Source organism: Dasypus novemcinctus, chromosome 20 (assembly GCF_030445035.2).
Source record: "Dasypus novemcinctus isolate mDasNov1 chromosome 20, mDasNov1.1.hap2, whole genome shotgun sequence".
In the NCBI taxonomy this organism is placed as follows: domain Eukaryota; kingdom Metazoa; phylum Chordata; class Mammalia; order Cingulata; family Dasypodidae; genus Dasypus; species Dasypus novemcinctus.
In genome coordinates, this window is record NC_080692.1 from 30339958 (window position 1) to 30412046 (window position 72089).

A 72089-nucleotide genomic window follows, 5' to 3' on the forward strand; every position below is an offset into this window, starting at 1 on the left:
CAATATCCTCTTTTAAAAATGGCTATTCCAAAATTTTAATTAAGTTTATTTCTTTCAAAATAAACATCTTATTAACTGCCGGCGGGGGAGGGGGGGCTGCCGCCAGCACGGATGTTGGTTTCACTTTCTTCGACTCCGAGGTGGCTGCTGGAAGCCTTCCTCCCACCGCCTTCGCGGGACTGCTGGCCGGGGCTGCTAGTCAGCGAAGGGGGACCGCGCTACAAACTCATGCAAGCCACTGGCCAGGAGAAGTAGACAGCTTTATTGGCAGAAGCAGGGGAGCCAGGGTGCGTGGACTTATGCGCGATCTGCGAGCGAGTTTGGGGGGGGGGTAGTGGATGGGAGTTATAGAGGGTGAATGCAGAAACATTATCTGATTGGTTGGGACAGCAATATGTCTATATATGGTAACTATAGATTTACTAGACAAAATGGCGGAAGGAGATGAAGTGGCAGCTCGGTACATGCGCACTGTCCTTGCCCTGTGACTCAGCGCTTTAAAGACCATCCCTGAGTTTACTCAAGGGCATGTGGGGGCTAGAGTTTACTCATAGTCCTGTGTCTTGTAGCGCAAGTCTCATGGCTTGGATGGCTGCACTGTCGGGCCTTCCCTCATCTCCCTCCTTTTTATTAAATAAAGCAAGTTGAATTAGTTGTATTTTGGTGAGGGAGGTGTGGAGAGTTTTTTGTTTTTTGTGGGAGTATCTCCATATGATAATTACTAAGATAATCAAGGCAACCAATGATGAGATAACTGAATAGGGTTTCAGGGTGGAACATACTAGCAAATTTCGCTAAGGCTCGTTGGACAAAAGGGGGGTGGTTGTCTTTGACAAGGGCATCTGCGTTGTCGGACAGGGCCTCCTCCTGGTGTGGTGGTGTGGTTGGTGTCATTGAGCATCAGTGCTGCCAGCTGCTGAGTTGGAGGAGTCGCCGTGGTGTAGGTTGGTGTGGTGTTGGTGGTCATCAGCTTGAACTGGAGCAGGTCGGATGAGCTGTGCAGCAACCCAGATTGATTGATCTGCAGATTCTGGAAAGACACATGCATAGCCTCTTCCCTGTGTTAATAAGGGGTGAGGCCCTTTCCACTCGCCTGAGAGTGGGTCTTTCCAGTGGACTAGTGGGAGAGGAGTAATGGGGGGGCTGGAGACCTGCCCAATGTAATTGTGCAGGTGATTGTCCATGGACTGAGAAGGTTAAGTGATTCATGGTGATAAGAGCATGAGCAATGGCAGTGTGGGGGGTAGGCGTAGGTATACCCAATGTGTTATTCTTTTGCTTTTGAAGCAAGGCTTTAAAGGTGAGGTGCGCACACTCAATGATGGCCTGTCCCTGAGGACTGTAAGGGAGGCCAGTGACATGGGAAATGTTCCAGGACGAACAGAATGTACGCAATGGTTTGGAAGTGTAACATGGACCGTTGTCTGTTTTTAGTTTCCAAGGAACGCCCATGACAAGTATTGCCTGTAATAGAGCCGATGTGGCATGACAGGCTGTTTCGCCTGCAGCAGCGACAGCATAAGTGTAGTGGGAATAAGTGTCAACTAGAAGATGAACATACTTTAGTTTGCCGAAGTGGGTGACGTGGGTGACCTCCATTTGCCAAAGAGAATTAGGCTTGAGACCTCGAGGGTTGACGCCAGAGGGCTGGAGCAGACCTAGTGGAAGAAAAGGAGAACAGGAGGCACACACTCAGGAACAACCCGTTTGCACTGAGAATGAGAGAGTTGGGGAAACAAGGTGCGAATGGCTGAAGCTGACATGGGAAACTGAGAGTGTAAGGAGACAGCTTGGCTTATAGGTGACATGGAAGCGATGAGGAGATGGTCTGCAGCACTGTTTCTGGCGGATAGGGGTCCTGGGAGTCCTGTGTGGGAACAAATATGCTGAATGTACCATGGGCGTCTCCTATTTTCAAGTAGAAGCTGAGTAGCCTGGAGGAGAGAATCAAGTGCATTTGGTTTGGCGGCAAAGACAGCAAGCGGCAAGAGTTTTACAGTGTGGACGACATAGGCACTGTCGGAAAAAATGTTAAGAGGGATATTCTGATGATGTAGGAGGAGGTTGTAGACTGCATAGAGCTCTCGGAGTTGGACAGACCCAACATGAGGGTACAGCCAGGAAACATCTTCGTGACCGAATCGTTTGAGGATGTATGCGCTACGGGAGGAATTTGCGTCTGTGAATGCAACGGGCTGGTTGGGAAAGGGTTTTGAAGCAGGGAAGGCAAACGGCAAAGAGGCAAGAGGAAGGGTGAGCAAGCTGGCAATAAGCCGATGTTGAGGGAAATGACAGCCAGTTTGTCCAGGGAACTCACAGAGTAGTAATTGTATGTAAAGCAGCCATAGCACAATTACAGACCTTGCTGAAGCAATTATCATCCTGGTTTATTTGGGCCTCAGGGTTGAGGTTTGCCCCGAGGGCATTAAGAGGAACCTTAGACTTGCTGCCTTTGGTACAGAGGAAAAGGCTCTCCATTTCATCAAAGAAAAGCGCCTTCCAAGTGAGAAAGTCACTAGAGCGGAGAACGGCACGAGCTATATTTTTCCAGTCAATAGGGCAATTAGTTTGAAAAGCGATATTGTCTAAAAGCATTTGAACATAAGGACTGTGTAGACCGTCCTCTTGAACTGCCTTACGCAGGGTGGAAATAGTTTTCGAGTGGTGAGGGGTCCATTTTATAGGATGCTCAGCATCTACAGCAGTAACTACCGGATAGACATGGCGGTGTGGGGCGGTGAGGCAGCGCCCAGAGGAAGAGGAAGAAGAGGAAGTTACAGGTGCCGGGGCGGGGGCACTCGCGGAGGGGCGGATGGACGAGCACAGTCGGACGGCGGGGGCCAAATGTGTCAGCAGAAGCATACTTAGGAGGCCCTGGGCGCAGGGGTTTGAGGGGGACGGTGTTGTCCCTCTCTGAATCAGCATCATCATCTAGAGGTGAAGGGTGGCACTCTGAGAAAGCGGAGGCTCCTGCAGGTGGCGCAGAGGGAGAGAGAGTAGAGGAAGAAAGATTGCCCATGATGCGGGCAGGGCAACTCACGGGAAACACACGGTATTGATGAGGCAATGGGGTCTTCCAGGTCCTGACGATGGGAGGCAAAGGTTCAGAAGGTGGGGGGGGGCCCACTTTGGGCGCCATATGCTGGCGGGCGGGGGGTGGAGTGCTGCTGGCACGGATGTTAGTTTCCCTTTCTCCGCTGCTGCGGCTGCAGTGGCTGCTAGAAGCCTTCCTCGCACTGTCTTCGTGAGCAGCGGGCTGTCGACACACCTCACCAGCTGTGTGCCGGGGACTGCTGGCCGGGGTTGCTAGTCAGTGAAGGGGAACTGCGCTACAAACTCAGGCAAGCCACTGGCCAGGAGAAGTAGACAGCTTTATTAGCAGAAGCGGGGGAGCCAGGGCGCCCAGGCTTATGTGCTGTCTGCGAGTGAGTCCGGGGAGGGGGTAGTGGACAGGAGTTATAGAGGGTGAATGCGGAAACATTATCTGCTTGGTTGGGACAGCAATATGTCTATATACGGTAACTATAGATTTACTAGACAAAATGGTGGCTTGGCGCATGCGCTTTGTCCTTGCCCCATGACTCAGCACTTTAACTACCATCCATGAGTTTACTCATAGTCCTGTGTCTTGTACTGCAAGTCTCATGGCTTGGATGGCTGCACTGTCGGGCCTTCCCTCAATTAACCATATAAAAACATCATCTAGCTTCGTACAAAATACCAAATCCATCTTTCTCCAGCAAAATAAAATAAAGGTTTTATACCTTGTTAGGTAATAACTACAACCCATGGCCAGCAAAAAATACTTACGAACAAAACCGTCTCCGTTCATCACCCCTTTAAAATTAAAGGTATAAACACTTTTAAAATAAAATAAAATTAATAAATCTAAAACCTAACTGAAAATCCACATGAGTGCTACTGGCCCCAGAATAACTGCAGGCGGGTCCACCTCCACAGTTATTCTACTGTCCAGGACGAAAACTTCTAAAAACAAAATAAACCCTGAATGCTACCTAGAAACTTTGTCTTTAGGTCCTCACTAAATATTAATAAGTGAAGTAATCTATGAAAATAGTCATCCACCTCATACCTCCAACAATAATTATGCCAAAGCTTAACTTGTTAACTTGTTAAGCTTTGGCATAAGAGGGGCAATAATTTGGGCTATGGGGGAGGGCGCTCTTCATATTTTCGTAAATAACTGAGCTGTGTGTTTTCTGAGCAGTGTGTTTGCAACAGTGAGAAATGCCCTTGGTAACTATGACAACAACTTCAGTCCTAGAGAAACAGTTTAGCAACGCAAACACTATAAACTTTAAATATTCAGGGAAAATACAAACCAAATGTGCCAAAAGCTTATCTAAAATGTATAAAGTCCATGCTAAAAGTTTGCCGAGGATGTGAAAGATATATGCTAATTCAAGCCTATTGAGCACTGAAACAAAATAACATTTGACCCTTCCTTTGTTTAAAAGGAACTCAAAAATCTTGTTCAGGGCTCGGATTTTGGAAAGAAGCTCCAGCCTGACTCATAAATAAAATCATAAATAAATTATTTTTCCTTCCCCAAAATTATTCCTGAGTCCTGGCCTTTCTATACACAAATAATTAAACCTCTCAACTTCTACAACAGCCAGACAAAATGAGTTCACTGCCTGGCATGCAGAAGAAATCAATTCTGGGAAGTGGATGTGGCTCAAGCAGTTGGGTGCCCACTTGCTACATGGAAGTTCTAGATTTGGAACCCAGTGCCTCCTAAAGAAGATGAGCAAGACAGTGGACTGGTGCAATGGGCTGGTGTGGTAAGCTGACACAACAAGATAGCACAATGAAAAGACACAACAAGAGACACAACTGGGGAGCAGTTGGACCCCTCCTTCCCACATGGGAGGTCCCGGCTTTGGTTCCCAGTGCTGCCTAAAAAATAAAAAAGGTGAGCACATAATGAATGAACACAGAGAGCAGACAGTGAGTGCAAACAACAAGGGGGAGGGAGGGCAGAGAAATAAAAAAATAAATCTTTAAAAAAAATCAATTCTGTGACACCAAGGTTTTGAATAGAAAAAGAGATTTATTCCATTCCTGCTAATTAGACAGGAGCTAAATGAACAAGTTCAAATCTGTCTCTACCATTCTAATGAATTCAGAGTTTTTTATGGGATTTAAGCAAAAGGAGGTGGAGATAGTTACTTTAATGGATATTGATTGATTTTGTTTAATTGGAAGTGTGTAAGTGCAGACCCCAGGAGCTCTAAAAGATTGACAAAAGCCAGCTGGGATAAGCATTGCATTGCAGGTTACAACAAGGTTGTAAATACTTCAATTAACATATGAGAACAAGTAAGGAAACAAAGCTAAACAAATGGGCTATGAGATCTCAAAAAAACGAAGCCATCTTGAAGCAGGCTAGTAAGATAGGGAATCAATAGATGGATCTGGAAATCCACGTATTATTTGGTACCCCTCCCCCAAGATGGCTGCTGGAAGATACTTGTGAGAAATCCAGTGTGGATTGAGATTTCCTCTGGAAGCAGGAGAAGCCCTGGGTATTCTCCAGGGGCCTTATTATTGGGCCCTCCTGGGGGATTGATGGCGACATAATCAATCAAAACAGCAAATAGCTGAAACTCCTCCCATGCCATTAGCAAAAGCACAGGATAATTAATGGTTCAAAAAGCAAGGGCAAAGGACAAACCTAGCTCTTGTGCTCTCTTGCCTTGACGCCCCCGTTCTGGCCTTCTTCATCCCCACCTGGATCAATACAGTAAAATCTGGGCACTTATAATCTATAATGGGACATTCTAGTCTGTCAGTCAGCCTACTTGATCACTTTTCAGCTCCTTCCTCTCTACCTGGTACCCAAGATCTGTTATTTTTTCCCATTTCTCTTCCCTCCCTACCTTAATAAATTACCGGCCTAACTAACCTGATGTGTTCTTGAAATTCATTTCTGTAGCATAGTCAAGAACCTAGACAAAATCTGGTGACAATCTGGGCAAACATGTAGTTACAGGACAGCAGAGTGGTAAAATAGTTCAATTAACAGAAGATAAATCAGGAAACTAAGTTAATCAAAAGGTCTACAAGATCTGACAAAAGCAAGGTGAGGTTATCGGGACTTGGAGTTGTCCTGGGTGGTGCTGCAGGGACAGTTACCGGACATTGTATGTCCTCCCCTGGCCCACTGGAGGGAATGTGGGAGAGTGTGGGCTATGGTGTGGACATTGACCATGAGGTGCATCGATGCTCAGAGATGTATTCACCAAATGCAATGAATGTCTCATGATGATGGAGGAGATTGTTGTTATGGGGGGAGGAGTGGGGTGAGGGTATGGGGAGTATATAGGGACCTCATATTTTTTGAATGTAATATTAAAAAAATAAAGACACATAAAAAGCAAGGTGGGGTAAATATATAGTTACCAGTTACAGTAATGTTGCAAGATGTAAGATAACAAGGAATGTAATAGAAGCAAACTAAACATTTACAGTTAAAAACCTTGTAGTCAGCAGTTATTATCTACAGGGAAACAGAGATATTTTCCAAAGGAAATGGCTTAACTGGAGGCAATTGGTTAATGGCTGTGCTCCTACCCTCTTCTTTTTTAAAAAAATTAAATAAAAAAATTATTTCTATAGCATTTATTATGTTCTAATTTTCTATGTTTTACTTATCTACCATGTCGGTCGCATTATATGTATTGTTTGTTTACTCCCATTAGAATCTTCTTCCATAGGGCTGATATATGCCAAACACCTAGAGCAGTGCTTGCCATATGGAGGCACTCAAGATGGCAGGTCTGAACAACAGCAGTATAACAGTGCCAAATAAAAGCATGTGGTTCCAAGAATTTTTCAGGAGGTAGATCACCATGACTTAGTGGTTAATAGAATAGAGAGAGGCAAGGCATGATTATATAACTATATACTGAGATAGAGAACTCAGCAGGAGGAGCTGGTTTGGGGTAGATGATGGATCTGACTGAGATGCCTGTGGAACATTTGATCATAAAAATAGAGTAGGCAGTGGGGTGTATGGGACTGAAATGCACATAGAGAGGCAATATAAAGGAATTATAAACATAGAGTAATGAGTAATTTAAGTCACAAGGTTTTTAGTGTAGAGTGAGAGGAGGAAACAGCTTGCAACAGAATCTTCAAGAAAAAAATTTAATGTTTAGGAAAAGAAAAAGGAGCCAGAAAAAAAGAAGGGAAAATGGAGAAGGAAAGAGTGTATATTATGGGAGAGAATTCTACATCTTTAAGCTAGGATGCAAGGGAGAAAACCAAAATAAAACAATAAGAGGAAAGAGGTTGGGGTTAAAGAGAAGAGAAAAAGACAAAACTAAATAGAATGTGGGGGATCGGATGTGGTTCAAGCAGTTAAGCACCCACTCCAATATGGGAGGTCCTGGGTTCGTTTCCCATTGGCTCCTAAAGAAGACAAAAACAAAAACCAAAAATCAATGAGCATACAACAGACAAAAAACCCCACACAAAACACCAAAAAAGAGCAGGCAGTGAATGTGACTCAAGCAGTTGAGCTCTGACCTCTTACATGGGAGATCCCAGGTTTGGTTCCTGGTGTCTCCTAAAGTAAAAAACAGACAATGAGAAGACAATTAGTGAAAAACAATGAGCAGATGATGAGAAAAAAAATGAGCACAAACAACAAGCAAAAACAATGAGCAAACAGACGAGGGAGCCATCTTGGGGGAATTAATGGAAGGAGGTCACTGAGGAGGCCAACTGGGATGAGATTTCTAGAAGATGATGGATGTCAGTTAGTGTTAAGTGTTCCAGTACTTGTGAAAAGGATATATAATTCATGTCAAATGCAAAAGAAAATTGTGACTATTTGTAGGGGTCCCTCAAGTAATGTGCAGGGCTCAAGCTATGTTTCTAGGGAGAATCAATGTGTGCAGAGTGGTGAGGGTGTGGTCAAACATGACTGTACCTGTAAGTAAACAGAAAGGAGCTTCTATCCTGATAAGAAGAAACTCTACGAAAACTCTCCTCAAAGAACTTCATACCTGATAGCCCCTGCTCTGAGAAGAATGACCTAGTTAACTGATTTAAATAAAGTTTGTAGTGCCAGCTCAGGGCCCTGGCTTTGCCATCAGCTAGCCCTGGACCACCTGGCCCCCTCTAATCTTGTCTTTGTCTCTATGTGTCTTTCTTCAGCTCTCATCGCCTCCCCTCAGGTTGTCAATTCACCTGTGCAGATCACGGCACTATTATTTAAAAATGTACCAAAGAAGGAACTCTTCCTTTTGTCCAAAATACTTTTGCATGGATACCCTTGCTGGAAGAGGGAAAAAAGAAGTGTAACCTGGGGACATTTTCAGGACTTGGAATAGTCCTAGATGACATTGCAACGACAGATACAGACCATTATAAATTCTGCCATAACATATGGAACTGAGTGGGAGAGAGTGTAAACTACAGTGTAAAGTATCGTCCATGCTTAATGGCAGTGCTCCAAAGTGTTCATCAATTGCAATGAATATACCACGCTATTGAAAAAAATTGTTAATGTGGGGAAGGGTGGGAGATGGGAGGAGTGGGGTATGTGGGAGTCCCTTATATTTTTTTATGTAACTAAGAATCTTAGAAAGAATAAAAAATACATTCAAAAAAATACTTTTGCATGAAAAGGGTAGGGTCAACAAAAAATTTCTCTATGATGCTTTGATAATACAAGCTTCATCCAAATCAATTATACAACCGCTATGAAATTTTCCCTGACTGTCTAGTTTACTAAAGCCCTCTTTATAAACACACACCTACATATGCACAGACATACACCTCACACAATTACATAAAATTAGCATTTCCCATTCAAATCTCCTAAATAGAATATTTATTATGTCTCATTTCCTATTTAAATTGGGAAGTGGTAAATAACTTTGATTCTTTGTCCAAAAAGTTACAATGAAAAGAGCAAGTAACAGAGGTGTATGGTTCCACACCTAGTTCCTTTAATTCTTAGATGGCATTTTGATCTCAGTTACCTGTTGTCTCCCATGCTCATGGCAACACCATGAAACTTTGCAAATGTAAACATCAAATCCCAGACAATCCTTGTGACCTGAGGAGCAAGAAGCTGACCTCAACAGGCCCTCTTGGCATGCTTACAATTTGAAGAACAATTTTATTACATGTCCAGACAAACTATTGAGAAAATGCCAAGTATAAAGAGAACTGAGAATTGATCATTTACTTAGGCAGGAAAAAATGTTACCCACAAATAGCTATCACATACCAAAAAGTAAATGCTTTTCAATCTTCTTGAACCTTTAGCACAAGCGTTCTAGAAGAGTCATGCTTTCCTTGAAAGTAGTTCCTTGAACATCGATGGTGCCTGAGAGGTCTTTAAAAAAATAGGAATGCTGCCATCCCACCTAGACCTATGATACATCATGTTTTGGTAAAAAACAAAACAAATGAACAAACAAAAACAAAAAACAAAAAAACTGAGAAGGTATAAAGTGATTCTTAGAATAGTGAAGTAAACTTTTGTTGCAGCAGACATGGACTGACACCAGTTCATCTACGATAAATCAATGAATAAACATATCTATTAATGACCCATTTGTAATCTTAGCAGCATACATTAGATTTGGAGACTGAAAGAATAAAAATGTCTAACTATCTGTGATTTTAAAATTTATATATTTAATTTATTGCACGGTAGTAGGGTTTGAGACACTATTTTGAAATTATTTAACTCCAAAATTATAGTATTTATCTATGGCTTTTTTCCTGTCTGTAGCATTACTTTAGCAGAGGCCTAAGTGACAAACCTGAATTGCAGTCAACGGAGAGATTTTTTTCCATTCCCATCCTCATTTTTCCCACTTTTTTCCTCCCTCTCCCCAGTATTAATTCCATGCTATAATAGTTTTGTTAAATTAGGCAAAGGACACACCTTAAGTATTATCAGTAATAAGTGATAAGCTCAAATCCATAAAATAATCTTTAAAAAGATAAAGTAAGTTTTATTTATCTTCTGGACCATGAAAATAAATCCATCCATTTATTAATGATTCTCTAACTACTATTTACCCTAGCCTTTTATGATCCTTCACTGAAAAGAATCTGTGTGTTTTGTTGTTTGTTTGCCTTTTCTTGAGCAAGCATGAAGTCCTTTCAACTTATTTTCTCTCTGCTTATAGCATGCAATAAATTAAACATATACATTTTAAAATCACAGCTAATTTGTATTTATTCTTTCAGTCTCCATATCCAATGTATGCTTCTTATAGCACTTAAATTACAAGTGGGTCATTAAAAAATATGTTTATTCATTGATTTATCATAGATGAATTGGTGTCAGTCCATGTCTGCTGCAACAAAAGTTTATTTCACTATGTTAAATAAGAATTTGGAGGATTCCCAATTCTATTTATCACAATGTCTAAAATTTCAATTCAGAGTTTAAACAATAAAGCAAAATATCTTAGTTCCTATCAAACAAGGCCCTACATTTTCTAGAATGGAAAATCTATGAATGACACACTGGAAAGAAAGATGGTCGTAGACTCAGATGTGAAGCCACAGCATTTAATGGGATAATAAAGAAATAAAATAAGAGAAGAAGTCATAGCAGAATGAAGACTGTTCCAAAAGTGAGGTGGTTCGTGATTCTCTCCAAGGACTGATAAAGAAGCATGAGTGTGTTCACAATAAGTCGTTTCCACCTGGGATTTAAAAAAATAGTGTAAGCAATAAAGAAATGTGGCATGTATCTATAGATATACTAACATGTACACATATACAAATACACATAACGTATAAGTATATATGTATAAATATATGTACAAATATATTTGATGCTGTTATCTTACAAAACAAAAAAGAGATATATAAAAGGTGGTTCTATATTATATAGCTGTAAATTCTTTAAAGCTATTTCTTTTTTTAAGATTTATTTTTTATTTATTTCTCTCCTCTTTCCCTGCACCTCCCCCCCTCCCCAGTTCTCTCCTCTCTGTGTCCATTCACTGTGTCTGCTTGTATGCTTGTCAGTGACACTGTCACTTTTTTGTGTGTGTGGGTGTCATCTTGCTGCGTCAGCATTCTGAGTGTGCAGTGCCACTCCTGGGCAGGCTGCATTTTGCAGCTCTCCTTACAGAGTGCACTCCTTGCACATAGGGCTCCCCTATGCAGGGGAAACTCCCGCATGGCATGGCACTCCTTGCGTGCATCAGCACTGCGTGTGGGGCAGCTCATTACATGGGTCAGGAGGCCCTGGGTTTGAACTCTGGACCTCCCATGTGGTAGGCAGATGCTCTATCTGTTGAGCCAAATTCGCTTCCCTAAAGCTATTTTAAAGACATTAATAAAATCTTAATGACAATCAGAACACTCATCTAGTATGTATAGCTGCACAAACCTTGTGAAATACCAGGGACTTCTCTTTGCTTCCTCCATTATTCTATCTTCTTTAGGTTTTTTTACCAGGTATGTTTTCAATGGTCTATAATGTATGTAATTTCCTTACCTTCTCCTGTGCTTTGTTTCTTCTCACTGGGGAACTGAAATACTGTTGATATTGTAAGAAACCAGTGCATATTCATCTGGAAAATAAAGTGAAAATAAATACTCCCTTACTAAAGTGTGGACTTGCTACACCTAGGTTATGCCAGTCAATATACATATACCAGGTCTAATCTTCCCAATAATTTTGCAGGAGAGTTAACCCTTCCCTCATTTTACAAATCCAGAAATATCCCCTCAAAGTTTAAGTCACTTGATGAAGGATGCCCACTTTGTAAATCCCAAAGCCATAATGCAAATATTCCTTGACAAATTTTGCATGGCAGTCAACAGGAAGTTAATAGCATTAACGTTCCAGAGAAAACTTTAATGTCTTTACAACATCTTAGGAATTGCGTCAGAACACAGAAAATTCTCACAATTTTTCTATAACCTTTCAGAATCCCACCCCTCCTCTTCTTAAATCAAAGTTCACAGAGGTGGCATGACATGATAAATCCTGGCATTGACAATAATGGAAAAAGACTTGGCAGATTAGCCTGGTTTATAGTTCAAGTTAAAGGGGAGTCCTTTTGTATTATATCAAAAGGACTCTAGGTGTTGAAAACCTCTGGTATATGAAAATGGCCCAGATAGAAGATATAAAACATACATAATAGAGTTAAAAGAATTCTATATACAATGTAAAACCATCTATTGTCTAGTCTTTGAAGACTAAGGATATTTTGAGAAAATTTAGTAGCTCAAGGCATGAGGACATGATTGTTGTTTGCCTACCTTTTTCATAGTAGTCATAGACCATGACTGGGGCTGCCTGAATGTTCGATACGAGGTTGATTTGCTCAACAGAGAAAGTGAAACTGTTTGCTGAATCAAAAACCTGTAAAGATACCAATGATAATTTTATCAGAGCAGGTCTGCAAAGAGAAAATCACTGAGCAAGTTATCTCCCATAATTCACGATGCAGTCAATTAAAAGGGTCTAAGATACAATTATGTTACATAATGACAAAATAATTTAATATTGAATTATATGTTGTGTTAGGTTCCATTGCTTAAATGGAGGTGCAAGGAATTTAGTTGTAAGCTGTAAAGTGGACATTTGTGTGAATGGTAGTGATTTTCACATTAAAGGATGGCTCTACAACTCATGCCAGCCTTCGCTGAAGAGCAAGTCAAACTGTAAGGGAATTATATATCTCCTCTCTTTGACCATAGTATGTTAGATACCATGAGAAATGAAAATCAGATTGATGATGTTTCTACATTGGGAACCATCTGGTCAGGGAGCCTAGGCATATGTGAAATAAACTGAGGGTTAACAGGGAAAGATGATCAGTGGGATTGAACATGGACAATTTTTAGCATTCCCTGTTTTTGATAAAATTCATCAGCCATATTTATAAACAAAAGAGCCACCGAATTACCTCAGAAAAGATGAACCAACAAAAAAGTCATGAAAGAAAAAAATTATTACTGAACTTACATTTTCCAGGTAGAAAAGAACATGGCCATTATTGACATCAGTCTTCATCACTTGGTCATGTTTTCCAAGCTTTAAAGAAGTAAATGGGAAGAGAGGGAGAAATATTAGAAGATGAAAGTGTCATTTGAGAATTGAATGTTTCATGCTTTTCATTTAACCAATTATCAGGAATCTATTTTATGGAATGTTCCCACAGTACCATGATATTTTCCTAAGCACAGGTGGGAAATAAATAAAGAAATATATTATGCACTGTGGAAAATAATGATGGTTAATTTCCATGAATTAAGAATACCATCCCTCCAGGTGTACATCAGAAATATAAATATGGACTCTGTGTAAATTTGTTTAAATAATGAATTCCATGGCTCAGTTTTGCTATGTAGTTATTTCATCTATATATTTTATTGCTTTCTCTATGCTGAAGATTGGGCTTCTATTATTTACCTCCTCATTGGATGACAGAACTGGAGTAAATCCAGATAGCATTTTTACATCAACAATAGCCATATTGGAGTTATTGTGAATTCCAGTATATCTGAAAACAAAAGAAGATGAAAAAATACTAGTTGGGGTGCCAACTTGGAACAGTGACTTAACTCATGGTGAGAGTGATGGGTAGGTAGATACTAACTGGCCATCAGTCTGAAAGAAAAGCAAAAGCTGAAGAGGAAGTGCCTCAAGAAAGTGGTTCGAAGTACCATTCAGATGAGCTGGATGAGCTGACACAGCAATGTAAGGTGGTGCAAATAATGAATTATCTGGACCTCAAATCTACCCAAATTCCACTCTTAAACTTGCCCAAGGCTACAAATGCAGAACTTAGAAACAATCTTGTAAATGTATATTACATATATTTATGTTACCCTTAGATTTGCAAAACAATTAAAAGAGATCTTTCATTAAGAAGCAAGATGTTGGCAGAATCAGAGTAGACATGTCCCCAAGAGATTGTCTACATTATGCTCCTGCCTCTGGAGAGGGTTGTTAAGACATGGAGTTAGTTTAGGTCTTAGCCCTGGTATTCAAGGGACTTTCATGAAGAAATCCTAAGAAAATTCACCCAAACTACTTTTATTTTCTTTTTTATATTTTATTTCTATTTTCCAAACTACTTTTACTCAGTGTTTCCCAACATATTAACTAATGCTAAAACCCTCTGATTTTTATACATCTAATCTGAATTCAAGAGGATTCTTTTATCTACACTGAAAAAAAAATCCAAAATTCTTGCTTTGTTCAGGTATAAAATAAACATTTGTGAGCTTTCTAGTATATGTCCACCTGCAATTTTCTTTGGGAGAAAGAAATATTTCCCTTGTCTGAAACCGACAGTGCTTCCATAAGAGAAAATCTAAGTGTTGCTGAATATGTATGTGGCAAAAATTTCCAAATTAAATTTGGATACAGTTGAAATTTTACTTGTGGAAAACAAAGGCATGCTGTTTCCATGGTAGCAAGTTACTTTCTGACCACTGGGTCATGCTGTCCCTAGAGATATATGTGCAGGTGGCTAATCTCTTTGGGAAATATAACATTCCAGCAGAACTCAGACTTGATATCTCAAGTAACCTGGGCAACAAGATTTATGAGTATATTTGTTTCAATAACATAATAGAACATCTTGGGATTTAGTTTCTATCTTATCCACTGTGCACTGTGTTTTCATTAATGAATTTATGGGAATAGTTAGCTAGGATAGTTGCTGGTTCTCACAATTACTTGGTGTATATAAAGAAGCCCCTGATATTAATACATTTGTCTGATAAGCTTGAGGCTTCAATGCTCACAGATCCCCTGATCCCAATCTCTCTTTGTCTTTCATTCCCGATACTCTTCGGGTCCATGACTCCAATATCTGGTGCCCAACATGGGGCCTGAAGTAGTGACTGCAGCAGAGATTCTTCTACAACAGTATTGGGAATGCTGAGCTGAAAACCTTCCTGAAAGGTTGGGGCATCCATCAAAGGGTGACTTGAGTCTGACCATACAATGGTAAGAATTTTAATTAATCCTGTTTACCGCTAGCATTAGGGTATGGGTAATTAATGAGGACGGCTGGAAGAATATTCACAGGTACTAAAAACTCTCTTAAATACTGTTGGAGTCTCAGTAAAACTGCTGATTTACTTGAACTTTTAGATCTAGTTCAAAAACACTGTTACTGGTTTCAGCTGCAAGGGAAAAATCTTTTGAATGCGAAACAGTGGAAACAGGTAATGAGGGCACTACGTGGAACATCTCAAAGAGGGGAATCCATTCCTTTATCTGTGTGGGCTTTGTGCCAGCAAATTGCTGCCCCCTTAGATCCTTTACAATCAGACACTTTACCCTATATTAATAAGATAATTGTTCCCATTTCCATTCCTCAAAGACCTTTAATGCCCTGTTTATTACACAGATCTCAATGAGGGGATCTGGAGGCCATGCAATTGTTATCAGCTTTTCTGGTTATATTACGACAACTCCATTAGATGCTAATAATCCTCAGGGAGGTGTTGAGTTCCATCTTGCACCAATACCTCTTAAACTACTTGAAAGATCTAAAACAGGTAAAAATACTAAATAAAGTCCTTGTTAGTGAAATCAGGCTTGTAAAAAAAAAACTCTCTGTTAAAGTGTTCGCTAAAATAAGGAAACTATTCTGGCAGCAACTCTGCAAAACCCCTGCTGTCTCCATGACAATGTAGCTGTGGGCTAGTGGGGGTTAATAGAGTTAAGCCATGTTTCCATGCTAATTCTGATTGGGCTTATTTAACCAAAATAATAAAATTAGTACATAATTTTTATCTAGGTTTAAAAAGGAATTTTCAGTTTTAAATCAATAGTTTTACTTCTGAACTTCAAGTCTCAGTATGGTCTTACAGAGTAATAATCCAAAAATATGTGTTAACAGTCTGTCTAAACTGCTAAAGAAGAGCTTAACTACATTTATGCTGCTCAAGTTATCTTAACTGATTGCTGGTAACTAATAAAAATGTTTCCGAGTACAAGCTTGCATGTTACAGGCAACATGGATTCCAGAAGAAATCTTAAAAAGTGATATCTAAGATGTGATATAACAGAGAACTTAAAAACAGCTATACCAAAAAAGTAAGAATTATGAGTTAATTGTAAACTGTATGTTTCTGTTAATGTGTTGTAATTGTTTTGTATCTGTCTGTTCGTTCAATGTCAGTGTATATTTTGATACCTCCAGATGGTAATATAAATTAGTAAAAATTTTTAGAAAGAGCTCTATTCAAATGGCCAAAAATTAAATAAGTGCTTATATTAATACATAAGTCTATATGTTAATAAGATCTCTACAATGATAAAAATTGTAAGTCTTGATTAACAAAATTACTATGTCTTTTAATTAAAAATTATTCTTGCCTAGATTGAAATGAATAGTTTATTTTTCTTCACAGGATAAAATGAAGGATGTAAAACTTAAATGAATATTATATAAAGTTAAAAGTTTGTGGAAATGCTGACTGAAATTCAATAAGTTTCTTCTAAAAAGTGTGTTTTGTCCTAAAGTAGAATGACTAATTTTCACAAACTCTTGGAACTTAAATGCATGTGGCAAATTATAGAAAGTACTGTGGTATTTTTAAGTAAAGAAATGTATTCTGTGAAGGTAAAATTTGTCTTAAAATAGTATAATTATATTCTATATGGTTATAAATAATTATAAGAAATTTAACAAAGCATTGTTTAAATTAAAGTGTTTAAATGGCTATTCCAAAAGGTCATTATTAAACAAACCTGAATTAATAATAATAATAATAAAAGATGATTTTATAACAGGAAAACTTGGCAGCAGCCAGCCTCCCCTGACAACTTGCTTCTAGGAGACTGTTTCTGATATTGCATGCTACTAAGTATTTAAAGTAAAGAAAAGTTCATTATTTTAACAAGCTTGTTTAGTATTAATGGCAATTATATGTTGTAAGAAGTTTACCTGGTAACTTAGTATATATGATATATAGAATGTGTATTTCTTATTAAAGAAACAGGAAATGATTTTGTCCTAAGATAAAATGATTAATTAATGGGAAAGAGTAGAGTGTGGAACAAAACCTGAATAAATACAAAAAGTGTAGAAGGGTCATGGAAAAGAAATTTTTATAATTAAAGTTAAATAACTTTGATGGGTCTATCTATAAATTTTAAAAGGTTTAGTATCAAGTAGTATACTAATGCAAAGTTAAAATTTTGTTGTTTCTCAAAGTTTCTCAAGTCATTAATCTGTTTTAGTAAAAGTTTTTATCCTGAATAATCAGCATACAAAGAAAGTCTGTTTTATCAAAATAGCTTCTTGTGCTTTAACCTCATCATTTCCTCAGTGTTCCAAGACGGAAAAGTTTATCTCTTTTAAAATAACATAACGTTCAAACTTGCTTTCTTAAAATCAAATCCTGAAAAGTATCCTTTTATTCCAAACTAATTATAAGAGATTTGTTCTTTTACCTTGGGAAAAAAATTAAAGTAATAGTTAAGTTCATTTTATAAGTCGAATAGGTGTTTAAAAGTGTTATAAAATTAACAAAAAATTTTTTTCTTTAACCCTCTGTTAATTAAAGTTGTATGAGTAAATGTTCCTATGAATACTTAACAGTGTATAAATTTACCAATATTTCAGCATAATATTAAACAAAAGCAGTGATTATTCATTATATGGATGATATATTGTTTGCTCATGCTTCAAATGACAAACTGCAACAGTTATTTCAGTATGCTGAACAAATTCTTCCTGAATATGGCTTGCTAATTACCCCTGAAAAAATTCAAAGGAATGTTCCATATTGTTATTTAGGTATGAAATTGGCTAATGAACATATTACACCACAAAAGGTGCAAATATGCTGAGACAGGTTAAACACCTTAAATGATTTTCAAAAATTGCTAGGAAATATTAATTGGATTTGACCAACATTAGGAATCCCTAATTATATGTTAACTCATTTGTTTCAAACATTAAGAGTAGATTCTGATCTATCTAGCCCTAGAATCTTGTCAAAAGAAACTGAAAAAGAATTGGCATTAATAAAAAATCGAATCTCTCAAGGGCAATTAACACAAATAAACCCTAACAAAGCTGTTATTTAATTATTTTCTCAACCCCTCAATCTCCAATGGCTTTATTTTGGCAAGAAGGTATATTGGAATGGGTTATTTTACCTAATAATAAACAAAAGAGATTGCAAACATATCTTCAAAAAATTATTTCCGTACTAGCAATAGGCCGTGTGAGGTTGCTACAGGTAAAGGGGTCTGATACAGATAGAATTATCTGTAATCTTTCTCATGAAGAAATTCAACATTTATATATAACTAATCCTCAATGTCAAATTTCTGTCAGTGATTTTCAAGGCATTATTGATAATCATTATCCTACATCCAAACTGTTAATGCTCTTAAAAAGAACCACTTGGATTTTACCAAAAATTGTGAAAACTGTTCCTATTGAAAATGCATGTACAGTATTTACTGATGGTAGTAGTAATGGAAAAGCAGCATACGTTACCTCTCAAAAAGAACAAATTTGGCAGACTCCTTATTCATCTGCTCAACGCACAGAGCTTTCAGCCATCATTAAGGTTTTATAAACATTTCAAGAGCCCTTGAATATTGTCTCTGACGCCGAATACATATGTTTAACTGTAGGCCATATTTAAACAGCTCATATTTTTATTTCTGGTGAATTGGCTCAACTTTTTGCTGATCTTCAAGCCCTCATTCGTCAAAGAAGTCAGCCCATATATATTACTCATATCTGGTCTCATTCTTCCCTTCCTGGTCCTCTAGCTACCCAAAAAGCAAGAGCTGATTTATTAGTAGGATGTTTGCAGGATGCCAATAAATATCATGCATTAACTCATATTAATACCAAGGGGCTGAGACATAAATTTCCTCAATTAACAAAACATCAAGCTCAAGAAATTATTCACACCTGTCCCACCTGCAGACCCTTAACTACAGTGCCTTTTCAGGCTGGGACTAATCTCAGAGGCCTGGCTCCTAATCAACTGTGGCAAATAGATGTTACTCACATACCATCATTTGGTAAATTATGATATGTCCATGTTTGCATTGATACTTACTCTCATTTTTTGTGGGCTACTGCACAAAGTGGTGACCATTTTCATCATGTTCACTCCCATTTATGGTCTACTTTTGCAGTGATGGGATGCCCCTTGAAAATTAAAACTGATAATAGCCCTTCTTATACTAGTAAGTCTTTTACTTCTTTTTGTTCTACGTATGCTATTGTGCATGTTACGAACATTCCTTACAATCCTACAAGTCAAGCCATAGTTGAATGCAGCCATTATACCCTAAAAACTATGCTTTTAAAACAAAAAGGGAGAGATGATGGTATTATAACACCAAAAGATCATTTGGCAAAAGCTTTATTTACTTTAAATTTTCTTAATGTTTATAATTCATTGACACCTGGGGAATGTCACTTTAGAAAATGTCAAACATCTACAGTGGATGCAGGAAATAAAGATCAACCAATATTCTGGAAAGGTATTTTAAGCAGTGAATGGAAAAAAGGCAGGATTAAAGTATGGGGGGGAGGTTATGATCTTGTCATTTCAGAAAATGGAGAACAAATTTGGTTACCTGTGAAGAGGATTAAACCCTGGAATGAAGAGATGGGGTCTCCTGCAACTTCTGATGATGGTGATCATAAGTAATGAGGAAGCTGCCAGTAATTACACTTATTGGGCCTATATACCTAAACCCCCATTACTTAGAGTGTTAACCTGGAAAGATCCATTCTTTCATATATATCTGAATAAGACCCATATATTCCCTGGACCAATTGATGATTGATTGCCAATAAAACCCTATGAGAAAGGACAAAGCATTGATAATCTCGTATTACCATTTGATTATCAACCCTTATGCATTGGTAACCATCCTTCCTGTATGTATGTTAAATATCGGGTCATAATTATCTTCAAAAATAATAATACTCAGTTTATTGTGACTTTATTTCCCTCTTACAATTTAATCATGACCAAAAATCCTACTTATGATTGTCCACAAAAAGACAGTAGGGATAAAGAAGGATGGCAAGAGTGCCATATAGGAAGAGGATCTGTCATTTTTAATGATTCCTATGGAATAGTATGGGAGAGTGAGTGCCCCAATGGGGAGTCCCTCTCCATATTATGGCAGATTTATTTGGTATGGTCTAAATAGTAAAGGACAACAAAAAATAATTTTTACTAAAAATAATAGTGTTTGGAAACAGAAAGGGAAATGGATCCCTTCTCCATGGTGTAATATTACATCTATACACAAGCAGAAGAATCTGTGGAAAGTTTTTATAGGAATAGCACCTACTATATAATGGATTGGGAATAATAGCAAGAAGAGTCAATATCTGCATTTAAATCAAATTCATCATCCTCAGGCGTGTGTAAGAGATCCTTATGTGTTTGTGGTTGGAAAATTGACTATAACTGAGAATGCTCTATTTTATAAAAGTGGGGCTTTGCGTACCTGTTTATCTCAGAACATTTTACAGAATGGAGATTTCATTACAATGGGTCGAAGGCAGCAGGGAAGTGGACTGCAGTGCGAGTGAACCAAATTTGGCAATCGTCACCTTAGAGTCAACTGCTGTCCCATATGGCTCGAGAAATCCTGAAGCGCTCGAAGTGATTTGTGGGACTGCTAATAGCTGGCATATTAAGATTGACTGGTGTTATTGCAGCTGCCGCTACAGCTACCGTGGCCTTGCATGAGATGGTGCGGACTCAACAATATGTGCATGAATGGCATAAGAATGCTAGTGACTTACGGCATAGTCAAGAACATATTGATGGAGAATTAAAGGGTAGAGTTAATGATTTAGAATCAGCAGTTTTACATCTTAGAGATCAAGTATATAACTTAAACTTATTTAGGGGATTGAAATGTGATTGGAATGAAAGTAACTTTTGCATTACTCCACTTGCTTATAATAATTCTATGTTTGATTGGGAAATGATTAAAAACCATTTGATAGGTCATAAAGGTAATATGTCATTAGAAATAGAAGAATTGCAGAAAAAGATGTTAGGAAGGTCTCATAATCAGATTTATGTAGCTGAATATAAGGATATCTGTAATGATTTGATTTCTGTTTTCAATAAGTTTCATCCAGTAGATTGGTGGAAGTATCAAAGTTTTTTGTCAGTATTAGGAATAGGATTTTGTGTATTAATCTTGTTGCTCATTGTTGTTGCTTGCCTGGGATGAGAAGTCTGTTGAAAACTGCACCGTGTTGATGCGATGGGACAAGCTAATAATTTGGTACTTGCTAAAACCCTGATATAATTCCCCATGGTCAGAGGGCTTGGCTGGTAGCCAATGATGGGTAAGACTCTCAGAGGAGGGCAACTTAAGACAGGTGTAGCCACACTGACTAAAACAAAAAGGGGGAAATGTGGGAAACAAAGGCATGCTGTTTCCATAGTAGCAAGTTACTTTCTGACCACTGGGTCATGCTGTCCCTAGAGATATATGTGCAAGTGACTAATCTCTCTGGGAAACATAACATTCCAGCAGAACCCAGACTTGATATCTCAAGTAACCTGGGCAACAAGACTTATGAGTATATTTGTTTCAATAACATAATAGAACATCTTGGGCTTTAGTTACTATCTTATCCACTGTGCACTGTGTTTTCATTAATGAAGTTATGGGAATAGTTAGCTAGGATAGTTGCTGGTTCTCATGATTGCTTGGGGTATATAAAGAAGCCCCTGATATTAACACATTTGTCTGATGAACTTGAGGCTTCAATGCTCACAGATCCCCTGATCCCAATCTCTCTTTGTCTTTCATTCCTGATACCCTTCGGGTCCGCAACTCCAACATTTACTCTCCTAAATCTAGCTCTTATTTTGCTTAAGATGTACTCAACTGTGATGCGCTTGACATGACCATGCCATAGAAATATCCCCGAGGCAGATTAGTATAGGAAAGGAGGGAAGGCCACTGGCAGAACAGTCAGGAGACCGTGCCCGGAAACCCCTTGAAAGGAATCCACTGCCTGAGAATACTGCTCTAAACATAACAGCCTGCCAAGACCATGGCCATTGGGTCCCCTTTGAAATGCTCAGTCTCGAAAGAAGCCCCAGATAACTCCAAACAGGCCTCCCTATTGGTTCCCTGAAAGTTGACAGGTGAGTGTAGACAGGAAGCCAATTAGGACAGCAGACTGCTGAGATGCCTCCTTAACATGGGGAGGGCGGGGAGGAAAAGCCTTAAAAAGGCCTACCCTGGGCCCCACATTGTCCATCTCACCCTGTAGCCTGCCTGCACCAGTGTTTTGACTGTGTACTCTCTCTTTTCCTGTTTCTTAACAAACTCTTTTTTCTGGCCTTCTGAAATCGGCACATCTCTGAATTCTTTCTTGCAATGGAGCCAAGAACCTGGAGACCCAGAACCCAAGGTGTTCCATAACCATCACCACCAGCACACGAACTCGTTCTGCTGATCATCATTCGTATTTTGTTATTTCATGACTGTTTAATAATTCTCTCTTGATTTATTACCATACCTCTAATTTCAGTTCTGATATCAAAATATGACACTTACTTGAGAGTCACTGTTAGGTCAAAGGTAGTTTGAAATTCATTTGAAGAGTTTTTCTTTACCATATCCAAGGAAAGGGAAAACCCAGATGCCTTCTTAGGTAGAGGCACATTATACCTAAGGGTGGCCTACAAGAGATAGCAAATGATAAAAATGATTCATTTATCCTGTAGTAAAATCTGAAGGACCTTTTATTTCTCTCTTTCCATTTTTACTGCACTTTGCTTCACTTCTTTCCAACCAGGGACCGAGGCTAAATAATATTGCTTAGTTTTCAGAAGACACAAGAATCTTTAACAACATAATTTAATGAAGATATCAGAATGTTTTCTAGTACTGGTGTCCCTCAAGAAAGCTCTCAGTTACCCACTTATACCTAAGAATGTATACCTCTTTATAAAATAACTTGCATTTTCAGCTATTGATTAGAAAACATTGATGAGAGCAAGGGTAGAGATAATCATTGAAATATGTGTAATGGCAAGCTAGCACTTCATAAATAACTGACAGACGGCTTGGTTCTTTTACTCCCTCTCAGGTAGGTTTCTCTTACCTGGATAAATGCACAACCTTGCCCTTCCACCTCTACTGTGTATTGTCCATGCACTTTTGTTATTTCTGAACGCTGGACCAGAAAGCGGTTGTCCCTGTTAACCTGGAAAATCTCACTGGATTCTTGACTGCTAAACGTGACCATGACTTGGTCCTTAGAGAAGGTTAATCTCATGTAGCAGCTTATGGCGAGAAGACAGACTGCAGTGTCCTGTACAGAACGTTACAAGAAATTACCTGAGTTCTGTTCTGAAATGATATTAGTTGTCATTTGATCATCATGTTTAAATCTATCCATAGAAATAGTCCTAACCACCCATTTCTATCCATAGAAATAGTCCTAGACTACCAAGAAGCAATATCCTTAGTAATAGGAAAATATATTTGCATGTACTTAAGAGTGGCTGCAGTTTAAGTTAATTTCCTTCAACTATTCTTAATTAGATTTTAGTTTTCTAAAGGACTTTCATAAAGTATCATCTCTGCTACTGAAAACAGTTCAAATCTTTCCTAGTAGTTAAGGTGTTCTCTACTTCAGTGATGTAACTGCTGCCTTGGATGATGCTCAGGTTCAGTCATCAAGGAAGATATGCCATTAGGCAGAAAGGGTGCTGGAAGATTTACTAACAGATGATTTCACTCAGAACCTACGCCTGAATAAAGGAAAGTAAGGAGGAAGTGAGGCGTTTCTCCTGAGAAAAAAGGACATTTCCTTGCATTTTCATTTGTTTTCCAATTAAGGAAAGACATAAATCACTGTTTCCTACACATTTCTCCTGTTAGCCATTCCTGTCATTTGCTTTTCCCAATGTGTAGACCACAGAAATCGAGAAAAATTCTTCAGCTTTGAAGAATATGTCATTTGCAAAAATGAATTCATGTAAACAAGGGTTAAGAATTAGCAAATAACTATGATTATTAAATCATTACATAGATGCCTTTATATTACACAATAGCAAAAGGTGAATACCTGAAATTATGGAAGCTGCCTAGAGTGGGCCCACTTCACCCTTGTGTATGCCCTCTGTTGTGATGGAAGTTCTAGACTGAGGTCACCCTTGTGTATCCTGACTATTGGGATGGTGACCACTCTACCCACCTCTGCTTAATATCCATATGAGAGACCTTGTTCTGTATTCTCCTATCCCAAATCCTTGTGTCTGACCCTGGTTTGCTACCTGACCCCATCCATCCTGTCTAGCCCCTTAATGTTTATTAATGAAGGAGCCTGTGTTCAGCTCCACCCACCCCAATTAGTCATTGGCACCCTGATGTTACAAAATATTAGAATTTCTGCAGATCAGGAAGACAGTTTTGAGTCACGAGGCCACTGTGTTCCGTTGCTTGAGCAAACAATAAAACTCTTTCAGTCTTTGAAACCCCCATATTTCAGGAATTGGCTTTAAGATGAATGGGGAGGAAGGAACCTGCATTTGCTCATTATCAGTTTGACCCTAGTACCATCAGATAATCTAATTTACCATCAAGACGCTCATGCTTATGACAACACTCTCTTTTGACTTATATTCTATCTTAACTATGTAAGTGCAGAGATAGAAATAGGGCATGAGTTCTTTCAAAAGGGGACCTCATTTCACTCATTCATATACAGAGACTTCTAGTACAGTGCCTGATACACAAAAATAGCTCAATACATAATTATTGAATAATAAGATAGGATTTACAATATCAACTATTCTGCACTTCAGAAACATTTTTCTGTGATCATTTTTGCTAGATAAATTATTATCAAGTAGCATCTTCTGTCTTAAACACTTGACATTAATATCTGACCCACATCCATCACCTGAGTGGAAGAGAAGCCTCCATGAGAATTCATCTGCTGGGCAAGCCACCACACAATCTTGCTAGCATACACAAGGTCAGGAATTTTTTGGGAAATAACAGCCAACAGCACATAGCAAGTCTTCTCAATCTCAGCGGAAGGTGCCCGAGGAAGGAAAGAGGAGGATTCCTCCATCTTGGGTTTCTTTGCTCTTTCCCAATGTATTACATTATCTGAGTAAAAGGGAGAATTTTCACACAGTGTCTATAAACAGCAGGTGATTGGCAACACAAAGGATTCATTCTTGGCTCAAATAGCAACTTCCTAAGATCAAAAGTGGTACGTTCCTAAGTTCCAAAAGCCCTTGTTATTGTCTATGGCATGGTCACCATGCTTGATTTCCTTTATGCCACTCATTTGAGATGAAAATGGCAGAAAAGAGAAAGACACAAATAGAAAATATAAAATGATCCTTGAAGATAAAGGGCCACTGAGAAATTCCATAAGAGAAATAGAAACAGTAGTGATGAGAGGATACCTACATACATGATTGCTAAAAATTTCATTATTTTGTTCTCAAGGTCATCTCCATGAGCAAAAGCTGATACTACTTACTTGTTTTTGTAGCAGATTGATCCAGGATCTTAAGTAAGGATTCTGCTTTCTCCTCGTCTCCAGCTATTGTGAAAACTTAAGCCAGAATTGCATGATTATAGCCATTAGTGACACCACTTTGATATGCCTCCTGTAGGCAAAAGAGCCCATTCCGTAGAGCAGGAAACTAGTCAGAAAGAAGAACATATTTTAAAATAATGTCTGAACTCTTTATAAACTTGCTACATATTTAAAATAATCATTCCTTGAAATGTATATAACAACATATCATTGAATTATATTTTACACAAAAATATGTATTATAGTTCAAAAGTACAATTAAAGTAAATGTCTAATGGCATTATTAGTACCTGAAAAATTAAATTTAAGTAGTAATAAAATGGCAGTTTGTATAATTGAACAGTAATGTTTTAGTTAATAAGATAAATTTCTTTGGTGAGGTAAAGCATATGAATTTATGATTTGACCTGAGATGTTTACTCTTAATACCTAAAATTGAGGCTTATGTGCCTAAAGAGGTCCCTAAGGATGGTTTTTGAGATCACTGAAACCAATGACCCTGAAAATTCCTAGTATCTTAGGTTAGGAACAGATTTTAGAATGAGGTTGTCTGATTGATGTATTGGAAGTTAGTCAGGATGAGCCATGCTCAAGGTGAAAATACCTGTACAATGAATTGGTTAGGGAACCAGAATCCTGGGCTATGGCTATCCTTTAGGTGAGGTGCTTCATTGGAAATTCATCGCTGAACTTTAGCAAATACATAAATACTTGAAGTTGTAAGAAAAACTTGTGTACGTGTGCATATGTACATTCCCCCTAAGGAAGAAGCCAATAGTGTTCATCAAAAGTATCTCTGTATCAAAAAAAGTTGGGATCACATCAATTTAAAGGGGGTTAATGAGTTAAGTGCTCGCATTTTCATCCTAAGAATTTCATGTCCCTTTGAATCCATAGTCTATTAGATGTGCAGTCAGGTGACTGAAACCACGAAGTGATGGTAAGACATACAGTGAGACTGAGGCCAGCTTCAAGGAACGCTCCAACAATGTAGGCAGTGAGTGAAAGGTCCTCTTCATCCCCAACCTCGGTGGAAAAGAGCAAGAGTCATATAGACAGGAGAGCACAAACGAACAGCTGCTCATCTACAGCGCAACTATGTGTGAAAGAAATCCTGGATGAATCCCACCACTCATAAAATATGTGCGAGGATATGCTTTTTAAAGTAGATGATGACTAGCCATGATACCCGAGCAATAATCCATCAAGATCCAATGTTATAATAAAATAAAACATGGCACAATTAACCTCAAGGAGGCTTAATGACATATATAAGCTTATTTATGTGGCCTGGTATTAAACATGTAGTCCAAGCAATTCATATGATAGTATTTGACTCTGTCTGGTAATAAGAAAAAAACAAACCCCAAATAGTATCTGAAGGGATGGAACAGAAAGCTGCTGTGAAGTTTCCTGAAAATCCCCTCCCTAGGAGTTACCTTATTTCACACATTGTAAAATTAGAAAGACATTTATAAATTACATGGTTTTCCAATTGTGTCATAATCCACGGGGGTATTCAAATTTACATGCACCAGACACACAAAGGAGTTTCTAATTCAGAAAGTCAGTAATAAAATACAGGGTAATGAATTTTAATGTGCGCTATGCAAATAGCATTCAGGCTGGCATTTGGGATCCACTAATCTAGTATAAACCCCTCATTTTTCCCTATTTAAGCCCAAGGTAGCCCCCTCTTCTGCAGAAAAGAAAGTTTCTCAAGGTGCAAAAACTGCAGATGGTGGAACTAAAATCAGATATGGGGATATGGAGCACACAAAGTTTGGAAAGTTTTATCGCCATTCCTCTGCAGTATAAGTTTTCAATTTTCCTTTGCATTTTTCTCTCTCCCAATATAACACAACTTTTGCCCTCCCTTCTTCTCTCTCTCATAATTCATTAAGAAAAGAATTGGGTAAGCTTAGTCAAGCTAAGCACTGATCAGAGATGAATCCAATAAAAAAGAGAGATGTGGAGAAGATATTTTAGAGAAGAACAAAGACAATTCTGTGCATCTCCCACATGAGAACAAAAGTCTTCTCCATTAGGGTCTGCCCCCTGTGAGGAGTAAGTTTGGAATAATTTAAAGACATATTCCCACATGACTCAAGACTAAAGTGATTCAAAGACATTCTGCCTTAAAATTACTTACCATAGGTAGTTGTTGTTCATTTTTTCAGGAAGTGCCAGGGATTGAACTGAGGACCTCTATCGTGGGAAGCACTGAACTACATCCACTTCCCTGTTCATTCATGTTTTGAAGTGGATTAGTTTAATATCTTTTACATGCCCAAATCCAAGAATAGGAGTGGTAATTATGAAGAAGGGAATAGAGGAAAAGCCCAGGATATTCAGGTATATTAGGGCATCCAAAATACTATGATTGGGGATTTTGAGCATCCAGAGGGAAACACAAAGTTTAGCGTATAAAATAAACAGAAGACAGGTTGGAAATGGACAATCTTTCTGCAAAGAAAGGGTGTCCGAAGGAAGGGCGAATGCACAGTGATGTTCCTAAACATTGTCGGAGTCTTGTTCGGTGACCCGAGGTATCGGGAATGAAAGACAAAGAAAGACTGGGTTCAGGGGATCTGAGAGCATTGATATCTCAAGCTCATCAGACAAGTTTATTGAGTTGAGGGGCTAGTATATATACCCCTAACCTACGTGACATTCAGCACAAAATCAAGTTACCTATTACCCTTACCTCAGACTATATTAACTAGTGATTGATGAAAACCCAACAAACTTTACTGGAACTATTATTATAAGAATCAGTAACTATACTCATAAATCCTGTTACCCAGGTTGTTCTGTTCTATATGTATTGTTCTGCCTGCAGGTGTGCTGACCCAGCCAAGGCTGTGCTCCGCACCAATAATCATAAGGGACAGCTTGACTCAGTGGTCAAGGAAGTAACTTGCTTCCATGGAAACAACATGCCTTTGTTTCCCACATTTCCCCCTTTTTGTTTTAGTCAGGGTGACTGTGTCTGTCTTTGGTCGAGGCTACGCGCAATCAGCCTTACCCGTCATGGGGAAGCGTGGCAGCGAAAGGCCACGTCCCTGCCTTAGGTTGACTGAAAGGCTAGCCAAGTTGCCCGTCACTGACTACCAGCCAAGCGCACTGACTTCGGGGTACTATTGTAGAGTTTTAGCAAGTACTATGTTGTTTGCTTGTCCCATTGTGTCCACACGGTGCAATCTCTGGCAAACACCTTTTCCCAGGCAAGCGACAACCATGAGCAACAGGATTAATACACATATCCCTATTCCTAAGGCAGATAAGAAATGCTGAGATTTCCACCAATCAACAGGATTAAACTTATTTAAATGTGAAATCAAATCATTAAAGATGTCCTTATCACTATCTACGTATATCTGATTATGAGACATTTCTAAAATCTTTTTCTGTAATTCCTCAGTTTCTAATGACATATTTCCTTTATGTCCTAACAAATATTTCTGATCTTATTCCATTGAAACATAGACATGTTATAATCCAAAGGAGTAATACAAAAATTACTTTCATTCCAATCACATTTCAATCCTCTTAACAAATTTAAATTATAAACTTGATCTCCTAAGTGTAAAACAGCAGATTCCAAATCACTAACTCTGTTATTAAGTCCTTCATCAATGTGCTCTTGACTATGCCATAAGACACTTGCATTCTTGTGCCAATCAGTATTGCTGGGTCTGCACCGTCTCATGCAATGCAACAGCAGCAGTGGCAGTGGCAGTGATGACACCAATGAGGCCAAGAAGCTATGAGAAGTCCCAGAAATCTCTTAGATCGTTTCAACAGTCCTTGAGCCAGGTGGAAAAGAAGATGACTTTCAGGTGATGACTGCCACATCCGATTCATTTTCACCGGGATACACACTCCTCGTCTTCGGCGAGCCATGGTGATAATATCTCCATTCTGTAAGATATTCTCAGACAAGTAAGTATACAAAGCGCCATCCTTATAGAACAAAGCATTTTCAGTAATGGTAGCCTTCCCTACCACAAACACATGTGGATCTCTGACACATGATTGAAAATGATGGATTTGATCTAATTGTAAATATTGTCCATCCATACTTTTATTACCTTTCCATTCAGAAGTAGACGCCACTCCTAAGAAGACTTTCCATATTTGTTTTTGATCATGGATTCCAGTGCTATTGCACCATGGAAAAGGAACCCATTTCCCTATATTTTTCCAATCACTATTATTTTTGGTAAAAATTATTTTTTCATCTAAATCAAGGGATTCATGAAAGGGATACTGCATATTACTAATTTGTTGTCCCAAGCTATTTATACCATACCAAATAAATCTGCCCTTATATTTGTTGGGATTCCCCATAGGGGCACTTTCCCAAACTATTCCATAGGAATCATTAAAAACGACAGATCCTCTTCCCATATGGCATTCATACCATCTTTGCATATCACCAGCATTCCTCTTAGGACAACTATAACTTGGATACTTATATTCTTGGTATTGATAGGATGGGAATAAAGTTACCAAAGATTTAGTATTATTATGGCTAAAATTGATCATGGTTCTATTTTTCACAGCCATACATGGTGGGCGATTGCCAATGTAAAGAGGTCGGAAATCAAACGGAAGAAGGAGATTATAAATCTTTTGTCCTTCTTCTCGTGGCTTAAGTGGTAACCTATCATCCATGGGTCCAGGAAATAAAATAGTTTTATTCAAATAGACAGGAAAAGAAGGATCTTTCCAGGTTAACACTCGAAGCAATGGGGGATTAGGGATATAACCCCAATATGTGTAATTACCATTACCATCGCCGGTTTCACTCACTATCAGTAGGATCCATAATGTGTAGAAGACTCCACTTCTTCAGTCCTAGGTTTAATCCTTTTTGCCGGAAGCCAGATTTCTTCTCCATTTTCTGAAATGATAAGAGCATAGCCTCACCCTCATACTTTAACCCTGCCTTTCTTCCATTCATTACTTAAAACATCTTTCCAAAATACTGGTTGATTCTCAGATTCTGCAGTTTCTGTGGATGTTTGAGAATGTCCAAAATGACATTCAGCTGGTGTCATAGAATCATAAACGTTAAGAAAATTTAAGGTAAATAAAGCTTTAGCCAATTGATCTTTGGGTGATATCATACCATCATCTCCCCCTTTTTGTTTTAAAAGCATAGTCTTGAGAGTATGATGGCATCTTTCAACAATAGCTTGACCTGTAGGATTATGGGGAATGCCGGTAACATGTTCAATAGCATGTTGTTTACAGAAGGAAGCAAAGGATGTACTAATGTAGGAAGGTTCATTATCAGTTTTAATTTTTAGAGGGCATCCCATCACAGCAAAAGCAGACCAGAGATGTGAGCGAACATGATGAAACTGTTCCCCACTTTGAGCAGTAGCCCAAATGAAATGAGAATAAGTGTTAATACAAGCATGAACATATTGTAATTTACCAAAGGATGGAATGTGAGTAACATCCATCTGCCATAATTGATTAGGAGTCAGGCCTCTGGGATTCGTTCCAGCCTGAAAAGGCACTGCTGTCAGTGGTCCACAGGTTGGACAAGTACGCATAATTTCCTGCGCTTGTAGTCTAGTAAGCTTTTGATATTTATTTCGCAGGCCTTTAGCATTAATGTGAATTAAAGCATGGTAATCACGAGCACTTTGTAAACACCCCACTAATAAATCAGCCTGAGCATTACTTGCTGTCATAGGACTAGGCAAAGATGTATGAGAATGTATATGTGTAATGTAAATAGGATGCTGTCTTAATCTAATGAGATGTTGCAAATCAGCAAAAAGTTGAGATAATTTATCAGTAACAAAGATATGAGCCGTTTCAATATGCTTAATAGTAAGGCATACATATTCAGAATCAGAAACAATATTCAAAGGTTCCTTAAATATTGTTAACACCTTAATGATGGCAGCAAGTTCAGTATGCTGAGCAGACGTGAATGGAGTCTGCCAAGCCTGTTCTTTTCAAGAAGTAACGTATGCTGCTTTTTTATTACTATTACTATCAGTAAATACTGTACAAGATAGTTGGGCTATGCACATAGCCCTGAAAAGCACTGTAAAAGTTTATTGTTGCATTTTTTACAGATAGAGGAATGCAGCTGGCTTGATTAGTCTAAGAAGACACTAAAGAAAGTCTTAGCAAGTTTTAAAACAAAGTGATAGCAACACAGCTGGACATTAACTTTTTGCCACTAGCAGTGTTTGGGATTGCTGCATACTACAGTGTTGTTACTTTAATCTATGATTAGAAGTTGTTTCTGTGAAACACACTCTTTTATATTAATAAAAACCATAATTAACCACATTGTACTTTTCTTTTTAATATTATGCTGAAATATTGGTAACTTTATACACTTTTAAGCATTTACAGAAACCTTTTACTCATACAACTTTAATTAACAGAGGGATTAAGGAAAGAAAAAACTTGTTAATTTTATAACACTTTAAAACACCTTTTATTTAACTTATAATTTTTCTTTCAAGGTAAAAGAACATATCTTTTATAATTAGTTTGGAATGAAAGGCTACTTTTCAGGACTTGATTTTGAGAAAGCAGTTTTGAACATTATGTTCCTTTAAAAGAGATAAAACTTTTCTTTCTCTTAATACTTAGTAGCATGCAATATCAGAAACAGTTTCCTAGAAGCAAGTTGTCAAAGGAGGCTGGCTGCAGCCAAGCTTTTCTGTTATAAAATTACTTATTATTATTATTATTATTATTAATTCAGGTTTGTTTAATAATGACCTTTTGGAATTAGCCACTTAAACACTTTAAACAATGCTTCATAAGACTTTTTATAATTATTTATAACCATATAGACTATATTTTACTTAGAGCTACCACAATACTTTCTATAACTTGCCACATGCATTTAAGTTCCAAGAGTTTATGAAAATTAGCCATCCTACATTAGGGCAAAACACACTTTTTTGCAAAGACTTATTAAATTTCAATTAGCATTCTCACAAACTTTTAACCTTTTTAATATTCATTTAAGTTTTATGTCCTTCATATTATCCTGTGAAGAAAAATAAGCTATTCATTTCAATCTAGGCAAGAACAACTTTTTATAAAAAGACTTATAGTAATTTTGTTAATCAAGACTCACAATTTTTATCATTGTAGAGATCTTATTAACATTTAAACTTATGTATTAATATAAGTGCTTATTTAATTTTTGGCCATTTGAATAGAGCTCTTTTATAAATTTTTAATAATTTATATTACCATCTGGAGGTATCAAAATACACACTGACATTGAACGAACAAACACAGAACAATCACAACACAGTAACAGAAACATACAGTTTACAGTTAACTCAAAATTCTTACTTTCTTGGTATAGCTGCTTTTAAGCTCTCCATTATATCACATTTTAAATATCACTTCTTCAGATTTCTTCTGGAATCCATGTTACCTGTAACATGCAAGCTTGTGCTTGGAAATATTTTTATTAGTTATCAGCAATCAGTTAAGATAACTTGAGCAGCATAAATGTAGTTAAAACTCTAATTTAGCAGTTTAGACAGACTGTTAATACACATTTTTGGATTATTACTCTGTAAGACTATACTGAGACTTGAAGTTCAGCAGTAAACTATTGATTTAAAACTGAAAATTCCTTTTTAAACCTTGATAAAAATTTTGTACTAATTTTATTATCTTGGTTAAATAAGCCCAATTAGAATTAGCATGGAAATAAAACAGAACACCAATGTTGCCATGTTTTTCTCTTTTTTCAGTGGCTTAACTCTATTAACCCCCACTAGCCCACAGCTACATTGTCATGTAGACAACAGGGGGATTGCAGAGTTGCTGCCAGAATAGTTTCCTTATCTTAGTTAACACTTTAACAGAGAGTTTTCTTACAAGCCTGAATTCACTAACAAGGACATTATTTAGTATCTTTGCCCCTTTTAAATCTTTCAATAGTTTAAAAGTTTTTGGCTCAGGAAGAAACTTGACACCCCCTTGTGGGTGTCCAGCATCTGGAGGAATTTGTTGAATAGTTACAGGAAAAGCTGCTACAGCTTGCATAGCCAGAGGCTCACCTTGACTAGATCCCAGTAAAAGACATTTCATTAATGGAGTAACAGGCACAGGATTTGGCTTAAAGCTGCTATGAACATAAGGCATGTCCGTAGAGAAAAGTCCACTAGGTACTTTTCCAGGTTCCGGAGGTGCAGAAGGAACCTCATGAGTCAAATTATGATATATGTTTACCTTAGAAATATTTAGCTCCAACATGGATTTAGTTAAGAATGGATTTGTGCCTTTAACTTCAAATAACTCCTCTTCTTCCTGATCCTCCTCCAAAGTCCTGTCTTTACCTTTATCATTCATAGCCATTTCCTCCCTTGAGAAAAGAACAATCTCTTCCTCTTCATCAGACTGCAAAGGATCTAATGCAGCAGCAATATGCTGTCCTAAGGCCCAAACTGATACAGGTATATTCTCTCCTTTCTGATATACTCTCCTCAATTCTTTCATTACTTGCCTCCACTGCTTAACATTCATCAAATTCTTTCCTTGCAGTTGAAACCAATAACAATGCTTTTGAACCAAAGCAAACAATTCTAACAAATCTGCAGTCTTAACTGTGACGCCTACACTGTGCAACAGTGTTTTCAAAACCTATGAATATTCTTCCAAGCATCCTGGTTGATTACCCATACCCTGATGCTAACGGAAAGCAAAACTTAATAATATGAAGCAGCAATTTACCTGGGTTAATTAATTTCGACGCTCCTTACCTTAAAAAAGGTTTTTCAGCTTTCCGCGTTCCCGATCCAGAGGTGGAAGATCCTACGCTGCCGTGTCTAGATGAATCCTCTGCCTCGAGCCCATGTCTGGGCGCCACCTGTCGGAGTCTTGTTTGGTGACCTGAGGTATCAGGAATGAAAGACAAAGAAAGACTGGGTTCAGGGGATCTGAGAGCATTGATTACTCAAGCTCATCAGACAAGTTTATTGAGTCGAGGGGCTAGTATACATACCCCTAACCTACGTGACATTCAGCACAAAATCAAGTTACCTATTACCCTTACCTCAGACTATATTAACTAGTGATTGATGAAAACCCAACAAACTTTACTGGAACTATTATTATAAGAATCAGTAACTATACTCATAAATCCTGTTACCCAGGGTGTTCTGTTCTATATGTATTGTTCTGCCTGCAGGTGTGCTGACCCAGCCAAGACTGTGCTCCGCACCAATAATCATAAGGGACAGCTTGACTCAGTGGTCAAGGAAGTAACTTGCTTCCATGGAAACAACATGCCTTTGTTTCCCACAAACATGAACAGAGAAAGGGTGGGTTCTGCTAAGGGCACAATTTACCTCATTTGTGTTTTGTCCTAGGGCAGGTTTTGCTTTTCTGTGCTTCATTTGGAAGGTATTAGAAAAGTTTGCTTCATTGAAACAAGGTTAATTTCTAAATCCTCTCCAAAGTTTCTCACCATCCACAAATAGGAATGGATTATCTCCTCGAGGTCCCTTCCCTTAATGTGTAATTTGCCTCCAAATTTATGAATATTTCCTCTCTAAGAGCTCTCTCTCTCCTCCCTGCCCTATCTACAACTTATTTATTGCAGGAAACTGGTGGTCTGGAGGCCTAAAGACTGAGCAAGGCAACAAGGAGATTCATGAGGAGTTATAGCTTGGCTGTGGCTAAACATGGACACAGCAAGACTGAGGCTGTTGACCAATAGACCACCAGCTCAAGGTTTAGAAAGGGTAATATCAAGATATCCATGTGCCAGATTGGGTAGACCAGAGATAAAGAGTGTAGGCAATGCAAAGGAGTCAAAGCATAGAACTCTGTTAATCTCTCACCTCCCAGGCATTGCTGAAAGGTTTGCCATCACTTTTAAAGCAGCCATCTCCTTTCTGTTTGCTTGAAAGCCAGATTAAGGTCTGTTTCTGAATTTGTTCATCAATGAAAACATAATCCTTCATTCTCTCTAATGTCTTAAATGTAAGAGCAGTGAGCCTGTAATGGACGTGACCAGAGTTAAAGTTAGGTGAAAAAGCAGTGATGATGTCAGCTTCTCAAAAGTTTCATTGCCATTATTCCCTTTGGGTAATTGCTATTAAGTGCAGAAATTATTTATTGCATCCAACTTACCTAATATTGACTGGAACCAGTCTTTATTGATAATGGATCTTTTCTTTGCATCAGTAAAAGGTTGTGAATAGTAATAAACACAATTGGAGTAGATAATTTTCAGTATGCTTACATGCAAATTTATTGTTATATAGTCCACAATATTATCCATACATGGAGACAGAATGGGTGTAATTAGATATTTGGGGCCTTCTCATCTTATTAGTTCAGACTAAGATGTACCAGTTTCCATGAATTTAATCAACTGTGCAAAAATGGGGAGTCATCATTAAATGACCAGACAGCTAAGCAAGTTCTCACTGCACTGTAGGTAGATAGTTGCATTATAATTAGAACACTCAAATCTTTTAGTTTTATTTGATTATCTTCTGTAAATTCACTTTGAAACCCACTCTTCTCCCCAAATCTGCACTGGTTTAATCCCGCCAGCTCTCCCCCAAACCCAATTCATATCATTATTTAAAATACAAATTTTATATCTCACCATATGCTTCCTTTCTGATTACTATCCAAAAAGACACTATATGAGCCGTCAGGGTGTTTAAAAAATAGCTGCTTTTGATAACCTGAAATACAACATTGAAGGAAAGGATTTTTTATCACATGGGAGTTAGAAGAAAAAGAATGGTAAGAGTGAACCCTGGTCTTTGGTGTTAGATACGTTACTGGGATGAGATGACCATTTACATTTTAATTGTTAAGATTCAAGCTCTCTATCCATAAATGGAAAAATACAACTTCTACCTTATGGAGTTTTGAGGACAAATAACATATAACATGTGAATATACCTAGTTCAATAACCGGCTCATATTGGCTTAATTATTGCTTAATATCCTTTCTTTAAGATTATTTTAATTGTGTTACCTTTACGAGAAGAAAACCCAAAGAAATTATACCCTTAAACTCTTTTTTTAACATCACATTTTACAAGGTTTATATGCCCTCCTTCTATATACAAATCCAATCATTTCACTGCCAAGGAACATAATTGATCAGGCAAGTATAGAAGTTGGTGAATAGAGCAATTACAGCTACTCTCGATGACGACAGCAACAACAAAAACAACAAACAAGCTATTTTGGCAGAACGTTATAAGTTAAAAGCTGTGTATAATAAAACCACTCTTGTATTCCACCTGGCACTCACTATCCACCCCACACCCCCAATCGGTTTATGTATCTTTCATGAATATTGCTCATTGCTAGAATAAGATAAGATCCATCTATCTCTTCTATCCCTATATTTTCTTCTATTCTCTTTCTATTCTGGAATATTCCTATTCTATTTCCTATTGCATACATGTGTATTAGTCAGCCAAAGGGGTGCTGATGCAAAATACCAGAAATTGGTTGGTTTTTATAAAGGGTATTTATTTGGGATAGGAGCTTAGAGATACCAGGCCATAAAGCATAAGTTACTTCCATCACAAAGCCTATTTGGAGCAAGATGTCTGCGAGGATACAGACTTCCTGGGTTCCCATGTACCTGGGGCTTGCTTTTCTCTGGGTTCAAGATGTCTTCCTTCCTGGGGCTGGCTTCTCTTTCCTCTGTGAACTTACTTCCCAGGGCTCTGGCTTAAGTCTTTAGCATCAAACTCCAACATCAGAAACCCTCGCATCAAAAGTTCTAACTCTGTTCTTTGCCATGCCTTTTATCTGTGAGTTGGTGGGGAGTAAATGTCCTAATCATAACTCAATCATGCCCAGGTACAGATCAGATTACAAGCATAACCCAATATTTCTTTTTGGAATTCATCAATGATATTAGACTGCTACAACATGAAAACACCAAGTAATCTCATTCACATAAAGAGAGAGATAGAAATGGGGATATTTTGTCATTATAATATCATTTAATTCTTTAAGGTTCTAAGACATAAGCTAAAGGTCATATTATAATCAACTTTTAAAAATAATTTTAATCATCTACCAGCTGATAAATCGAATATGTTCTTTTTAAATTTTTGAAAGCCAAGCACTGGAAACAATTTCTATTGCAAAAGGATTTGGAATTCAGTTATTAGGATTATTCAAGTCTTAGTTTCTATGATGTATGCCAAAGAAGTTTACCAGGACACAAAAATGACTACCAATTATACTTCTTGCCCTCTTACTTAGAGACAGTTTTTAACCCAATATGCTCAGAAATTTGGGGAAAATTGATTTATTGTTTATCTAAATATGCCTTTGTTAATATAAAATCTCATAAAAGGCTTTATTTTATTGTATACGTTAAGTATATTTTCATTAAAACCACAGACCGGCACATCATTACATTTATTGTTCACCAAATAAACTAATTTTCAAAGTCACTCATCATATCAAAATAATCAATCCAATTAGACAAATTTCTTAAAGGAAAAATATTACTCCATTTTCAGTTCAAATAAACTCACAAATAAACGTCTCTATGACAATTGACTTACTTCTAATTCTACGTTAAGGCAAGGAGTCTTCCTGGGTAATTGTTACTTAACTTAAGTATGACACCTACACTTGAAGTTTTCTTTTTATGCCCTGTTCTTATGAAACTCAAAAGCAATTCGAGCATTGACAACAGTTGGAGGATCAAAGAGGTGGTATTTTTTTCTATAACAAATCAATTTTATTGATTCATATTAAGCAAGCATAAATCCATCCAAAGTGTACAATCAATGGGATTTGGGGTTATCACATACTTGTGCATTCATCACTTCAATCACTCTTACAGCACTTTCATTTTTCCAATAATAATGATAATAATAATAGAGAACAACAACCAAAACTCATTACCTCTCAATCTTCTTTATGCTTCCCCTACCATACCTAGCTGCTATTCTTTTCCTTCTGTCTAGTGTAATTGTGTTTATATTTTTGCTTTACATGAGCTTTTACTATCTTATAGAGTCCCTTGTTACAGTTTTTAGCTTTCCTTTGGGTAATATACATGACCTTAGACTTTCCCTTTCAACTACTGTCATACTCAGTGTCATACCTAGCAATGCTAGTTACAAATACCGTGATATGTTTTAATCATTTCCAAAGATTTACAAACCTTTTTACCAGTTCCACATTGATTAACCCTTAGCTTTCCATTCTTTACCCTCCTGTTTTCGGGTGACTTATATTCTAATGATAAACGCCATGAGTTTACACAATACATTTAGTTCATAATAATGTAATCATACAGTATTTGCCCTTTTGTGCCTGGCTTGCTTCACTCAAATAATGGTCTCCAGGTTCATTCATGTTGTCACATGTTTCATGACTGCATTTCTTCTTATTGCTGCATAATATTCCATTGTGTGTATACACCACAAATTGTTCTTCCATTCATCAGTTGATGGACACCTGGGTTGTTTTCATCTATTGGCAATCGTGAATAATGGCAATATGAACATTAGTGTGCAATGTCTATTTGTGTCTGCTCTTAGCTCTTCTGGGTATATTACACCTAGTAATGATATTGCCAGGTCACATGGTAAGTCTATATTCAACTTCCTTAGGAACTGCTAAACAGTCCTCCACAGTGGTGGCACTATTTTACATTCCCACCCAAAGTGAATAAGCATTACTATCTCTACACATCCTCTCCACCATTTATAGTTTTCTGACTTTTTAATAGTGACCAGTTTAATAGGTATGAAATGATATTGCATTGTTCTTTTGATTTTCATTTCCCTAATTGTTAGTGATGTTGAACATTTTTTTCATGTGCTTCTTCACCATTTGTATTACTTCTTTGGAAAGTTGTCTTTTCAAGTCTTTTGCCTAATTTTTGTTGAATAGTTTGACTTTATTGTTTTTTTTAAAGATTTATTTATTTATTTATTTATTTATTTATTTATTTAATCTCTCTCCCCTTTTTCCCCCTCCCCCTCAGTTGTCTGTTTTCTGTGTCTATTTGGTGCATATTCTTCTTTTGTCTGCTTCTGTTGTTGTCAGTGGCACGGGAACTTGTGTTTCTTTTTGTTGCGTCATCCTGTTGTGTCAGCTCTCCCTGCATGCGGCGCCATTCCTCAGCAGGCTGAACTTTCTTTTGTGCTGGGTGGCTCTCCTTAGGGGTCATACTCCTTTCGTGTGGGGCTCCTCTAAGTGGGGACACCCCTGCGTGGCAGGGCACTCCTTGCTTGAATCATCACTGTGCGTGGGCCAGCTCCACACGGGTCAAGGCGGCCCGGGTTTGAACTGTGGACCTCCCATGTGGTAGACAGATGCCGTAACCACTGGGCCAAGTCCGCTTCCTGACTTTATTGTTAAGTTGTACAATCTCTTTGTATATCATGGATATTAAACCCTTATCCGATATGTGATTGCTAAATATTTTGTCCCATTGAGTTGGCTGTCTTTTCGTTCTTTTGACAAAGTCCTCAGAAGTGCAAAAGTGCTTAATTTTGAGGACATCCCATTAATTCTACTTTTTGTTTTGTTGCTCGTGTGTAAGGCTTAAGATATACAGCCTACCACAAGTTCTTGAAGATTGTTTCCTACATTTTCTTCTAGGAGTTTTATGGTTGTTGCTTTTATATTTAGATTCTTGATCCATTTTGGGTTAACTTTTGTATAAGGTGTGAGATACATGTCTTCTTTTTTTCTTCTGGATATAGATATACAGTTCTCCCAGCATCATTTGTTGAATAGACTATTTTGGCATGGCTGGGAGAGCTTGACAGCCTTGTCAAAAATCACTTGACTGTAGATGAGAGGGTTTATTTCTGAGTTCTCAATTCAGTTCCATTGGTCAATGTGTCTGTGTTTATGCCAATCATGCTGTTTTTAGCACTGTAACTAAGTAATAAGCTCTAAAGTCCAGAAGTGAGAGTCCTCCAACCTCCTCTTATATAAGATATTTTTTGCTATTTGGGACCCCTTGCCCTTCCAAATAAATTTGATAACTTGTTTTTTTCACTTCTGCAAAAAAAGGTTTTTGGGATTTTTATTGGGATTGCATTGGATCTGTAAATCAGTTTGGGTAGAATTGACATCCTAATGATATTTAGTCTTCCAGTCCATGAACACGGAATGTCCTTCCATTTATTTAAGTCTTCTTTGATTTCTTTTAGCAATGTTTGTAGTTTTTTGAATATGAGTCCTTTATGTCCTTGGTTCAGTTTATTCTAAGTATTTGATTGTTTTAATTGTTATTATAAATGGATTTTTTTTTCTGATTTCCTCCTGAGATTGCACATCAGTAGTATATAGAAATGCTATTGATTTTTGCATATTAATCTTATATTCTGCCACTTTGCTGAACTTATCTATTAGTTCTAATAGCTTTCTTGTGGATTTTTTTCAGGAGATTCTAAATACAGTTAATATCATCAGCAAATAGTGAAAGTTTTACTTCTTCCTTTTATTATTGGGTGCTTTTTATTTCTTTATCTAGCCTAATTGCTCTAGCTAGAACCTGTAGCCCAATATTGAATAACAGTGGTGACAGTGGGCATCCTTGGCTTGTCCTGATCTCAGCAGGAAAGCTTTCAGTCTTTCACCATTGAGTACAACGCTAGCTGTGGGTTTTTCATACATGTACTTTACCATATTGAGAAAACATCCTTCTATTCCTATCTTTTAGAGGTTTTTTTTTAAGTGTGCTGTATTTTTTCAAATGCCTTTTCTGCATCAATTAAGAAGATCATGTAATTTTTCTTCCTCGATTTACCAATATGGTTTATTACACTAACTGATTTTCTAGTGTTGAATCACCCTTGCATATCTGGGATAAAACCCTCTTGATTGTGGTGTATAATTCTTCTAATGTGCTTTTGGATTCTGTTTGCAAGTATTTTGTTGAGGAATTTTGCATCAATATTCATTAGAGGTATTGGTCTGTTATTTTCTTTTTTTGTAGTATTTTTATCTGGTTTTGGTATTAAGGTGACGTTGGCTTCGTAGAATGAATTTGGTAGCATTCTTTCTTGTTCAATTTTTTGGAAGTGTTTGAGTAACATTGGTATAGGATCATCTTTGAATGATTGGTAATTCACCTATGAAGCCATCTAGTCCTGGACTTTTCGTCTTTGGGAGGTTTTTGATGACTGTTTCAATCGCTTCATTTGTAATTGGTTATTGAGGTCTTCTAATTCTTCTAGAGTCAGTGTACATGGTTTTTGTGTTTCTAGGAATTTTTCCATCTCCTCTACATTGCCTAGTTTTTGGCATACAGTTTTTCATAGTATCCTCTTGTGATCTCTCTTATTTCTATGGGATCATTCATAATGTCCCATCTCTCATTTCTGTTTTATTGATTTGTGTCTTCTCTCTTTTTTACTTTGTCAGTTTAGCTAAAGGTTTGCTGATTTTCTTGATCTTCTTAAAGAATCAACTTTCAGTTTTATTGATTCTCTCTATTTTTTTTTCTCAATTTCATTTCCCTCTGCTGTGATCTTTACTATTTCATTCCTTTGACTTGGTTTGGTATTAGTTTGCTGATCTTTTTCTAGTTCTTCCAGTTGTGCAGTTAAATCTTTAATTTTAACTCTTTCTTCTTTGTTAGTAAGCATTAAAGGCTATAAATTTCTCTCTCACCTCAGCATTGCCTTTGCAGTGTCCCATAGGTTTTAATATGTTGTGTTCTCATTTTTATTCATCTAAAGATATTTGCTGAATTCTCTTGCAATTTCTTCTTTGACCTACTGATTTTTTATGAGGGTGTTGTTTAATCTCCATATATTTATGAATTTCTCCCTTTTCCATCCATTATTGATCTCCAACTTCATCTTATTATGATTAAAGAAAGTGTTTTGAATAATCTCAATCTTTTTAAATTTGTTGAGATTTGTGTTGTGATCCAAAATATGGTCTACCTCAGAGAAGGATCCATAAGTACTTGAAAAGAAAGTAGATCTTTCTGTTTCGGGGTGCAATGCTCTATAGATGTCTGTGAGGTCTAGTTCAGTTATCAAATTATTCATGTTCTCTGTTTCTTTATTTATTTTCTGTTCAAATATTCTATCTAACACTGAGAGTGGTTCATTGAAGTCTTCAACTATTTTTGTAAAGATACCTATTTCCCCTTTCAGTTTTGCCCGTGTGTTTCATGTATCTTGGGGCACTCAGGTTATGTGCATACATATTTAGTATCATTATTTTTTCTTTGTGAATACCCCTTTTATTAATATGTAATGACCTTCTTCCCTCCTTAAAACAGTTTTGCATTTGAAATATATTTTGTCCCATATTAGCATTGCAACATCCGGCTCTTTTTTGGTTACTATTTGCATGGAATACCTTTTTCTAACCCTTCACTTTCACCTGGTTGTGTCCTTATGTCTGAGGTGGGTCTCTTGTAGTCAACATATAGATGACTTATACATTTTTAACCATTTAATTAGTCAATGTCTTTTGACTGGGGGTTTCAATCCATTAGGATTCAGTGTTATTGCTGTCAAGGCATTACTTACTTCACCCATATTGTCTTTTGGTTCTGTTATATTATTCTACTGTATGTCTTCTTACCCTTTAGTTTAACCTTCCTAGTAATTTTCACATCTAAACTCTTCTACAAATCTCTTGCCTTTTTTTTTCTTTCATGCTTTAACACTTCTTTTAGTATCTCTTGCAATTCTGATCTATTGGTAACATTCTGTTCTTCTGTTTAGACTTTGAACTTAACCTCATTTTTGAAGGACATTTTTGCTGCATACAGAATTCTTGGCTGGCAATTCTTCTCTTTCAGTATCTTAAATACATCATATCTCTTTCTTCTTGCCTCCGTGGTTTCTGGTGAGAGGTAGGCAGTTAATCTTATCAATTTTCCCTTGTATGTGATGTTTTGCTTTTCTCTTGCTGCTTTCAGAATCATCTCTTTATCTCTGGTATTTGTCATTCTAAGTAATTGTTGTCTTGGGGCAAGTCTGTTTGGATTTATTTTCTTTGGGGTGTTTTGTCATTTTTGGATATTGATATTCATGTCTTCCATAAAGACTAGGAAGTTTTTCTTCATTATTTCCTCAAATAAATATTTGTTGGAGAAAAATATTCTTTCTATCCCTTTTCCATTCTCATCTTCTAGGACACTGATAATGCAAATGTTTGTGCCTTTCACATTGTCATTCAGTTCCCCAAGACTTTGTCCCATTTTTTCCATTTTCTTCTCTTTCTGTTCTCCTGTCTTTTCCAGTTCAGATGTTCAGTCTTTGAAATCATTAATTCTGTCTTTGAGCAATTCAAATCTGCTCTTATGTGCCTCTAATATATTTTAAAATCTCATCCATCATGTCTTTCATTCCCATAAGGTCTGTTACTTTTCCTTTCAGGCTTTCAAATTGTTCTTTATGCTTGCCCAGTGTCTTCTTAATATCCTTTAGTGTTTTAGTCATATTTTCTTTAAACTCTTTGAGGTAATTTAGCAGAGTTGTATGATTATCACTGATTAATTGTCTTAAATCCCCTGTATTTTCAATATATTTGGTTAGTTCCTTTGGTTGGGCCATCTATTCCTGTTTCCTAATAGGGTATATAATGTTTTGCTGATGTTTAGGCATCTGAATTGGTAAATTTATTCTGATGGCCAATTTCTCTCTATTGTTTATTGTTGTTGGTTCTCCCTCCCCCTCTACCCCCCACACACAGCTCTTCTTGGATATTTGATTCAAATTATTTTAAGTCTTTAAAATTGTCTGACTTTTGTTATCAAAATCAGAAAAGGGACTCACTAATGGGGTACAGATTTTCTCCCAAGGGGTAGGATACAGAGAGTACTGAGAACAGTTTTTTTCCATGCAATTTCCTGACTGGCCAGCAGATAGTGCTCATAGGAGCACCTTTCCATGGAGGTGTTTCAGTCTGGGCTTTCTTCCATTCCTGTATTGAATTCCCAGAATGGAGATTCAAAGCAGGCTCTGCTGACCAAATTCACTGAAGAAACGCCCTCTGACTCCACTTTCTGTTTTATCCTGAAATTATTAACTGGGAGGAAGATGTCTGGTTCCTCTCAGTTGGCTGCTGTGAGCCATGGGTTTTACTCCAGCTTAATAACTTGGGGGTGCAGGAGGGGAGCCCTTATTGGCCACCATGGGGCCTTGGTAACTCATGTTTGTCATTTTGACTTCTTCATCTCTCTGTCTCTCACCTTCCTGGGAGTTGTGTAGCTCTGTACTGGTCTGCTGATCCCCAAAGTAGATCACTCAGACAGCTTTCAGGGTGAGATGTTTAAATTTTTAAATGAAAATTGTCATTTAATCTGCCATCCAACTCTAAAATATATATGAATACACAACATTCCAAAACGGACCATAAGAACACATTCTAATGTTGTGTTTTCTTATAATAGAAATATGTTTAAAATAGATTTTGAGGCCTATATTGGGCTTATTATGCTTTGATTAAAGGAATTTGTACAAATATCAATATTTTGAATTGTCTCTTTGAAAAAGACAAGCAAGATTTTCACTTCAAGGTACATCTAAAATAATGCTAAAACTAAAAGAAAATATTCATATATTAAAATATCCCATATGTAATGTCTTGATCTTGATTACATTATCAACATTATAAGTGATTATATAACCTCATTTGCAATGATTATAGGATTACCGATCATGCATGATTTCAGGGATTCTAGAAATGATATTGAAACTGAATCTTAATTACAGATTTTAGTCATATATCAAAGTCAAAGTTAAAGGACATGACAACTTTTACTAGTAGGTAGCCCTTTAACTCAGATGTTGATAATATAGTCATGAAATTGCAGTGACAGGTTAGTTTAATAAGAACTCAATAAATATTTGTAGAATGAAGGAATAAATTAAATAATTTGGTGACATTCACTGACTAAAGTAATGATCATAAAAGCAGGAAACCACCTGAAAATGAAACAATCACAATCTGGAATACAATATGAAGATACTTAAATGAACCTTAAAGCAGAGCAACATAGTGGTTAAGACAGTTGTCACACAGTTAGGGAGGGAATTCCAGGTCTACCACTGCTTGTACCACCTTGGGCAAATTTCATAATCTCTCTGTGCTTCAACTTCCTCATGTCTAAAATTGGGTTAATAATAATTCCCATATGATTAAATCACGTTGATTAACACATATTAAGCACTTAAAAAGCATCTGATACATATGCCAGTTACCTTAGTAAGCTCAACTTTTCAGTTATTTTTCCTGATTTTTGTCTGAGAAATTCCTCTTCATGAAAGGAAGAATTTGCTATCTAAAACTGATGCGTAAGGGTTGATTTATCATTGTTTTGGGCACCACTCAATCAAGAAATTCCCCCACAAAATGTACAAGTGCACACACCAAATTCTTCACAATAGCAAAAGTTAGTATTAGTAAATCTTTGAAACAAATGAAATGTCTAATAACAGTCAAGAAACATTTTGTATATTCTCTTGATAGAATATTATACTTTTATCAAAAGTGGTAAATATGGAGACTTTATGGCAATTCAAAAAGCTTTAATGTTCACCAAGTGCAATGAATGTCCCATGATAATGGATGAGGTTGTTGTTTTAAGAGTGGGGTGAGGGGGGTGGGAGGTTTATGGGGACCTCATATTTTTTGAATGTAACATTTAAAAAAAAGTAAAGAGTGAAAAAATAGAGTAAGTTAATAAAAATAATGGTCAAAGTAAAAATTATAAATAAAAAAGAAATAAAATAAACTTAAGCTAAGAAAAAAATTAAATATGAAAAATAAGATAAAGTAGTGAAAATAGAAAGAAGGAAAATAAACCAAAAGGACACAAAAGGGAATAAAAAGAGATAGATAAAATGGATACAATGATACAAAAGATAGGAAAATGATAGTTTAAAATATAATAGATGCTTCCAAAAGTCATCAGGCTGAAAAAATTATTGTGGTTTCTCCTCATTTCCTACTAAAATACCTAAGATGAAATAGGGAAAACTGAAAAAAAAAAGCTGAATAAAGGCTAATAGTAAAACAATATCTTGTTTCACAGAATACATGATTGGTGGTGAAAGATTTGCTAACAAATATAGCAACTCACCTACATGAAAGGAGCTAAAAGTCATTTCACTCTTGCCCTATCTTCTGCTCCAGCATCATGGTAAACCGTGAAATTGCACATTCCTCTCTTAAGTGACTTTGTTGTCCATTCTGAAGGAGGCAGCAATTCTTCTAGTCTTCCTTCCACATTATCATTCTATTGAATAGCAGTCTTTGTAAAGGCTAGGGCTGCCAGGGTCTGAAGAGAAGGGAAAGGAAATGCATCAGAGTACCAAACGAAGTTGCATTACATCATGATGTATACAAAATACTTCCATAAGAGGTGGATTGGGTTTCCTTCTGTTCCATTATCCCAAGATTGGGTTCAGAGTACTAGGGAAACAGGCAGTGAAACTAGGGCATAAGTCACCTTTAGCACAGAGTTAACCAAAACAGTGTTCTTCAAACATTTTTGACTATGATCACAGTAAGAAATACATTTACATACATAAGTATGTGTGACTTTTAGTCGTTACTGTCCTAAAGCAGTGCTATTTCCAAATGGAGTCATGTTTCACCTGCATGGGTTTTTGATGTAATCCACATAAAAAAATGACCAACTCAGGTGAAGTCAGTTCATCCTCTTCTAGCCTCCTTATGTGCTCTTGAAAAATCACCAGTTTTGGGTGAAGCCACATATGAATTTCTGCTTTACTAGAATCCTTTCCTCCATTCTCACTTTCAATAAGTTTTCAATTAGAGAAGGTCATTCTTCTTGTCATATAATTTGAAATGATGATTTTACCAGAGACCACAATTTTAACATCTCTTCGATGTCCACCAACAATGCTATCCATCATGTAGGCACATATTGAGCAGGCAATCCCCTTCCAGTTCTATAAAGTTGAATATATCACTGAGGGCTTCTGCACATTTAAATGAAATGAAAAGTTACTAAAAACTTCCGTAATAACAGTCTCAGTATTACAGGTAATCAAATTACACATTTTAGCAGTGTTTTGTAAAACGTATGCAGGATATTTTTCTTTTCTTTATTTTTGTTGGTAAGAACTTTATATGTTAAATGTGATATGTCAGAATCCACATTTGCATTATCTGTCAAATATGCAGTCTATTCTATATTTGGACAAGAAAGCAACAATCTTTTGTTGTACCTTTTCTGTGGTTTTATTAAAATCTTCATAGAAGTCAGGAAGATGATCTGAAATTTCATTTTCCAAAGCATAATTGTTGGTAAGAACTGAATAGTTTCTAATGTCTGGGGATAACTCACAAGTCTGCTATCAAAATTTCTCTTTTTGTTTGTCCAAAAGACATTTTAGTTATTACCTCTAAATCAGGAAATGTAATTTTACTTAGTTTCATAGAGCAGTTAAGGGAGCGATACAATGCACGGTCATATGTGTGGTATTCAACCATTCATAATTCAATGGCTGTTTTGTTTGTGTATTTGTTTGTTTGTTTATTTATTTAAACTGAACATCACAATCATTTTGTAAGGTGAAAATACACTGGATTGATTTAGGAGTTTTATCCCAGTCTATCTTCACCCAGACTTGTGAGATTCAGTCTCCAAATGGGTTTTTTTACATGCTGTTCTCTACCATGCTCAATCCAAAATTCTCTCCTGAATATTGTGCAGGATACTCTCTTTTGGTTATTTATTCCCTTAATCCAGATGCATGTGTCTTTTCATCTCTCATTAAAACAGTGTAGTCAGTAAACCTTTTCTGTTCATTTAGACATTTTTTTCCAGAATGTCAAGGTGATACTGGTGTTGGGATTGTAATCATTCTCATTATATCTGAAAGCTTAGAAAACATAATCACAATATTCACAATGCTAAAAATTAAACTTTTAAAAGGGAGGGTTGGAGAGGTCTTATTAATGCAGTTAAGTTGCATGTTTAAGTCACATCACTTGGAGTGATACAAAAATAGATGATCCATTTTGGGGAAATGTCAATCATGGTGGCCAAAATCAGTGATCAGTGCTGGCGGGTGGTGAGGAAGGAACAGCTACAATAATAAGAGGCTGATAGTCTGTTCTGGGCCCAGTTTACACTAAAAAACGTTATTTTCTGCCTCTATATTTTGGGTCACCATATATTTTGTCCTTTACACCCAACCTTTGCCATCAATCTCCCAAAACTCGGATGTTCTGCTTCTTAGTGAGTGATATCCTGGGACATAGGACTTTCACTGCCAAAACTGGAACTGGGCAAACCAGATGTCTGGTCACTCTAGTGCCTCCTTTCTAACTGAGACATTGGGAGAGAAAAACCTGGCTCTGCAAGAGAATCTGATTGCCTTGCTCTTAAGTCAATGATTCTTTGAGCTTTTTTCTCCTTGGGTGTGGTCTTGGAATGATGTATATAGAAAATGAGAAAGCAGGGGGGAGGGAAATACTCTAAAAAATGTTTATGATCTAAGAACTCACTTTATCATACTGAACTTATTAGACACAGTTTAAAAGTGAAAGGCAGGGCAGCAGACTTGGCCCAGTGGTTAGGGTGTCCACCTATCACATGGGATGTTCACAGTTCAAACCCCGGGCCTCCTTGATCCGTGTGCTGCTGGCCCAAGCGCAGTGCTGATGCGCGCAAGGAGCACCGTGCCATGCAAGGGTGTGCAGGCGCTGGGGAGCCCCACGCACAAGGAGTGCACCCTGTAAGTAGAGAGCCACCCAGAGTGAAAGAAAGTGCAGCCTGCCCAGGAATGGCGCCGCACATCCCATGCCGCTGAAAACAACAGAAGCGGACAAAAAGAAGACACAGCCAATAGACACAGAGAACAGACAACTGGGGTGGGGAGAGAAGGGGAGAGAAATAAATAAATAAATAAATCTTTTAAAAAAAGTGAAAGGCAAACAAACAAAAGAATCTTATAGAAAATAGTTACTTGATATGCAGGACAAGAGGTCACAGGGCAAATAAGTAGCATCTGTGACACATGCTCTTCCATCCACTCTTGCTAGAAGACTTTCCCATCACAATTCAAAGAGAGAGAGAAAAGAGAGAGAGAGGAAGAGAGAAAGAGAGAGGAAGAGAGAGAGAAAGAGGAGGGGAGAAAGGGAGGGAGGGAGAGGTAGAGGGAGAAGAGAAGGACAAGAAAGAAGCAAAGCAGAAGTAGGAGGAAAAATAAAATTAGAGAGAGGAACAACAGCTGTTTTTTGTTTTCTTTACAACCTCAGGACTGCCCAAGGATTTACTATATGATCTAATGCAACACAAGTACTTAGAGCTGAGTATATCAGATCTAAGATAAATGAGTCTAGATGAGGTGTCACAGTCCTGGAACCAACACCTAAATCTTGTTGTCAAGTTTATTGAGTACAGTGTAACCTGTCCTGATGCTGGAGCTGCAGCACAGAATGAGGGGAAGTCCAAAATACCCAAGGCAGAAGTGGGGGTGGGCAGGGGTTGGCTGCATGAATATTAAGGCATTAAGGCTTAAAAGATTCAGAACTGATGTGATGGCTGCCAGCTAACATCTTTTATCATGATCACATAACCATAAATGCCCCAAATGGGTGTGATTTGATGATACCAGAATGTCACTCTGGGAGAATTATTCTGTGCTCTTTGAGAAGATGCTGTGTTTTGTCCTGCTGTATTAGTCAGGGTTCTCTAGAGAAACAGAATCAACAGGAGATATCTGTCAATAGTATGTGATTCTATGAGTCTCATGCAGCCGTGGGGATGCACGAGTCCAGGTTCCACAGGGAGGCTGCAACCAGGGGCTGCAATAGAGTCCAATGAAGGTTCTTGACGAGTTCTGGGCGATGTTGGCTGTCCAAAGATGAGCTGGAAAATTCTCTCTCAATGCTGGAATCACTTCCCCTTTTAAGGGATTCAGCTGATTAGGTTAAGCATCACTCATTGCTGATGGCAATCTCACTGACTGATGTAATTATAACCAGTTGTCTATGATTTCCCACTGCAGTAAAGTCAATGGGGACTAAAGTCCATAAATGCCCTCGTATTACAGTTAGCTCAGTGCTTCCTTGACCAAACAACTGGCCACAATTACCTGGCTGAGTTGACACAGTAGCCTAACCATCACAGTCCACCTCTTGACAACTCCACAACCATACACATTACCTTAAACCATGCTTAGTCTCTAAGTAAAAACAATAACAGACATGCTATATAACAGACATATATTTCTGTCTAATGATATTCAACTCTCCTGTGTACAAATGGAAATGCAGTAATTCCATATAGAACAGGGTACAAGTTCTTGGGTAATATTCACTCTCAAACTTGATATCCTCAAATATTATGACATGAATCAGATACAACTTGTTATGTGGTAAGGAGAAAGTTTGGGGAAGAAGACAAAGAAATCTGTTTTGAGTGCATATACAATCATCAGTATAATGAAACAAGGAAGAAAGATTGATGACCATTATAGTCCTCATTTCTGTAACTGGTCACATGGTTGAAGTTAATATTTATAACTACCTTCCTCCACTACCCACTCCATGTTTCCATTAGCCTCAGCAAGCACTTCAGCTGGCCATGGTTCTTCGCCTGGTGGAGTGACCCAAACTTTCATTCCTGATGATTGTGGGCCATTGTTACTCCTGCTTGGATTGGGTTGTTGCAATTTTCCATTGACTTTAATCATAGGATATGGCAGAAGTAGGAGATGCCCTAGAGGATCTCCTGTATTTCAGGCAAACTCTTCTTTACCCCTATTATGTAGATGTTGCCCTATTTCCTCTTGATAGTATCAATCATCCCAGCCAGTACAGTAATTCCTTTCTTTGACTGTTGATTCAGAGGTAAGAGGAGCCCAAAGTGGCCAGGTGGCAGTTTTAACTTCCAGTTCAATGGAATCATTGTTGTGTTCCCTGGTGACAGCACTCCTCCTTTTGGGGCTAAAACCTGTAGAACAGCAGAGTTTGAGGTTGTGGGGACAGGAAGCAAAAATTTTCCTAGTAGCTCACTAGGGTTAATAGTGAGTGGCACCACTCCCATTTCCACCCCTTAATTCCTGGTTATGGATCCTGGTTATGGGAGAAACAACACCATAGAGTGGACGCTGATTTAAAGCATACACAGTCTCCTGGAAAACACTGCCCCAGCCCTGCAAGGTATTGCCACCTAACTGGCACTGTAATTGAGTCTTCAAAAGGCCATTCCACCCTTCTATAAATCCAGCTGCTTCAGGGTGATGGGGAACATGGTAAGACCAATGAATTCCATGGGCATGTGCCCATTCCCACACATCATTTGCTGTGAAATGGGTTCCTTGATCAGAAGCAATGCTGTGTGGAATGCCATGGTGGTAGATAAGACATTCTTTAAGTCCACAAGTGGTAGTTTTGGAAGAAGCATTGCATACAGGAAATGCAAACCCATATCCAGAGTATGTGTCTATTCCAGTTAAAACAAATTGCTGCCACTCCCATGGTGGAAGTGGTCCAATGTAGTCAACCTGTCACCAGGTAGCAGGCTGGTCATCTTGAAGAATGGTTCCATATTGGGGGCTGAGTGTGGGTCTCTGCTGCTGGCAGATTGGGCACTCAGCTGTGACTGTAGTAAAGTCAGCCTTGGTAAGGGGAAGTCCATATTGCTGAGCCCATGCATAAGCTCCATCTCTACCTCCAGGGCCACTTTGTTCATGAGCCCACTGGGCCATGACAGGAGTGGCTGGGGAAAGAGGCTGAGCATTAGCCACAGAGCAGGTCAACTTATCCACTTGATTATTAAAATCTTCCTCTGCTGAAGTTACCCTCTGGTAAGCATTCATGTGAGACACAAAAATTTTCATGTTTTTTGCCCACTTGGAAAGGTTAATCCTCTTTATTACCAATTTTCCAATCATGTTCCTTCCAAGTCCCTGACCATCCAGCCATACCATTGGCAACAGCCCATGAATCAGTGTACAAATGCACCTCTGGCCATTTCTTCTTCTAAGCAAAATGAACAACCAGGTGCACTACTTGAAGTTCTGCCCACTGGGAGGATTTGCCCTCACAACTGTCCTTCAGGGATGTCCCAGAAAGGGGCTGCAGTGCTGCAGCTCTTCACTTTCAAGTGGTACCTGCATATCATGCAGAACCATCTGTAAACCAGGCCCGAGTTTTCTCTTTCTCAATCAACTGATTGTAAGGGACTCCCCAAGAGGCCAAAGCTGTGGACTGGAAAAGAGAAGGTAACATGGCAGGGGTGGTGACCATGGGCATTTCGGCTACTTCCTCATGTAACTTACTCATGCCTTCAGAACTCACTTGAGCCCTATCCTGTATATACTACTTCCACTTTATTATGGCGTTCTGCTGTGCACACCCAACTTCATGATTTGGTGGGTCAGACAATACTCAGCTCATGATAGGCAACTCAGGTCTCATGGTAACTTTTTATTTTTCTCATGGTAACTTGATGGCCCATGGTTAAGCATTCAGTCTCTACTAAGGCCCAGTAGCTGGGCAAAAACTCTTTCTCAAAGGGTGCGTAGTTATCTGCAGAGGATGGCAGGGCTTTGCTCCAAAATCCTAAGGGTCTATATTGTGATTCTCCTATAAGGACCTGCCAAAGGCTCCAGACAGCATCTCTACTCACCATTGAAACTTCCAGCACCATTGGATCTTCTGGATCATATGACCCAAGTGGTGGTGCAGCTTGCATAGCAGCATGGACCTGATGCAGAGCCTCTTCTTGTTCAGGTCCCTAATCAAAACTAGCAGCTTTTCTGGTCACCCAGCAAATGGGCTGGAGTAGCACACCCAAATGAGGAATGTGTTGTCTCCAAAATCCAAAGAGACCAAGTCAGCATTGTGCCTCTTTTTTGGTCGTAGGAGGAGCTGGATGCAACAGCTTATCCTTCAATTTTGAAGGGATATCTCAATATGCCCCACACCACCGGACACCTAGAAATTTCATCGAGCTAGAAGGACCTTGTCTTTTAGTTGGATTTGTCTCCCATCCACTCTCACACAAATGCCTTACTAATAAGTTTAGAGTCTTTGCTACTTCTTGCTCACTAGGTCCTATCAACATGATATCATCAATATAATGAACCAGGGTGATGTCTGGTGGGATGGAGAGATGATCAAGATCCCTGAGGACAATATTATGACATAGGTCTAGAGAGATGATATACCCCTGAGGCAGGAGTGTGAAGGTACACTGCTGGCCTTACCAGCTGAAAACAAACTATTTCTGGTGGCCATTTGTAGTAGTTTGATATGGTTATGAATTCCAAAAATAGATTGGATTATGTTTGTAATATGATCTGTAATCTAAGCATGGTTAACTTGTGATTAAGGCATTGAGTCTCCACCCCTTGGTGGGTGGGAACTAACAGATAAAAGGCATGGCAAAGAACAGAGTTGAGGGTTCTTAATATTGGAATTTTGATGTTGGAGTTTGATGCTGAAGTCTTAGGCTGAAGCCCCAGGGAAAGAGACAGAGCTATTCACCTGTTAGTCTACAACTGACCTTATGGAGAAAGAAAAGCCTAGAGAGCCTCAGAGTCTATAGCTGTCCTTGTGAAGATAACAGGAGCTGAGCCCAGAGGAACTCAGGAAGGCTGAACCCTCAAAGACATCAGCAGCCATCTTGCTCCAACACGTAAAAATAGACTTTGGTGAGGGAAGTAACTTATGCTTTATCTGTAAGCTCCTACCTCAAATAAATAGGCTTTATAAAAATCAACCAATTTCTGGTATTTTGCATCAGCACCCCTTGGCCGACTAGTACATCCTTACTAATAGCAATTGAGAAAAAAGCATTTGCCAAATCAACAACTGCATATGAGACACCAGGGGACATGTTGACTTGCTCAAACTATGATGCCACATCTAGGACAGCAGCCGCAATTGTAGTGACCACCTGGTTAAGTTTATGATAATCTACTGTCATCCTTCAAGATCCATCTGTTTTCTGTACAGGTCAAATAGGAGAGTTGAATGGGGGATGTGGTGGGAATCATATTCAGGACAACAAAAGAAAAGACATTGTATGTTTTACTGAACTGTTTCCCTCTGTGATATGGATGTGCCCTACTCAAGGCCAAACGGGGGGAGGGGCGGGGCAAGATGGTGGCTGAGTGAGCATACCTGATAATATCTCCTGCAAAGAAGCGGCTGGGCAGCGTTGGAGGTTCTTCGGTACCAGGTTGTTTTGGGATTTTTGCAGGGCAGGAGGTGTCTGGACATTGATTTGGTGGGAAGGGAACAGAGAAAACTCATCTATAAAATATAATTGAGACTCTATTACACGGAGGTTGAGACAGCGCGCCGGACGCTCCCTCCTGGGGTGGGCGGAGCCACGGCACTGGCACTGCGGTGGTGATATCTGGATGCTCTGCAGTACTGGGGAATTCATAAGCCCTGAACGGGCTATTGGGGGTTTATAGGACAGGAGGCCTTTGCAGAAAGATTTGGGGAGACAAACAGGAGTTTTATTGTGAAGTGGGCGAATTTTTGATTTCAGACACAAATAATAGCGGTTCCGCCTAGACACCCCCCCCCCTCCAAGCCCGGCTGCCGATCTGCAGTGGACTTAAATTGATAGCAATAAAGAGATGCCACCAGGGTCTGGCAGGGTGGGAGACGTCTGGAAGCCGATTAGGGGAATATTTTGCAAAGCGTGGGAATTTCGGTTTTGGACTCTATTATCAGCGTTTTCGGCTGGAGCCCCACCCCCGGGCCTGGCTGTTGATCTGTGTCATTAAATTGGCTGCAGTGGAGAGGCACCCCCATGTGGCTGTTGCGGGGGCTTACAGGGTGGGAGGGGTCCTGAAGTCAAATTGGTGATACACCAACAGAATAGACCCCAGTGAGTGAATGAATTATGGGGTTCAGACGCACAGGATAGAGCTTGCGGATGTAACCTCACCCATAGGGCTGGCACCCAGCTGCAGGGATCGCTGAAGGCTGTGATGCACTGTGGTGCTCCCAGGCTCCCTGTTAACTGGACTTGAGGTTGCCAGGTCTGAGTCCCCTAAACCCTGGTGGCCCACACCCCAGAGACTCACAACTCTTGAGTCTTCAATATCTCAGACTTTCCATCCCTGAATCCATCACGCCCTGAGGTCCATCTGAGGTCCTTGAATGTCCTAGCCCTCAACGTTTGCATTTTTTCTTTTTTGTTTTGTTTTGTTTTTATTTTTATTTTATTTTATTTTATTTTATTTTATTTTATTTTATTTTATTTTTTACTGTCCTGATTGCTAACATTGCATTATCCCCTAGTCTTTTCTCCCAGCATATCCCCCAAAGTCTTTTTTCTCCAGTTATTTAGGTTTTGTTGTTGTTGTTGTTGTTGCTGTTGTGGTTGGTGTATATCTTTTTTTTCTTTTCCCTACCTGATCCCTGCTCTTTACCCACCCCGTTTTTCTTTCTTCCTTTCTTCTTTTTTTTTCTCTCTCTCTTCCCTCTTTTTTTTTTCTTATTTTATTTTATCTTAATTATACAATAGGTGATGCAGGAAACACCTCACATTTGCTGGGTTTCCTCATCCTCCACTGCCTCATTTCTGTGTGAATTGATTTTGGCTACCTACATTATCCTCTTTCCCCTACGTCTTGATATCCTCCATCATCTACTGTCTCTCCTATATTCCACCTCCCTTTCTTTGATCCACAAAGTGTTTAACTCTTAATTTCTAATACCTTTGTTTTGTTTTCTGTTATGCACTCTTAAAACTATTGGCTTTCTTTTCTCTTTACCTCTCTCACAAAAATACTAGCTTTTTAATTCATACCATATTCCTCCCATATTCAATCGACTACCTCCTTATAGGTACACTATCTACTGCTATAACTCTACACAACTTAAACAAAATCTAATATCCATCCTCCCAGATCTCATATTATTGCTCTGTTAACATTTATCACCAATACTACTTTACACTTTTTCCTTGCTTACACAAATTTGCCTTTCCCTGGCCCTAATAATTTCCTTTAAAGTGAACTCAACCAGCAATAAGAAATTAGAATAAGAAGAACAAAGCGACAAAGAGAAGATATAACACTTATGCAAAAACAACAGCTAATTAATCCCCAAGACTAGACAAAGAAGCTAAGGAACTGATTAAATCCATCAAGATAAAATGAACACCAGACAGCAACAAAAATCTACAAACCAAACCAGTAATCAGGAAAATATGGCTGAATCCAATCAACAAACTAAAAATCAGGAAGGGGAGCAGAACTTCGCACAAGTAATGAAAGATCTCAGAACATTTATCACCAACAAATTTAATGAAGTAAAGGAAGAGGTTAACAACATGAATACAATGCTTGGAGGGGAAATTGCAGACATATGCAAAAAGATAACAGATATGATGGGAATGAACACCACAGTTCAAGAAATCTATAATAAACTAGCAGCAAATAGCAGACTAAAAGAGGCAGAGCAGAGAATTAGTGATGTGGAAGACAGTACTTCAGAAATCAAACAGATAGTAGAATTGGTCGATAAAAAGATAGAAAAAATCCAGCTAGGACTTAGGGACCTGAATGATAATGCAAAATGCTCAAACATACGTATTATAGGCATTCCAGAAGGAGAAGAGAAGGGAAAGGGGTCAGAAGGAGTGTTGCAGGAAATAATGAATGAAAACTTCCCAAATCTACTGAAAGAGACAGATGTACATATCCAAGAAGCACAGTGCAGCCCAATGATCATAAACCCCAACAGGCCCACCCCAAGACATATACTTGTCAAATTATCCAACTCTCAAGACAAAGAGAAAATTCTAAAAGCAGCAAGAGAAAAGAAAACCATCACATACAAGGGAAGCTCCATAAGATTAAGTGCTGATTTCTCATCTGAAACCATGGAGGCAAGAAGGCAGTGGTATGATATAGTCAAGGTACTAAAGGAAACATATTTCCAACCAAGAATATTCTATCTAGCTAAACTAGCATTCAGAAATGATGGAGAGTTCAAATATTCACAGATAAACAGAAATTGAAAGAGTATGCCAACAAGAAACCTCCCCTTCAAGAAATTCTAAAGGGAGTTCTGCAGGAAGAAAGGAAAAAACAGGACAGGGAGAGTTGGAGAAGAGTATACGAGCAACAAAAAAGACAAAAAGAGAAGGGGGAAAAAAAAGCAAACAAAATATGACAAACACAGTCCAATCAAAATATGGCTAACACAAATAATTCCTTGAAAGTAATAACACTGAAGGTCAATGGATTAAACTCACCTATCAAAAGATTCAGACTGGGGACATTGGCTAAGGAAATATGACCCATCTGTATGCTGTCTACAAGGGACACATCTTAGACCCAGAGACTCATGGAGGTTGAAAGTGAATGGTTGGAAAACAATCATACAAGCAACAATAACCAAAAAAAGGCAGGAGTAGCTATATTAATATCAGAAAAAATAGACTTTAAATGCAAAACAATTGTGAGAGACAAAGAAGGATACTACATATTAGTGACAGAAACAATCTGTCAAGAAGATCGAACAATCATAAATATTTATGCTCCTAACAAGGGCGCCTCTAAATACATGAGGCAAATGCTGGAAAAACTAAGTGAAAGAATAGATGCATCTACAATTATAGTGGGGGATTTTAATACACCACTATCAACTCTGGACAGAACATCTCAAAAGAGAATCACTAAAGAAACAAAACATTTGAACAGTATATTAGAGGAGCTGGATCTAGTAGACATATATAGATCATTACACCCAAACACAGCAAGATATACATTTTTCTCAAGCGCACATGGATCATTCTCCAAGATAGACCATATGCTAGGCCACAAAGAAAGGCTTAATGAATTCAGAAAGATTGAAATCATACAAAACAATATCTCTGACCACAGTGGAGTGAAGCTGGAAATTTGCAAGGGTCAGAGGCCCAGGTTTCACACCATGATTTGGAAATTAAACAGCACACTCTTAGAAAAACAGTGGGTCAAAGAGGAAATCTCAAAAGAAATCAATGACTACCTTGAAACAAATGATAATGATAACACAACATACCAAAATTTATGGGATGCAGCAAAAGCAGTACTGAGAGGGAAATTTATAGCCATAAATTCATATATCAAAAAAGAAGAAAGAGCAAAAATTGGAGAACTAACTGCACATTTGGAGGAATTAGAAAAAAAAAAGCAAAGTAATCCCACAGGAAGAAGAAGGAAGAAAATAACAAAGATAAGAGCAGAACTAAATGAAATAGAAAATAAGAAAGCACTTGAAAAGATAAACAAGACCAAGAGCTGGTTTTTTGAGAAGATCAATAAAATTGACAAACCTTTAGCGAGACTAACAAAGAAAAAAAGAGAGAAGATGCAAATACACAAAATAAGAAATGAGAAAGTAGATATCACCACTGACCCCACAGAAATAAAGACTATCATAAGAGGATACTTTGAAAAACTATATTCCAACAAAAATGACAATTCAGAGGAAATGGACAAATTCCTAGAAACACATAAGCAGCCCACATTGACAAAAGAAGAAATTGATGATCTCAACAAACCAATTGCAAGTAAAGAGATAGAATCAGTCATTAAAAACCTCCCAACTAAGAAGAGCCCAGGGCCAGACGGCTTCACAGGTGAAATCTACAAAACATTCCAGAAAGAACTAACACCAATCCTGCTGAAACTATTCCAAAAAATCGAAACAGAAGGAACATTGCCTAACTCCTTCTATGATGCCAACATTATCCTAGTACCAAAGCCACATAAAGACATCACAAGAAAGGAAAATTACAGACCAATTTCTCTAATGAACCTGGAAACAAAAATACTTAACAAAATACTTGCTAATTGTATTCAACAACACATTAAACGAATTATACACCACGACCAAGTTGGATTCATTCCAGGTATGCAAGGATTGTTCAACATAAGAAAGTCAGGAGGGAAGGCAAGATGGTCGCTGAGTGAACTTGCCTTTGTGGTAGGTCCCGGGAGGAGACGGTTGGGCGCGGCTGCAGGCTCTCCAAGGTCGGGCTTTTTCGGGATTTTTGCAGGGCAGAAGTGCCTGGACATCGATTGGGTGGAAAGGTAACGGAGAAGATTGGTCTAGTAGATATAGTTTGGGTTCTATTGCCTGTGGGTGAGACCCGCGCGCGGGCTCCTCCCTGCTGGGGGTGGGGGGAGTCGCGGTTCAGCCCAGCGGCACCGCTTTTACATGGCTCTGAGCTGTCGAGGAGTTCACGAGCTCTGGGCGAGCTGTGCACGGGTTCATGCGACGGGTCGCCTTTGCAGTGCGATTTGGGAAGATAGACGGTGCTTTGTTGTGAAGCGGGAGAAACATAAACAATAGTGCTTCCGCCTGAAGCCCTGCCCCCAAAAGCCCGGCAGCCAGTCTCCGACCCAAATAGGCTGTAGGCAATAAAGAGACGTAATCGGAAAGTTGTATTAGGCTGCGGCAAGGGAGGGGAATACGTCTGGAAGCAGATTAGGGAATATTTTGCGAAGCTTGGGAAACCCGATTTTCGAATCTGTTTTCGGTGTCACAGGCCGGGCTTCAGATCTGTACTAGCAAAGTGGCTGCGGTGTAGAGGCGCCCTCTAGTGGCAGAGGTTTGGAATCACAGGACAGGAGCTGTCTAAAAGCTGAAGTGAAATATACTAATGAGCCCAGCTAAGTAAAAGAATTGCAGGGTTCAGTCATAATATAAAGTTTGCGGATCTGACTTCCCCCTTAAGGCTGGCACCCAGCTGAGGGGATCCCTGAGGGCTGTGTTACACTGCGGGGCTCCCAGGCTTCCTGTAGACCAGATTGGAGGGTGCCAAGTCTGAATTCCCTAAAATCTGGTGGCCCACACCACAGAGACTCACATCTCTTGAGACCTCAATATCTCAGACTTTCCATCCCTGAATCCATCACGCACTGAGGTCCATCTGAGGTCCTTGAATGCCCTAGCCTTCAAAGTTGGTGTTCTTTCCTTATTGTTTCATTTTGTTTTGTTTTTATTTTCATTTTGACTTATTCTTTACTTTTTTCAATTTCCTGATTGCTAACACCGCATTATCCCCTAGTCTTCTCTTACAGCGTATCCCCCAAAGTCTTTCTTTTACTCAGTTATTTAAGGCTTTTTTTAGTGGTAGGTGCTGTGAAGTGGGTGTTTTAATTCTGGGTCGTGCATATCTGTTTTTTTTTTCTTTCCCCTATCTGTTCCCCACCCCTTGCCCATCCCCTTCTACTTTCTTCCTCTCGTCCCTTCCCCCCCACTTTCTTTTTTTTTTCTCTTTCTTTCTTTTTTTCTGTTGTCTCTCTCCCTCTTGTCCCTCATATTCTACTTAGTTTATTTTAACTCAATTATAAAATAGGTGCGGCAGGAAACACCTCACATTCACTGGGGTTTTCTCATCCTCCACTGCCTCATTTCTGTGTGAACTGATTTAGCCTACCTGCACTATCCTCTTTCACCTACATCTTGATATCCGCCACCATCTACTGGCTCTCCCATATTCCACTTCCCACCTCCCTTTCTTCGATCCACGAAGGGTCTAAGTCTTAATTTCTAATACCTATGTTTTGTTTTCTGTCTGTTATCCACTCTTGAAACTATTACCATTTTTTTTCTCTTTCCCTCTCTCACGAAATCAATAGCTTTTTAGCTCATACCATAATCCTCCCATATTCAATCACCTACCTCATAATAGGTACTCTACCTACTGCTATAACTCTACACAATTTACATAAATCTAACCTCCATCCTCCCAGATCTCATATTCTTGCTTTGTTAACATATATCACCAATATTACTTTACACTTTTCCCTTGCTTACACAATTGCCTTCCCCCAACACTAATACTTTCCTTTAAAGTGAACTTAACCAACAACAAGAAACTAGAATAAGAAGAAAAAAGTGACAAAGAGAAGATATAACACCTATGCAAAAATAACAGCTAATTAACCTCCAAGAGCAGACAAAGAAGCTAAGGAACTGATTAAATCCGTCAAGATAAAGAGATGACCAGAAAGCAACAAAAATCTACAAACCAAACCAGTAATCAGGAAAACATGGCTGAATCCAATCAACAAACCAATAATCACGAAGGGGAGCAAAACTTGGCATAAGCAATGAAAGATCTCAGAACATTTATCACCAACAAATTTGACGAAGTAATGAAAGAGGTTAACAACATGAAGACATCACTTGGAGGGGAAATTGCAGACATACGCAAAAACATAACAGATATGATGGGAATGAACACCACAGTTCAAGAAATCAAAAATACACTTGCAGCAAATATCAGCAGACTAGAAGAGACAGAGCAGAGAATTAGTGATGTGGAAGACAGTACTTCAGAAATCAAACAGATAGTAGAAGGGGTCAATAAGAAGATAGAAAAAATCCAATTAGGATTTAGGGACCTGAATGACAATGCAAAACTCTCAAACATACGTATTATAGGCATTCCAGAAGGTGAAGAGAAGGGAAAGGGGTCAGAAGGAATGCTGCAGGAAATAATGGCTGAAAACTTCCCAAATCTACTGAAAGAGACAGATGTACATATCCAAGAAGCACAGCGCACTCCACAAGTCATAAACCCCAACAGGCCCACCCCAAGACATATACTTGTCAAATTATCCAATGCTCAAGACAAAGAGAAAATCCTAAAAGCAGCAAGAGAAAAGAAAACCATCACATACAAGGGAAGCTCAATTAGATTAAGTGCTGATTTCTCTTCTGAAACCATGGAGGCAAGAAGGCAGTGGTATGATATAGTCAAGGTACTAAAGGAAAGAAATTTCCAACCAAGAATACTCTATCCAGCTAAATTAGCATTCAAACATGATGGAGAGTTCAAAATATTCGCAGACAAACAGAAACTGAAAGAGTATACCAACAAGAAACCTCCCCTTCAAGAAATTCTAAAGGGAGTTCTACAGGAAGAAAGGAAAAAACAGGAAAGGCAGAGTTGGAGGAGAGTATAAGACCAACAACAATAACAAAAAAGACAAAAAAAATATACAAACAAAATATGACAAACACAAATCCAATCAAAATATGGCTAGCACAAATAATTCCTTGACAGTAATAACACTGAATGTCAATGGATTAAACTCACCTATCAAAAGATTCAGACTGGGACATTGGATAAGGAAATATGACCCATCCATATGCTGTCTACAAGAGACACATCTTAGACCCAGAGACGCATGGAGATTGAAAGTGAATGGCTGGAAAACAATCATACAAGCTAACAATAACCAAAAAAAGGCAGGAGTAGCTATATTAATATCAGACAAAATAGACTTTAAATGTGAAACAATTGTGAGAGACAAAGAAGGATACTACATTTTAGTGAAAGGGAAAATCTGTCAAGAAGATCGAACAATCATAAATATCTATGCCCCTAACAAGGGTGCCTCTAAATACATCAGGCAAACGCTGGAAAAACTAAGTGAAAGAATAGATACATCTACAATTATAGTGGGGGATTTTAATACACCACTATCAACTCTGGACAGAACATCTCAAAAGAGAATCACCAAAGAAACAAAACATCTGAATAGTATATTAGAGGAGCTGGATCTAATAGATATATATAGATCGCTACACCCAAACACAGCAGGATATACATTTTTCTCAAGCGCACATGGATCATTCTCCAAGATAGATCATATGCTAGGCCACAAAGAAAGGCTGAACGAATTCAGAAAGATTGAAATCATACAAAACATTATCTCTGACCACAGTGGAGTCAAGCTGGAGATTTGCAAGGGACAGAAGCCCAGATTTCACACCACGATTTGGAAATTAAACAGCACACTCTTAGAAAAACAGTGGGTCAAAGAGGAAATCTCAAAAGAAATCAATGACTACCTTGAAACAAATGATAATGACAACACAACATACCAAAATTTATGGGATGCAGCAAAAGCAGTACTGAGAGGGAAGTTTATAGCCATAAATTCATATATCAAAAAAGAAGAAAGAGCAAAAATTGAAGAACTAACTGCACATTTGAAGGAATTAGAAAAACAACAACAAAATGACCCAACAGGAAGAAGAAGGAAGGAAATAACAAAGATAAGAGCAGAACTAAATGAAATAGAAAATAAGAAAGCACTTGAACAGATAAACAAGACCAAGAGCTGGTTTTTTGAGAAGATTAACAAAATTGACAAACCTTTAGCAACACTAACAAAGAAAAAAAGAGAGAAGATTCAAATACACAAAATAAGAAATGAGAAAGGCGATATCAACACTGACCCCACAGAAATAAAGACTATCATAAGAGGATATTTTGAAAAACTATATTCCAACAAAAATGACAATCTAGAGGAAATGGACAAATTCCTAGAAACACATAAGCAGCCCATATTGACAAAAGAAGAAATTGATGATCTTAACAAACCAATCACAAGCATAGAGATAGAATCAGTTATTAAAAATCTCCCAACTAAGAAGAGTCCAGGGCCAGATGGCTTCACAGGTGAATTCTACAAAACATTCCGGAAAGAACTGACACCAATCCTGCTGAAACTATTCCAAAAAATCGAAACAGAAAGAACATTACCCAACTCCTTCTATGATGCCAACATTACCCTAGTACCAAAGCCAAACAAAGACATCACAAGAAAGGAAAATTACAGACCAATTTCTCTAATGAATCTAGACGCAAAAATACTTAACAAAATACTTGCTAATCGTATTCAACAACACATTAAACGTATTATACACCACGACCAAGTGGGATTCATCCCAGGTATGCAAGGATGGTTTAACATAAGAAAATCAATCAACGTAATACACCATATAAACAGATTGAAGGAAAAAAATCACATGATTATATCTATTGATGCAGAAAAAGCATTTGACAAAATACAGCACCCTTTTTTGATAAAAACAATCCAAAAGATTGGAATACAAGGAAATTTTCTGAACATGATAAAGAGTATATATGAAAAACCTAAAGCCAATATTGTTTACAATGGAGAAATCCTAGACTCCTTCCCTCTAAACTCAGGAACAAGACAAGGATGCCCACTGTCTCCGCTCCTATTTAACATTGTCTTAGAAGTACTTGCTCGAGCACTGAGGCAAGAACCAGAAATAAAAGGCATTCAAATTGGAAAGGAAGAAGTCAAAATTTCATTATTTTCAGATGACATGATCCTATACATAGAAAACCCTGAGAGATCTACAACGAAGATTCTAGAACTCATAAATGAGTTTAGTAAAGTCGCAGGTTATAAGATCAATGCACAAAAATCAGTAGCATTTCTGTACACTAATAATGAGCAAGATCAGGAGGAAATCAAGAAACAAATACCATTCACAATAGTAAATAAAAAAATCAAATACTTAGGAATAAATTTAACTAAAGAGGTAAAGAACTTATACACTGAGAACTATACAAGATTGTTCAAGGAAATCAAAGAAGACCTAAATAAATGGAAGACTATTCCTTGTTCATGGATAGGAAGACTGAATATTATTAAGATGTCTATCCTACCAAAACTGATCTACACATTCAATGCAATCCCAATAAAAATCAATGCAGCCTTCTTTAAGGAACTAGAAAAACTAACTATGAAATTTATTTGGAAAGGAAAGAGACCCCGAATAGCCAAAGACATACTGAAAAAGAAAAACGAAATTGGAGGAATCACACTACCTCACTTCAAAACATACTACAAAGCTACGGTGGATAAAACAGCATGGTATTGGCATAAGGAGAGACACATAGACCAATGGAATCGAATTGAAAGCTCTGATATAGAACCTCACATATACAGCCACATAATATTCGATAAAGCCACCAAACCCTCTCAACTGGGAGAGAGTGGTCTATTCAACAAAAGGTGTCTGGAGAATTGGATAGCCATATGTAGAAGAATGAAAGAGGATTACCATCTCACACCTTATACAAAGATCAACTCAAGATGGATCAAAGACCTAAATATAAGAGCCAAGACCATAAAAACCTTAGAAAGCAGTGTAGGGAAACATCTACAGGACCTTGTAATAGGAAATGGATTTATGAATATCTCACCAAAAGCACGAGCAGCAAAAGAACTAATAGATAAATGGGACTACCTCAAAATTAAAGCCTTCTGCACCTCAAAGGAGTTTGTCAAGAAAGTAAAAAGGGAGCCCACACAGTGGGAGAAAATATTTGGCAATCATATATCTGATAAGAAACTTATAACGTGCATATATAAAGAACTTCTATATCTTGAAAATAAAAAGATAAACAACCCATTTAAAAAATGGGAAAAAGACTTAAACAGACACTTCTCTGAAGAAGAAATACAAATGGCAAAAAAGCACATGAAAAAATGTTCCAAATCTCTAGCTATCAGGGAAATGCAAATCAAAACTACAATGAGATACCATCTTACACCCATAAGATTGGCAGCTATGAAAAAAACAGAAGAATACAAGTGCTGGAGAGGATGTGAAGGAAGGGGAACACTCATCCACTGCTGGTGGGAATGCAGAAGGATCCAACCGTTCTGGAGGACAGTATGGCGGTTTCTCAAAAAACTAGCCATGGATTTGCCATATGACCCAGCAATACCACTGCTGGGTATATACCCAGCAGAACTGAAAACAAGGACACAAACAGATATATGTACACCAATGTTCATAGCAGCATTGTTCACTATTGCCAAAAGTTGGAATCAACCCAAATGCCCTTCAACAGATGAGTGGATCAATAAAATGTGGTATATACACACAATGGAATACTACTCGGCTGTAAGAACAAACACACTACAAACACATGTGATAACATGGATGAATCTTGAGAATCTTATGTTGAGTGAAGCAACCCAGACATTGAAGGACAAATACTACATGACCTCAATGATATGAAATAAACAAGCTGCCTTAGATAGCAAGAGACTGAACGATAGGCTTACAGGAAATCGGAGGGTGGAGGAAGGATATGAGCCGATGTCTGCAGGGGTGGAATTTAAGATGAGATGGTGGTAAGTATGAACACAAAGAAGAGATAAAAGGGGGGCAAGGGGTTGCCTTTGGTTGGGGCTTTGCGGGTTTGAGGGTGGCTGGGGAGGGACGGATGGGTAACATTGCCCAAAAGTGGGGGGAGGGAGGGGTAGCATACTAACACAGGAGAGGGTCAGGTGTTGGTGGAGAGTAAAATGCCGAGAAAATCATATCAAAATATAATAAAGAGGGTTACCTGTTTAGAATGCTCGGAGGGGAGGGTCTGATGCAGGACGGGCTCCTGGGGAATGTCTAAATGATCATTCTGCCAGAGTGGGTGTCACCATGGGGTAGAAACCCAAGTAGTGAGAGTGGGGGTGGACCCACATTCTGGGGAGGACTAATGCCACCAAATAGAGGGAACTGTATCCCTCGAGAGAAAGGGTGGCTCCCAGGGCATTGGGGCAGTTGAGCAAGTTAGGCCCTGAACACTATTCCATCTATCTCTGGAAGTGGCTCCTCAGGAAACGGAGGTTGGCTGTCACTGTGGGCACCAAGGTGGAAGGGAAAATGGACGTTAAATGTGTGGAACCAAGGTAAATGGGGGGTAAGAGAGGAGTTTCTTGAGAGTACACAAGGATGGATATAAAACATGTAATATTACACCATAACATATAGGAGATGACAGACTGATAATGTAAACCATAATGTAAAACATAGGATAACTAAGAATGTAAAGAACTGTGTATCCTAAAGTATGCACCATAATGTAAGCACAGATGTCACCTTGTTAGAAACCTAATGTCTCAGACTCTGTACATCACGTTAAGTAAATATGATGTGAATAGGGTGTAAGAGTATTGCTGTGGAAGGAAAAAGGTTTTGTGGTGGATGTATTGGAGTGCTGTATATTATATATATGCATTGCTGTGGTCTAGGACTCCTGTGAAGAGAAGCTGAATAATTAGGGGGGGAAAAAAAAAAAAAGATAGGATGTAGAATTTTTTCAAGTCAACATTCTTTATCTAAGTTCTTTATCTAACTTTATCCAAATTCTTTATCTAACCTTTAAATCCATCGCTATATGCCATTCCCTAGTAAGGGACCATGACATTATATTGGGCTTCAAATTTCGGGGAGTTCTGGATCACAGAATGTTTCAACAATGGCAGTGGAGGGATACTGGTATGGGATACCAATGACAGGTGATATATGGCTGACAGGGAGCTGTACAGAACATATGTCCAGGGTGCATGGTAATGTTTGGATATACTCATAGTGGCAACAATTAAAAACCACAGCAGGGGGGGTACTGGGTTCCTGGCCAATGGTGCTCTGTCGTGGTCCCTAGGGGAGCAGCGACAGTCTCCCAGGTACAGCGGCGGGGACCGGGAGGGAGTGAGGGTTCAACAGTGAGCCCCTGATGCTAATGACTATGCTTGTGAGCTGATAAGCCTAAAATAAGAACAAGGCCTAGAGCAACATTGTGCCTGGGAATTTCCTCCTGTCAGCCTTCATGTTACTCAAATGTGGCCAGTCTCGAAGCCAAACTCAGCATGTAAATGCAATGCCTTCCCCCCAGCGTGGGACATGACACCCGGGGATGAGCCTCCCTGGCACCGTGGGACCACTATCAACTACCAACTGATGATGCAACTGGAAAATGACCTTATACGGAAGGTTCAATGTCGATCAGCAGAATATCCCTGTCTACATAAAATAACATGACTTTAAAATGCTGTTTGACCTAAAGTAAGGGGGAAATGGAAAAGAGAAATGAGTTTATATGGCTACGAGTTTCTAAAAAAGAGTCTGGAGGCTGGCAGAGGGATTGCCCTCATGCACAACTGAGCAGAGTCAGAGAGACAGATAAAGCAGATACAACCCCCAGATATCGGTTCCTTTGAGGGCTAAAGAGACCCATGGGAGTTATGGTCATGGCCGATGGGGTTAACTACCAGGTCAGATGGCCCCTTTTTGGAACTGGTGTTTATGTGTGATGAATCTGGACTCAGATGGGATCTTCCTTCATAAGACTTTCATGCTAATGTGCTGGAGGTGCAGTTAATGTTGGGGTTTAAGATATATTTAGGGGATTTGAATCTCTGGACTGACAATGTGATAGCCAGGTCCTGAGCCTCAACAGACTCCAGCACCTACAATCTGATTTATTGGACTTACCACACTCAGCTAAGATGGAGTTGAAGAAGGACAACCACCACACCATGGAGCCTAGAGTGATTACAACTGAAAGTGGGAGGATTGCATCCAACATCCATGTGGAATCTGAGCCTCCTCTTGACATAGAGGTGCAATGGACACAACCAATCCAATGTCCACATAGAAGGGGTGGCATTGGATTGGGAAAAGTGGACATGGTGGCTGATGGGTATGGGGAAAGGCAGGAAGAGATGAGAGGTGGAGGCGTCTTTGGGGCATGGAGCTGCCCTGGATGGTGCTTCAGAGGCAATCACCGGACATTGTAAATCCTCACAGGGCCCACTGGATGGAATGGAGGAGAGTATGGGCCATGATGTGGACCATTGACTATGAGGTGCAGAGGTGCCCAAAGATGTACTTACCAAATCCAATGGATGTGTCATGATGATGGGAACGAGTGTTGCTGGGGGGGGGGGGGGGGGGAGAGGTGGGGTGGGGGGGTGGGGTTGAATGGGACCTCACATATATATTTTTAATGTAATATTATTACAAAATCAATAGAAAAAATAAAAATTAAAAAAAAAAAGAAAGTCAATCAATGTAATACACCATATAAAGAGATTGAAGGTAAAAAACCACATGATTATATCTATAGATGCAGAAAAAGCATTTGACAAACTACAGCACCCTTTCTTGATAAAAACACTCCAAAAGATCAGAATACAAGGAAATTTTTTGAACATGATAAAGAGTATATATGAAAAACCTACAGCCAACATTGTTTACAATGGAGAAATCCTAAAACTCTTCCCTCTAAAGTCAGGAACAAGACAAGGATGCCCATTGTCTCCCCTTCTATTTAACATTGTCTTAGAAGTACTTGCTCGAGCACTGAGGCAAGAACCAGATATAAAAGGCATTCAAATTGGAAAGGAAGAAGTCAAAATTTCATTATTTGCAGATGACATGATCCTATACCTAGAAAACCCTGAGAATTCTACAACAAAGCTTCTAGAACTCATAAATGAGTTTAGTAAAGTCGCAGGTTATAAGATCAATGTGCAAAAATCAGTACTATTTCTGTACACCAATAATGAGCAAGATCAGGAGGAAATCAAGAAACAAATACCATTTACAATAGTAAATAAAAAAATCAACTATTTAGGAATAAATTTAACTAAAGATATAAAAAACTTATACACTGAGAACTATACAAGACTGTTCAAGGAATCAAAGAAGACCTAAATAAATGGAAGAATATTCCTTGTTCATGAATAGGAAGACTAAATATTATTAAGATGTCTATCTTACCAAAACTGATCTATACATTCAATGTAATCCCAATAAAAATCAACACAGCCTTCTTTAAGGAACTAGAAAAACTAACTATGAAATTTATTTGGAAAGGAAAGAGGCCCTGAATAGCCAAAGACATATTGAAAAAGAAAAATGAAATTGGAGGAATCACACTACCTGACTTCAAAACATACTACAAAGCTACAGTAGTGAAAAAGCATGGTATTGGCATAAGGAGAGACACACAGACCAATGGAATCGAATCGAAAGTTCTGATATAGAACCTCATATATACAGCCATATAATATTCGATAAAGCCACCAAACCCTGTCAACTGGGAGAGAATGGCCTATTCAACAAATGGTGCCTGGAGAACTGGATATCCATATGTAGAAGAATGAAAGAGGATTACCATCTCACACCTTATACAAAGATCAACTCAAGATGGATGAAAGACCTAAATATAAGAGCCAAGACCATAAAGACCTTGGAAAGCAGTGTAGGGAAACATCTACAGGACCTTGTAATAGGAAATGGCTTCATGAATATCACACTAAAAGCACGAGCAGCAAAAGAACAAATAGAAAAATGGGACTTCCTCAAAATTAAAGCCTTCTGCACCTCAACGGAGTTTGTCAAGAAAGTATAAAGGGAGCCCACACAATGGGAGAGAATATTTGGCAACCATATATCTGATAAGAGACTTATAACTTGCATATATAAAGAACTCATATATCTTGAAAATAAAAAGATAAACAACTCATTTAAAAAATGGGAAAAAGATTTAAACAGACATTTCTCCAAAGAAGAAATACAAATGGCTAAAAAGCACATGAAAAAATGCTCCAAATCTCTAGCTATCAGGGAAATGCAAATCAAAACTACAATGAGATACCATCTTACTCCCATACGATTGGCAGCTATGAAAAAAACAGAAGAATACAAATGCTGGAGAGGATGTGAAGAAATGGGAACACTCATCTACTGCTGGTGGGAGTGCAGAAGGATTCAACCATTCTGGAGGACAGTTTGGTGGTTTCTCAAAAAATTAACCATAGATTTGCCATATGACCCAGCAATACCACTGCTGGGTATATACCCAGTAGAACTGAAAACAAGGACACAAACCGATATATGTACACCAATGTTCATAGCAGCATTGTTCACTATCGCCAAAAGTTGGAATCAACCCAAATGCCCATCAACAGATGAGTAGATCAATAAAATGTGGTATATACATACAATGGAATACTACTTGACTGTAAGAACAAATACACTACAAACACATGTGATAACATGGATGAATCTTGAGAACCTTATGCTGAGTCAAGCAACCCAGGCATTGAAGGACAAATACTACATGACCTCAATGATATGAAATAAGCAAGCTGCCTCAGAGAGCCAGAGACTGGAAGATAGGCTTACCGAAAATCGGGGGGTGGAGGAAGGATGTGAGCTGATGTCTGCAGGGGTGAAATCTATGATGAGCTGGTGCTAAGTATGAGCACAAAGAAGAGATAAAGTGGGGGCAAGGGGTTGCCTTTGGGTGGGGCTTTGTGGGTTTGAGGGGGACTGGGGATGGGTGGATGGGTAATATTGCCCAAAAAATAAGGGGGAGGGTGGGGCAACATACGAACATAGGAGAGTGTCAGGTGTTGGTGGAGAGTAAAATGCTGAGAAAACCGTATCAAAATATAACTAGGAGGGTTACTTGTTTAGGATGCTCAGAGAGGATGGTCTGACATGGGACGGACTCCTGGGGAATGTCTGAATGCTCATTTTGCCAGGGTGGTTTGTACCATTGGGTAGAGACCCAAGTAGTGAGAGTGGGGGTGGACCCACATCCTGGGGAGGACTAATGCCATCAAAAAAGAGGGAACTGTATCTCTCGAGAGAAAGGGTGGCTCCCAGGGCATTAGGGCAATTGAGCAAGTCAGGCCCTGAACACTGTTGCAAATATCTCTGGAAGTGGCTCCTCAGGAAATGGAGATTGGCTGTCACTGTGGGCCCCAAGGGGAGGGGAAAATGGATGTTGAATGGATGTAACCAAGGTAAATGTGGGGGTAAAAGAGGAGTTTCGTGAGAGTACACAAGGATGGATATAAAACATGTAATATTACACCAAAAACATATAGGGGATGA

General features: G+C 38.4%; 1 protein-coding gene across 1 annotated transcript; it reads right to left on the minus strand.

Moving 5' to 3' along the window:
- Positions 1-10553: 10553 nt before the first annotated feature.
- Positions 10554-36305, minus strand: LOC131274796 (alpha-2-macroglobulin-like protein 1). Its single transcript, XM_071210158.1, has 12 exons — positions 36223-36305; positions 35447-35603; positions 26541-26615; positions 25530-25695; positions 24936-25147; positions 23130-23339; positions 22580-22704; positions 13439-13529; positions 12992-13060; positions 12283-12385; positions 11510-11585; positions 10554-10706 (listed from the first exon to the last, which is right to left on the minus strand). The coding sequence occupies exons 5-11, from the start codon at positions 25107-25109 to the stop codon at positions 11533-11535; spliced, it is 825 nt and encodes a 274-aa protein (XP_071066259.1). The 5' UTR covers positions 25110-25147; positions 25530-25695; positions 26541-26615; positions 35447-35603; positions 36223-36305; the 3' UTR covers positions 10554-10706; positions 11510-11532.
- Positions 36306-72089: the final 35784 nt, after the last annotated feature.

Bases quoted from the DNA above. Each gene is read 5' to 3' on its own strand.
- LOC131274796 (XM_071210158.1), bottom strand. From the start codon at position 25,109: ATGGAGGAATCCTCCTCTTTCCTTCCTCGGGCACCTTCCGCTGAGATT. The intron at 13,530-22,579 runs GTAAGTGTCATA...TTTTGTTTTCAG, and splicing joins GACCTAACAGTGACTCTCAA to ATATACTGGAATTCACAATA. The intron at 11,586-12,282 runs GTAGGCAAACAA...TTTATTTTCCAG, and splicing joins CTATGACTACTATGAAAAAG to ATGAATATGCACTGGTTTCT.